This window comes from Phaethon aethereus (assembly GCF_964289735.1).
Source record: "Phaethon aethereus genome assembly, chromosome: 3".
NCBI classification, from domain to species: Eukaryota; Metazoa; Chordata; class Aves; order Phaethontiformes; family Phaethontidae; genus Phaethon; species Phaethon aethereus.
In genome coordinates, this window is record NC_138576.1 from 18,968,737 (window position 1) to 19,040,825 (window position 72,089).

General features: G+C 43.1%; 2 protein-coding genes across 2 annotated transcripts; one reads left to right on the plus strand and one right to left on the minus strand.

Moving 5' to 3' along the window:
• Positions 1-9,438: 9,438 nt before the first annotated feature.
• Positions 9,439-13,641, minus strand: RSAD2 (radical S-adenosyl methionine domain containing 2; the record flags this gene model as incomplete). Its single annotated transcript, XM_081998434.1, has 6 exons — positions 9,439-9,603; positions 10,186-10,218; positions 10,925-11,074; positions 12,283-12,512; positions 12,951-13,112; positions 13,305-13,641. 6 exons carry the CDS (start codon positions 13,639-13,641, stop codon positions 9,439-9,441), a joined length of 1,077 nt encoding a protein of 358 aa, XP_081854560.1.
• Positions 13,642-20,167: 6,526 nt separating this feature from the next.
• On the plus strand, positions 20,168-41,710 carry CMPK2 (cytidine/uridine monophosphate kinase 2; the record flags this gene model as incomplete). The annotated part of the gene is made up of 6 exons (XM_081998005.1): positions 20,168-20,270; positions 22,173-22,406; positions 23,756-23,957; positions 25,110-25,343; positions 27,016-27,132; positions 41,482-41,710. The coding sequence occupies 6 exons, from the start codon at positions 20,168-20,170 to the stop codon at positions 41,708-41,710; spliced, it is 1,119 nt and encodes a 372-aa protein (XP_081854131.1).
• Between the last annotated feature and the right edge of the window lie 30,379 nt (positions 41,711-72,089).

Here is a 72,089-nt window from a genome sequence, read left to right on the forward strand (position 1 = left end):
CGCAATGCTACAGGCTTGGGGAGGAGTGGCTGGAGAGCTGCCCGACGGAAAAGGACCTGGGGGTGCTGGCTGACAGCTGGCTGAACATGAGCCAGCGGTGTGCCCAGGTGGCCAAGGCCAACAGCATCCTGGCCGGTATCAGATATAGTGTGGCCAGCAGGAGTAACGAAGTGACTGTGCCCCTGTACTTGACAATGATGAAGCTGCACCTCAATACTGGGTTCAGTTTTGGGCCCCTCACTACAAGAAGGACATTGAGGTGCTGGAGTGTGTCCAGAGAAGGGCAACGAAGCTGGTGAGGGGGCTGGAGAACAAGTCTTATGAGGAGCGGCTGAGGGAACTGGGGTTTTTCAGTCTGGAGAAGAGGAGGCTGAGGGGAGACCTTATCGCTCTCTACAACTACCTGAAAGGGGGTTGTGGCGAGGTGGGTGTTGGTTTCTTCTCCCAAATAACTAGTGATAGGATGAGAGATATTAGGAAAAATTTCTTTGCTGAGTGGTCAAGCATTGGAACAGGCTGCCCAGGGAGGTGGTGGAATCACCATCACTGGAGGTGTTCAAAAAACTTGTAGACGTGGCACTTTGGGACATGGTTTAGTGGACATGGTGGTGTTGGGTTGACAGTTGGACTTGATGATCTTGAAGGTCTTTTCCAACCTTAGTGATTCTGTAAAAATGAAAGCTTCATTATCAGCATACCCAATCTGGAAAGGATGTACCTCAAGCAAAATGTGCTGAGAAAAAGACAGACACCAGAACTTATAATAACGGGTGCTTCAGGAAAGCCAGTGTGGGCGTGATGATATGCAATCACTCTTGAGAATTCTGCCAGATCCATCCCCTACCACACATCATTTAGAGGAATTCAAGGGTAAAAAAAAAAAAATATATATATAAAACATTATGTAACTTATAAAATATTGTATATAACATTTGTATATATACACACATATATAACTATATAGAAAAGGAGATTAACATCTGCAAGATGAAGAAATCTGCACATGGTTCCTTCTCTGTGGATCCTCATCAGCAACAAAACGCAAAGCATACTGTCTGGTAAATGGCAATAGCTGAAATAATAAGCACAGTAAGCAGCTGATCACCTAACAGACCATGGTGGGCCAATAATGGATTGTTGCCTTAAAATATTTTCCTAAATTCATCTTCATATCCCTCACTAGATAAATATAAGAGTCCTCCACAAGGGCTGGATGCGTACAACAGTTGTCAGGTATTATCTAATTCTTATGCTGCAGATGACCTATTTACTAGAGGCTGGAACTGGGATGAAGGCAGGTCAGCTCAACTGTTCTCCAAGAACCACAGTGATAGCTTTTGCAGACTGTAGTTCGTTGTAGAGTTTTATGATAACAGGAAATAACCCCAACACTCCAGAAACAGAACAGTCAGTAAAATTTCCAAGTGAAAATCAAGAGTAAATATAAAGACTCCAAAAAATGTGGAACCTAGCTGCTCGCAAGCGAAGCTATGATCAATGCAAACAAAGTTGAGCACTTGCATATAGTGAAAAAAAAATCATGCCTGAACCTGCAAAGTCAGAATCTGTTATTTTTCAGACAACCTGCAAGACCCATCTTCACTCCCAAGTCTTTCAGATGATCCTTTGGATATTATAGGATAGAAAAAGTTGTATTAAGTAAGCTTTAGCCCATTTGTTCAATCATAAGTCATTTCCATTCAATACGAACAGGATGCTGTTGTATTACATGGTCATAGCGGTACCTGGAGGATAACAGCACAGTATTTTAAGGCAACAAGCTACCTCTCGCTATTCTTTGAATAAAGGGTGGAAATGATATTATAAAAAGGAAATAACATTGCCTTGCTAGACTAGAACCATCTGATGGGAATTTTTTCCTCACAGTAAATAAAACCAAAACCACACTGGTTCACTTTCTCTGTTCCTCATTTTCTTCAGCCTTTTTGAGAACAGATACTTGTGGTGTCACCACCATAAACAGCACCATCAGCAAACAATCAAGCTGTTTGAAAATTCATTTTGTACTAGCACCGCCAGCTCCAGTATTCACTGACTGCATATGCAGAAAAACTGTAAGCATTTCTGGTCTGATTTGATTATGAAAGAGACAAATCATTCCCATTACTTTGCAGCACGCAGCCAGAGGAGCAAGTGTATTTTCAACAGCTCCTCCCGGCCATCAGAAGTGAAAAATAGAAATTATCATTATAATCTTTTTGTCTTATCTCCTTCAAAGGGTCAGGGAATGATGAACATCATGAGCTCCTTTCTGCAAAGCAGAATAGAAAGGGATCCTGTCTCGTGAAAAGAACAGCTGACCACAGCCTAAGTTAGACACAGCAGAATTGCTAAACCATTCAAACTGAATGATGGGTTGGTTTGTAATTGTTTGCCATTTCCTTTCTGTAACTCAAGATACAAAAAAGGAATCCAGTGAAAAGCAAATCTCCTAATCAAGCCATATACTACTGACTCAAACGCCTAACTATTACTATTACTCCACAGGAAACATGGTGAGAAACATAACAGGTTCCGATTCCCCTGCTACATCAGGTCTCTAGGAGAAAAAGGGTCTACGTGTGCAAATCAAGCTGCGGGACGATCAGAGCTGTTATTTTTCCCTGAATCAGCACCGGGAGGGCAAACAACAGTTTTCTGCCAGCCTATGAGAGCATTCTTGTAAATACAGCAGATACACTGAAGCCATTCATACCCCCATCATGGCACTGCAGCCAAAACTCATGGTTAAGACAGCAGCCTTGTCCTTTGGCTTAACTGAAAGGAAAGTTGTCAGAAGTCATAAAAAAACCCCAAAAAACACACAGAAAGTGTGACAAAGACTTGGAATGTAGTACTGGAAAAAATATTAAAACCAAAAGCATTTAAGCAAATACATAGTCTTTTTTCCCAAAAAAACAAGTATTGCCTTAAAATACTGAAATATGCAAAATCCACATTGTAAGTGAAGAGAACTCCTAATACTAGACCGTGCTTCAAGGGCAAAAAAATACAATAACTGTTTGTAGATGATAAACATGTGATTTGATCTAGCAGCTCCCAGAATAGGAATCAGGGCAACTTAGAAGGCAGGGGGGAGGGAGGATATCAACCCTTTGTTTTACCTACAGGGTGTCTCGTTCAAAGTAGTTATATCGGATTGAAACATCCGTCACTATACTCACATTTCCATCCCAAATGGTTTCTCCCCCTCATGAACAATATACAGATTGCACAAGAGGATAATGAGACATGATGCCCAGGGAGAGGAGGGGTAAAAGAATAAAACTTCATCCTGAAGCAAATTCTCTATTTTTCAAGTACTAGCTAAGCAAAAGCAAAGGTTCCCCCTCAACTCTTCTCACATAATCTTGCTTCTCTGTTGGGTATTTAACAAACTTCAAGCTAGGTCAGTTTGACCGATGCCCTAACATTACCAGGAGACCGTCATTCAAATTCTCCCACGCTATAAAGTCCCTCTTAAGTATAAAAACCGAGCAGTTTCTTTAAAGGCACTAATCTGCCCCTGAGCATACTACAACCTCACACGCCCTTCTCCCTCCCACCCCACCCCTTCACTACATCTCACGTCTGTAAGAGAAGCACGCACAGGCAAACAGAAAGGCCAGCAACCAGGAGTGTAACGCTCAGCGACCAATGCAATCTCTGCAGCAGCACTCTGCCCGGGAACGCCGTAACTTCAGCTCCAGCCACTCCTGGGTCAGCACCGATAAGCTAACGTGAAATGAAGCAATCCATTTCACAATGTAAATAGTTGTTTGGCTACACGGGGAACAATATAAACAAATGGACCTATTTATAAATCATCATTCATGCTTGTTGTAAAACAGAGAATAGCATGTTCCAGGGCAGAAATGACAGTATTTCCAAGAACACAGTGGAAATTCAAACAGCTTGTATCTTCTTCCACCAGCCTGCCCCACTGACACTCCCTGTTCCAGTTCTTTTAGAAGCAATAAAAACAGAGTGGTACAGGGCCTGATTTTTCAAGAGTAAGATACCCTTCATTTAAAAAGACACTGGGGATCGGGGGGCGGGGCGGGTGGGGCAACCTCGTTGTTATACATATTATTTTCTCCAACACCTCAAAAAAGTCATCCATAGCATCTCTTAAGCGCGGTGAGGGAAGAAAATACAAGCACGAAAAAACCGAGTCCTGCTCCTACTTTTCCCACCCCTGCAACCCCAAACAAAGCAATTTCTCCCCAACCGCACATTTCACTTGTATCTGAGAACATTGCCTGTGGATGTCAAGCCATACACCCCTTTGTTTATTTCTCCCCCCACGCCTCGAAGAGCGGCCGCTGCACTCCGAAGGCACTGAACTGCCCAAGCAGCTTTAGCTCATTTATGGAAATCACAGAGCAGCACCGCGCGAGTCTCAGCAACGGCTCTCACGACGTGCCCGACAACCCCCGCTGGAAGCCGCACCGCTGGCAGTACCCTTGCCGCTACGGCAGCCCGTGACCCGCCATACCCCCCTTACGGCCAGGTACCGCTCCCAACACCGGGCGCGCCCCGCCTCGTCCAGAACGGCCACCCCGCCGGCCGAGGGGCGCGCCGGCAGCGGGCGGCGCTGGCAGCCCGGGGCGGCCGGCAGCGGGCGGCGCTGGCAGCCCGGGCGCGGCCCCGGGGCGCGGAGGGGCCGCCGGCAGCAGGAGGAACGGCGGGTTTTGCTCCCCGCGGAGGAGGCCCGCAGCCCGGCGCGGGAAGCAGCAAGGCAGAGCCCTTTAGATAAGGGGATGCGGGTACCTGGCGCGGCGGGGAAACCCCAACTCCCCCGCCCCCCCGGAGCTCAGGGGAGGTACCCCAACCCCCGGCCGCACCCCTCCTGCTGCGCCCGGCTCCCCCCGCCCGCTGCCCAGGACGCCTTACCCTGCCGCTCCAGCCTCTGCCGGCACGGGGCGGCCCGCGGAAGGCGCGCGGCGCCCCGCGCTATCCCGCGGAGCCGCGGCAGGGCGCCGCCGCCCCGGGCATGGCCACCACCCCCCGCGGCGCCGTCAGCCGCGGAGCCGGAGCGTGCGCTGCCGGCGCCGCTCCCGGGCTTTTCTCCGGCGGGGGCGGTGGCGGAGCAGGAGGCGGAGGCGCAGGCGGGAGGCGGAGGCGCAGGCGGGGGGTGGGCGCGCGCGCAGCTGGGCGGGCGCCATTAACCGCCGCGCCGCCGCCGCCGCCGCTTTCAAAGCGGCCGCGCCGCCGCGCCAGGCACAGCGGCGCCCTCTGGCGGCGGCGGTGGCGGGAGGCGCCTCCCGGCCCGGCGGGCGTGGGGGTGCCGGGATTTCCCGCTCGGCAGCGCCGGGCGTGTTGCCCGCGTGTTCCCTTCTCGTTTTGTTAAATTTATTTCAAGGAAGCGCAACTCAGGTTTCCCGAGTGTGATGCCCCCCGGCCCAGCAGGTCACTCAGCGGCTTGTGAGGAAGGGAAGACGGGGAACGTAAGGAAACCATGACGGTCATGGCTGTTTCACAAGCACCGTTTAGCAAAAACTGCCGCTTTCCTCTTGTTGGTTTATGCATGGGGCAACGGCCGTCTTTCTCCCGTGACGCGCGGAGACACAACGGGGTAAACGCTGAGCTGGAGCGATGAATAGGCGCTGCCCGGCTGATGCACTAACACGCCGCTGACGCCCTTGCGCGAGCGTAGCAGGGGTGACGCAACACAGCAGCGCCTGGGGGGCACCTCGCGGAGGTCGTGGGGTCGGGGAAGGGCGGCGGGAGGCGTAAAGCGTCTTGCTGCAGCTCTGCTGCTGGGCACCGTCACTCCGCTGGAATACGCAGGGAAAAAACCTGGCAGAGGCCGGGGGTTGGAAAAATGCAAAGCCGCCCCCCACACAACCCACTGCTGTGAAAAGCGCCGTTTCAGGTTGTCTAGTATATGGGAGTTTATACTACTGCCTGCAGCGGAGCTTGAGAAGCCGCTCGTCTTTTCTCCTCCTCTAAACTGACTGGCTTTCCTCTCTTTACCATAACAGAAGATCATCCTTTCTTCTCCTCAGATACTGACGGACAGTTGCGGCTCTCGTAATGGCTGTCATCTGAACAGCGCTAGGTGTTTTATCCGCCTTCTCCCAACACGGCCCAGTCCGCTCCAGCGTGTAACAAATGCTTTTCATCACAAGGAGAATCACCACTCTTCTCCTCCATTTCGGCCTAGATGCTGCCCTGGGCAGCCAGCATGCAGCCCCCTGCATCCAGAATTGCAGATCTCTCGCGGATGCAGTCACACATTCTGCTATTATGTTTTTTAAAAAAAAGAAATTACAGGCAAAGTTAAGAAAATAGAAACATTTATTGAAATGTGCAACTCTCGTGAAATATTTAGCATTAATTATGGGGCAGTATCATTTAAAAATTCATACTTTGTAACATTCAAATACATCAAGCATCCTTCACACTGAAAAAGAGAGCACCTTAAAATGCATCGTAAATGACAGGTTTATCCGTTACCCACAGTATGTTCATGATGATTTTAACTGAAGTAACGCGTTCTCCCAAATGCTCCTTCTCTACAAATTTTACAGATGTGAACAGCTGCATAATGCTACAAAACTATAAGTTCCTTTCCAATTCAGCCTCTTTAGCAAGTGCTTAGCTGTAGTACTGTGAGAGTACACATAAAAATACAATTAAGCATATCTGTGTTTACAGGACTTAGATTTAAATCCCAACTCTTCAGGGTCACAATGTGCATGTAACCTCTAAGCTTGGGAGTAGCCCTGCTGAATTCAGTATTATTTTTCTAGTCCCATGCTGAAAGTTAGGCCCAACTACAGAAATGAAAGCCTGAATTCCATTGCTGGTCCAATGTGAACTGTGTTTATAGATGAAAAAAAAAAAAACCAAAAAAACCCCCAAAAAAACAAAAAACAACCTAGGTTAATAATAAAGCAGCAGCCAAAAAAATTTTTGAGATTTTACACAAAAAAAATATTTTGCATATAAAAATACTGATAGCTATTCTTTAGCTTCAACATTTGCCTGTCAGACTGTGTTATGTCAAATTCTTCATTTCCAATGTACATGACTGGCATTTCCTTTGGAAAAGAGTATCACACAGAGCAGAAATGTTTTCTTAATTACCTATGGTAGCAAGAGGCGATATAAAATCCTTAAGATTTAAGATGATAAGAACTTAAAACCTTCTGATAAAAGCCATCTTCAATGTCTTTACACTATTTACTGGATTTTCAGATTTTCAGCTGTTTGTTTATTCTGCAACTTCCTCTATAGGCACAGAGGATCTCTCGCAGCAAAAGAATAGCCATTTACAGACCAAAACACAAAGCAAAGAACAGCAGGATTTCTGGATCTGAATGGGAGTTTGTGTAACCTCGCATCTGCGTGCTGTGATGCAGCTGGCGTTTTCTGCAGAAGCAGCAAGCTGGTAGATTTACTGGTACATTGATGCACTGAATCTTTCCCCGTGCTGGGACTGAGCCAGCAGCAAAGGAAAATGCTGCTTTTCTACCACGCAGCGTAGATGCTGAGGAAGAGGCTAGATTGAACATTTGAGCAATGGGGACGCAGAGGAAGTCAAACCCCACAGTTACAGAAATTTGCGCTGCCCATAGTTGCTACTTGGGCAGAACTCCAGCTGAGGTCAGTGAAACAACTGCCAGAAGACTGTGGGGTTAATGTGTCTGGGCCACATTTTAAATGTCACTTAGTATTAATACAAGAAAAAAAAAATACTGAAATGGAAGCGTCTAGGAAGCACTGTGATTGCAAAATGCAAAATACAAAGAGACAAACGAGCACAACTGAGACAGTATATTTACAGTTAGGATTGTAAAAATAGAAACCAAAGGAATTATAAATGGAAATATTTTCACAGTCTATTCAGAGATGCACCTCCTTTTATTCAGAAGTAGCAGCTCCTACTTAAGCGCTTTCCCCTTCAACTTTGAAGATGCATTAGGTGAATGCAAGACACTTCTCTTGAAAACCTCTTTAAAAATATCAACTAGCATTATCAGAAAAATGAAAGAAGGTGTAATTTTCTCTACATGGTACGTTTAATGCATGATGGCTCCCAACTGCTGTAAATATTTAGACGTCTGAAACAGTCCAGGCATTGTCCAGACAATGGATGGACTAGTTAAATTTGGGAAACTGCAATTACAAAGCCATAACAATCACCAGAAAACCACGAACGAGGGTAGCATATTAGATTATTGGTTTTGCAGGGGCTTTTGACTTTTCTCTATTTTATGTTCATGCTGCCAGCTCTTAAAATCAAAGACAGCTATCACAAAATCCGACTAGTTTCACTTAATACCTGCACGTTTGTAACCAGCAAGCAAGAATGGTTACTGAGCCAAGCAACCTTTAAAACAAGGTTACATGGTACATGAACTTTGTTGTTTGTAATGCTATGGCTTAGCAAAATAAAAAGCATGCGACAGCTAGTCGCCAGTATGGAACAGAAGACAGGTGTTAGGTGTGCTACACAATATTAATTAATTACAGAAAGAATCTTCATCAGAACTGTATGTACGGGGAGAGAAAAAAATGTTAAAAATAATAAATCAGTATTTTCAGATAAAAGGAAAAGGGAGGAAGTTACTAATGAAATGCAAACATTGTTTTCACTGTAAATATTTCTTAGAACTACATTGCCAATGTGAAATAAGAAGTAGTTGCTCATCATTAGGTAAAATGCGCTTTTATGTTTTAGGACAAATATAATCTTCTTTCATTACTAAAAATACGTTTTCACAGAAAATTACGTCCCCCAACATTTTCGCAAATACTGTGCGTCTATATGGAGGAGAGGGAGCAGAGCAACAGACACTTTCATGGCTAAGTCTTACAGAATGAAAATTGCCAATTTTTTCAACTTGATTTCCTTTTAAATGTATTATTACAGATAACGACTCCTGGATTCTGACCCTCTGTTGCCCCGAAAAAGGCCGGGGCTGCTCCCAAAGGACTGCCAGCTGGCCCTCTTGTGATCCACCGAGGAGCTGCCACCCACCTTTCCCTACGGACCAGGCAGACTCCCCTGGTAAGAGTTTCCACTGACCCATCATTTCAGCCATTTATAAGGAACTAGAGACTGGGGTGGGTTTTGGTTTGTTTTCTGGCGTGCACACTTGCATGTTATCTTAAAACCGTTTCCTGTGTGACATTATAGTAATGGTTTGCCCTGAAGTCCTTCACACAATGGAATAGAAAGCTGGTTTCAGAGATCTATTTATATGAAAGCTCTGAAGGTACTTGGTAATGTCCAACCAAACAATAGGTAAGAACATAATATACGTTCTAAAAACGTTTAACACATTCACGTATAGCCTTATACTGAACATCAGTCTGTATACTATACTAAGTGTAGTTAAAAGCATTAGATGCATGTATACACATACATATATACATACCCATTTTCTTTACATAATCTACCTGCCCCAAACACAGTATATTGAGTTACCAGTCCAGTTTCATGTCTGCTTTACTCCACACATACTTTCCACCTCTTTTTAGGAACATATCCTCATCAAATCCACTGAATTTTATAGCCGCTTCTACGCCAACATCTAGGATAGACTTGGAAGGCTCTTTCCGTCCATTTCTACAGTTTAGAAAACGCATCTGGAACATCAATAGATAAGACGTTAGAAACTCCATTTGTAAAAGCTTAATTTTTCTACAGAATTTCTACAAATTCTTAAAGTTTCTACAGAATTAAACAAGTTGCACGGCAGTCCCACGGAAGCCTATGGAAGTGCATGAACAGTTTCACTGTAGTCCTTGGAAGGCTCAGAAGCCCATGGTTAGACACACTGACACATCTTAGCAGGAACAAAGCCATACCATAACCCCTGAAGATTAAATGTTTGCTCTTCAGTTACACGTAAACTAGGTAGGCTCTTTGAAACTTAACTTTCAGGACAAGCTCTGTATTCTTAGATTAAAGAAAACCAGCAAAGATGTCCTGCAAAGATAAACATCGATGCTTTAAGATTTCGTGATGCAATAATTACACATGCAACCTTATGGCAACTTCTCCTTAGATCATACTTACATTCAAGTTTGATGGGAAGAAATTACATATATTCCTTGTACTACATGGTAAAATTATTTTATAAAATGCACAGTAAATGGAATTGGTTATCACTGTTGCATACATACATATATTAGCATACAAATACCAAGTATCAAAGAAAGACTTACGTATTCATCCAGAATGAGGTATGAATCCCTCATCTGTAACAGATCAAAAGAAAAAACTAAATATACAAACCAAAATTCCATTCTAGTGAAAACTCAAGGACAAAAAAACCAACTATTTCTTCAAAGCCTGATCCAAATCTTCGAAACAGATAGTGTCTTCCCACTATTTCAGTGAGTTTGGATCAAGTTTATAGAAATAATCGACAGGATTACTAGCATGACTTAATGCATGAATAGACCAGTAATTCCTTGAATAAGACCTCCTAAGTGTCTAACTGAAATGTGGGTGCCCAACTGAAATAGGGGTGCCCAACAGGATAAAGATGTTTTAAATAATATCCAAGTTTTCTGTTAACTTCTACATCAGCAGAACTTACACTGTTTTGCATACTGGAATAATTATGTCATTTTCCAAACAACCGACATGACCATTTAAGCTGGGGTGTTTAATTATCACCCCAGCAGACAAAGGTGTTCTCCCAGCTCAAAGGTAATCTCCCAGCTCTAAAAGCTCTATTAACTCTTCTGTTAGTAACTTTGTGCTCAATAAAATGCTTTAAAGAAAATTAAAAACCTTGGCTTCCACCATAACAAAACCAGCTGCTGACAAAGTTGCACTGTACCTCTTCTATGCAATACTAATAGGGAGAGTGCTAATTGCCATGGAAGCTTCTAGTTCTTTTCCATCTTTCCAATTTAATTTCAAAATAAAGTTACAAAAGGGCAGTTTCAATTTTACCTTCTGATTAGATTCTGGTACCAAACAGGAGACATCTTTGTGGCGATCCAGGAATTGTTCAAAGTCTTCATCGCTGATAACAAATTTCTTTGCTTCTCTCAGGGCATCCTCACCAGTGTTCTCCCCTTCGATGAGCAGGCACTGGAATACCTGAAGACAAAAGGCACCTGGGTAAGATTTGATGTTTTCACTTGCCTTGAGTGTAAGAGACTGTCACCATGACAAAAACCTTCCGTTGTCTCAATAGAAATGTCTTTAATTTTTCTGTCAGCAGAGCCACACTGACACAAACTGTGGTAAGTGAATACTATACAGAGGGCACTGTGCAGATTTATTTTTAGCAAATTAGCATTACATAGTTCTAAATGTAATTATACAGTCATGGTTCCTGACCAGGTTTCCACAGAAATCTTAACTGCTCTGGTCTTAATAAAGGCACAGATAATAAAAGCTCAAATTAACTTTTGATTGAACCTCAAATAGTATGACTGTATTATAAATGCCAGTAAGTTCTATGTACAATGCACACCATCAAGTCAATCTGCATTTTTGAAGATTTTAATCTGATTTGTGGCTTAACTGGCTTCAGATGGTCACAGAAAACATAGAGAAAACTCCCCAGAAACAAAATGCACTGGTTTGTCTACTTAAGAGCGTCCTTTTAATGGCCAAGTCCTTAACTACGTTCAGACTTTGGAGGGGAAAAAAGGCACATTTGCCATCAACACACTCTGTAAGTCTCTGTAATAGAAAGTAGGCCAGGAAGCTTGATAAAATATTAAAATGTATGTCAGATTTTCCTTACACTCCTTTAGTAGGACCAAGATTTCACAGTGATTTTTTTTTTTCTGGGAAATCATGCGTGTATACCAATTTCTATGAAGCAAATTATGAGAAATTATTCCACAAGTTCTCCCATATTTATGTCACATTATCTCTACCCGTTTTCAAACTGATAACATAATGTATTTAATACACTTCTAGTAGAAAATATATGCACATGAATGACTAATATTTGACAACAGAACATAAGCGTCTAATGCACACTTAGATACTGCTGATATATTAACTCTAATGTATCATTGTACACTAACTTTTCCTCATTTTCTCGACACCATGACACATTTTCAAATGTTAAAGACCTTCTATCTTACTTCCAATATCATAAAAAAACTAGATCTATGTATGCTGAAACATATAATCATGCAGTGCTGACAAGAAGTCCGCTAACGCTAGCCCAAGCAGGAGCTGGAGATCTGACTGAGGTCATTAGAGGTTCTGCTCTGGTCAGACAACTCCAGAACTTCAGTCTTACTTTTTCCTGAACAGGAAACCTATGGCATATACCAGTTTCCTACCTTCCATCGCACAGGGTTGAGTGCCTTGATCTGCTCATTCATGTCTTCCTCAACATTAAATCTGTTGATCACTGAATTTATTTTGAAAGCAACAGCATACTCTCGGCACCACTGTCTCAGTTTATACAGGTTTTCCACATGGTTCTTCTTTCCTTGACCACGGCCAATTAAAACGTTGACGTTCTCATCAAAACTATCACATGAAATTGCCAAAATGTCTAAATATTCACCTGAAAAGAAGTTTTTAAAATTGATTAATAGTCAGTCCTTCAGCTAAAAGCTCTCGGGACTCTGCCCACTTTCACTTTCTTGTGATCTGTCACAAAGTGCCATGTAAATACAGTTCTGTGAAGTCATCACATGAACCACAAAAGCCATAGCAGTGGCATCATGAAAACATGTATTTTGTTTGTGTGTCCAGCATTATGGAGACAGTCTGAGTTGTTATTTTATTATACTATCATATCAAAGAGGCAATAGTACAAACTGCCTACCATCACGACATACAATTAACAGTATTTCACTGGTGTTTACGTTTGGTTTGTGTTTCCTGAAATGAACCACTAACAAACCATCTCCCACTTGCACTGAAAACCCATCTTTTGGTGAGGCTGCCCCGAGGAGGCTCCCAAACCCCGCCAGTCCTGCGCACAGCGGTTTTTCCTTACCGTACTTCTTGAACCACCGTTCTCTAATCAGGCTGCCGTTGCTAACGATGCTGACACTCGGTAGCTTCAACTCCTGCTTGCAAAACTGGACCAGTTGCCCTACAAATTCGCCTCGGTCCTGCAGAAACGGTTCGCCTCCCGAGAAATTTATTTTCTCCATTCCTAGAGAAGGACCAAAGAAAGGTGCTGTGAACCTCTGCCCACCCATTGCCCGCTCCTTCCACACGCTCTCAGTGCCCGACTGTGGCGATATGAAGAGGGACCCCGGCCGTGGAGTTACAGGGAGAACTTCTTCGACGACACTTGGTCCTGCTGGGACGCGGCCGCTGCGCATCGCCCCCTGCTCGGACTCACCCGCCTCCTTGAGCATCACCAGCCCCCGCTTGGCCTCCTCCAGGGGCAGCACGAAGGAGGTCTTGGCCGTGTGGAAGCAGAAGCCGCACTTGTAGTTGCACTGCCGGGTGAAGTGATAATTGACGCTGGTGGGCGTCGGAGGCGCCTCGTCCCACTCCCGCTCCGGCTCCCGCCGCGGGCTCGCCGGGGCGGAAGGGCTGGGGACCGAGACCCGCCGCCAGCCGGGCAGGGAGAGTGGTGCCAGGCTCCAGCACAGCGCGCCCAGCCTTCCGCGCAGCGCCGCCACCGCCGCCCGCGCCACTGCCAGCGGCAGGCGGGCCAGCACGCCCAGGCACATGGCTCGGCTCGGCTCGGCTCGGCTCCGCTCGACCTGGAGGGATGCGCTGCGGTCCGCTTGGAGCCGGATGAGCTCGGTTTGACTCGACTCGACCCGGCTGGGCTGGGCTTAGCTCAGCTCGGCTCGGGTTCGGCTCGCAAGCTGCAGCGAGGCACCCGGCGCTCCGCGCTTAAAAGCGCGGCGGCCCCGACCCATCCCGCCCCGCCGGGGCGCGGGGAAGCGCTCGGTTTCGTTTCCTTCCTCGCAGAAGGGAAACTTGGCACCGACCGCGGGCGCGGGCTCGCTGTTTTCCTTCTCCCGCCCCGCCCCAGACCCGCTTCTCGGCCCCGGGGGGCCATAACGGAACCCGCCGGTTGCCCCGGGCTGGTAGCTCGTTTGAGCACGTCTAGCACCTGAGAGCCCCCCTTTTGGTGTGTGAGAGCTCAGTGGCTTCAGTTCTTCCGGTCAAAAAGGGTGTGACTGGTGAAGCAGGGGGAAAGTTGAGCTTGTGTAACTGCACAGCATCCTTCTCAGAGACAGCCAATGGGCTCTTCTAAGTTTAAAAAGGTTTGCATTGCAGAGCACTCCAGGTTACGAAGCATGATGACTTCAGATTCATGAAAAGAAAATACATGATGGTTCTTTAATTCCTGGTCTCCAGTGCTGCCTAAAGCACCTCAAGAAAAGCTACTGCACCAAGCTGAATACAGGGTTAGCCTTAACAGCAGGAAAAGTCAGCATCTGCCTCAGGTGGCACATTGCTGGGGCAGATGGCTACCCTTTCATGGTAACACTGGGAGAGACTGGGACCAAGCTGCCAATTCCCATATTCCCCAATTCCTTGGTGGCATGACAGCTATTTCTGGAGAGCAGCACCTCCATCATAGCACCACTGGCTGTCTGCAGTCCGCCAGTATGTCTAGACACACCAAGACGTCCTCCACAGCTTCTCATCCTCACGCGGCCTTCAGTCATTCTGTCCTCATTCTTGTATGGTGTCATGGTTTAACCCCAGCTGGCAGCTAATCACCACACCGCCGCCAACTCAATCCACCGCAGTGGGATGGGGGAGAGAGTCAGAAGAGTAAAAGTGAAAAAACTCATGGTCTGAGATAAAGACAGTTTAACAGGTAAAGCAAAAGCCGCGCACGCAAGTAAAGCAAAATGAGGAATCCATTCACCGCTTCCCATGGGCAGGCAGGTGTTCAGCCATCTCCAGGGAAGCAGGGCTGCATCACGTGTAATGGTTACTTGGGAAGACAGATGCTATCACTCCAAACGTGTCCCCCTTCCTTCTTCTCTCCCCAGCTTTATATGCTGAGCATGACGTTGTATGGTCATGACATAAACGGTATGGAACAAGGGGTGGAGAATGTACTGATTTTGGCTGGGATAGAGTTAATTTTCTTCATAGCAGCTAGTATGGGGCTGTGGTTTGGATTTGTGCTGAAAACACTGTTGATAATGCAGGGAGGATTTTGTTGCTGCTGAGCAGTGCTTACACAGAGGCAAGGCCTTTTCTGCTCCTCACCCCACCCCACCAGTGAGTAGGCTGGGGGTGCACAAGGAGTTGGGAGGGGACACAGCTGGGACAGCTGACCCCAACTGACCAAAGGGATATTCCCTACCATATGACGTCATGCCCAGTACATAAACTGGAGTTGGCCGGGGCGTGGGAATCGCTGCTTGGGGACGGGTTATCGATCGCCAGGTGGTGAGCAATTGCTGTATTGGGCAGCACTCGTTCTTGTACATTCCTTTGTCAGTATTATTATTGTTGTTATCGTTGTTTCTTTCTCTCTTGCCGTCCTATTAAACTGTTTTGATCTCAGCCCACAAGTTTTTTTTCCCAATTCTCTCCCCCGTCCCACTGGGGGAGGGGGAGTGAGCACGCGGCTGCGTTGTGTTTAGATGCCAGCTGGGGCTAAACCACGACAAGTCGTCACTCAGGACAAGGAGAGTTGGAGTGTTGCATGGAGTTAGTGGGCACCAAAGTCAGCTCAGGTCAGGTCACTGCTGCACTTGCACTACTTGTAAGGCTTGTCCTCCATTGGTTCAGCTGGTTCCTGCTATAGTAATTACTATAACATGCAACTCAAATCCAGGTTTACAACAACTTAAAGGTATTTCCGTTACAATCTCCACCCCTGATCCCTCTGGGCCAGTTTACAGGGTCTAAAATTGCAATGAATTTCTCCCCTTGCCCATGCGCCAGCTTGAATTTGTTCTCAGACTGCAGTCCCTTTGGGGTGTACCTGCTCCAAGTGGAGCCTTATCTATAGGCAGTCTCTCCAGGGGTATACGTGTTGTGGCATAGACTTATCCACAGCCACAGTTGCTTTGAGGTGTACCTTCTCCAGCGTGGATTTATCCTTGGCCCACAATCCCTTCAGAGGTATGCCTACTGTGGCATAGACATAACCGTGGCCACAGACTCTTTGAGAAGTTCCTGCTCTGGCATGGGCTTATGTATTAGGTTTGCATGGCAAGGTTTTGGTAACTGGGGGGCTGCCAGGGGTGGCTTCTATGAGAAGTTCCTAGAAGCTTCCCCTATGTTTGACAGAGCCAATGCCAGCCAGCTCCAAGATGGACCCACCGCTTGCCAAGGCTGAGCCCATCAGTGGTGGTGGCAGCGCCTCTGGGAGAACAGACTTAAGAAGCAGGGGGAAAAACAGCAACAGCAACTGCAGCCAGAAGGAGAATTGAGAACATGTGAGATAAACAGCCCTGAAGACCCCAGGTCAGAGCAGCAGGAGGGGCGGGAGGGTCCCCGGCAGCCCCTGGGGAAGCCCACGGGGAGGCCGGCTGTGCCCCTGAGGCCATGGAGCTCCACGGGGGAGCAGATCTGCACCCGCAGCCGGGGAGGGCCCCACGCCGGAGCAGGGGGATGCCCAAAGGAGGCCGTGACCCCGTGGGCAGCCCGCGCTGGGGCCGGCTCCTGGCAGGGCCTGTGGCCCCGTGGGGAGAGAGAGGAGCCCCGGCTGGAGCAGGTTTGCTGGCAGCACTTGTGACCCCGCGGGGCCCAGGCTGGAGCCGTCTGTCCCTGAAGGACGGCACCCGTGGGGCGCCCAGGCTGGAGCTGTTGGTGAAGAACTGCAGCCCGTGGGAAGGACCCACGCTGGAGAAGTTGGTGGAGGACTGTCTCCCGTGGGAAGGACCCCAGGCTGGAGCAGGGCAGAGGGTGAGGAGTCCTCCCCCTGAGGAGGAAGGAGCAGCAGAGACCAGGTGTGATGAACTGACCACAACCCCCATTCCCCGTCCCCCTGCGCCGCTTGAGGGGGAGGAGGGAGAGAAATCGAGAGTGAAGCCGATCCTGGGAAGAAAGGAGGGGTGGGAGGAAGGTGTTTTAAGATTTGGTTTTAGTTCTAATTACCCTACTCTGATTTGATTCGTAATAAATTTTTTTTTTTTTCCAAATTGAGTCCGTTTTGCCTGTGACGGTAACTGGTGACTGAGCTCTCCCTGCCCTTGTCTTGACCCACCAGCCTTTTGTTGTATCTTCTCTCCCCTGTCCAGCTGAGGAGGGGAGGGACAGGGCAGCTTTGGTGGGCACCTGGTGTCCAGCCAGGGTCAACACGCCACAGCTTATGCACGGCCACAGACACTTCGGAGTGTCCTGCTCCTGCGTGGACTCATCCACAGGTCACAGTCCCTTCGACTCGAGTTCACACTGGAGCTCCAGCCTGTCCAGTACAGCAGCACAGAAAGAGCAGCGATGCCCCAGCCACCCGCCAGCCCAGGCACATCGCCATTGCTGTTACCACAATGGTCCCAGGCCCAGCAGAGTCAGACGACCAGCAGTGCAGCAGCACGGCAGCAACAAAAGCAAAAAACAGCCACTAATGAGCACTAGACTCTAACATACAGTGAGGAAAGCAAACCCATGGCAAGCACAAGAGCCCGACAATTAATAGCTAAAAAGCAATAACCGCTATAAATTCAGCCTAGCACATTCCAGTGAAATCTGTCATTATCTTGAACCCTTCGAGCCCCATGTTGGGCACCAAAAAAGACTGTTGTAGTTTAACCCCAGCTGGCAGCTAAACCCCAGGCAGGTGTTCAGCCATCTCCAGAAAAGCATGGAAGAATACAACATGGATAATGCTGTTGTGCTCCCTAGTTGCTAGGGAAGCAAAGCTTTAAAACAATTATATAATATTTATCTAAATAATGTGGTTTTATTTATTTAAATGAAGAGATTTCTTTCTCCAGTGTGGCTAGTTGGCAGTTCCAGTCAAACAGTAACTTGCTAGGGAAAGCAAATTACTCCCGTGAACCAGTAACATAAATAAGGTTAAAGGAGGAGCCGTTATCATGTTGCCTGTGAGGACCAGAAATGGTCCAAGCACAAGAATGGAAGATGTGGGTTTTAGCATTTGAAAAATGTATTACTTCTTGCTCCACTCCCAGCTGGAAATGATCTCTCCCCCATTGCATTTGCAGAACCATAAATGGGATTTTGTCAAGGACCTTGTACTTGCAGTGACTCATCCCTCCTCGGGATGCACGAATCCAAGGGGTGCCACTGAAATTACCAAGTAGAAAGTTAAAACCTACAGGCAAACAAGTTATGAAACACATATGAACCACACAATATAAATACAGATGCAGATTAGGCACATTTGAAAGAAGTCCACCATGGGCCCTTAATGGTGTGTATGTGATCTCCAGCTCAGGAAGTATTTGAACAGATGACTCCTAGAATCTGGGACAAGATATTAGGAGAATAATCCTTCTGTATCCTTTCCATACTCTTCTCCAAATCTGACACTGGCCACTGTCATGGGCAGAAAAGGACAGTCTCTGGCCTGACACTGTGCTAACTTCTGTGTTCTTATGATCTTACCCCCAGACCTTTATCTCTGCTGGAGGGCCCTTTAAAGTTAATTCTACATGAAAACAGCTGTATTCTATTTGTGTGTATTTTATGTACCTATGCATTTTATAGGCCTTCAACTTAAATAATTCCTGCCTCATGTCTGAGAGAGCTGTTTATCTGCATTACAGGACTGTGTAGTTAGGTATATTTTTAAAGTTACATGTTGATTAATTTTCAGATTTTTTTCCTCTTTGCCCACTTTGAATGGATCAAAAAGTTTTTGAATGGTCATACAGTTTCTTGTTGTTGTCTGTACACCCCTCACTACAAGAAGGCCATTGAGTTGCTGGAGGGTGTCCAGAGAAGGGCAACGAAGCTGAGGGGTCTGGAGCACAAGTCTTCTGAGGAGCAGCTGAGGGAACTGGGGTTTTTCAATCTGGAGAAGAGGAGGCTGAGGGGAGACCTTATCGCTCTCTACAACTACCTGAAAGGAGGTTGTAGTGTGTTGGGTGTCGGTCTCTTCTCCCAAGTAACAAGCAATAGGACAAGAGTAAATGGCTTCAAGTTGCGCCAGGGAAGCTTTAGATTGGATATTAGGAAAAATTTATTTACTGAGAGAGTGGTCAAGCATTGGAACAGGCTGCCCAGGGAGGTGGTGGAGTCACCATCACTGGAAGTGTTCAAAAAACGTGTAGACGTGGTACTTCAGGACATGGTCTAGTGGGCATGGTGGTGTTGGGTTGACAGTTGGATTTGATGATCTTGGAGGTCCTTTCCAACCTTAATGATTCTGTGATTCTATGTATCTCTTCTCTATAACCATATGCAAGCACAGTGGGCCTTCAGTGATGTGAAGAGGCTCCAAAACAGTGTTTTTCACATAATTAGCACATTTACTCTTCAACATCTCTTCATATTATACAGAAGACAAAATTATAAAGGTCCTTGTGGAGAAACTGAAAAATACTTACCATAAGCTAATTTCAAGAGAGATTCATACTTTCAACACTAATTTTAAATACAAAGATCTCTCTTGGACATAAAAGGCAACTCTCTCTTCCCGTACTTTTACCTGAACTGTTTGTGTATAATTTGATGGGAAATACCTAAAATCTTGCAAGAAGATACTTTTAAGTTATTAGCCAGGAGGACAGACATCAAACACCTATTACAAATGAGAAAGGAAGCACCACCCACTTGGCTCGGAAAGCTTGTAAAAGGTGATGGGAGGGGAAAAGGAAAAACGAAAGTAAACTCTTGCCATTTAGTCAGCAGGGAGGGGAAAGGCAACAGTGGCATCAAGAAAACAGAAAAACAGAAGAGCAATGAGCCAGGTAGGCAATCTTTTGAAGGGCTTTTGAAGTGAAACTTGGCTGCAAGTCAATCAGACCTCAAAAAAGTGAATGAAAAGTGGTAGATAAGCTTCAGTGTAGATAAAGGTAAGGCAATGAACGTAATAAAAAAATAATCGAGACCTTGTATGCTGAGCTCAGTAGTGGCACTTACATCTCAGGAAAGAGATCTTGAAGTCACTGTTGCTGTCCTTATGAAATCATTGGCTCTGTCGGAGGCAGCAGCAAAAAAAGTCAACAAAAATCTTAGCGTCATCCAGAAAGGTATTGAGAACAAGGCAGATGTCCTTATTTTGCTGGTCTGTGAAACCTTGGTACATGTAGCCATACCTTGACTAGTGGTACAGTTCAAGTCTCCACATCTCGGCAGGAACTCATGGAGTTAGAGAAGTTATCACTGCACCTAAAAGATCAAGGGAATGAAGCAGCTGCCTTACAAGAGATGGCGTCTCTCATTTCTGACATGAAAAGGCTGAACGGTAAATCTGACTGACCTTTACAAAGTCATGAAGGTGATAAGGTGAATGTTGAACTGTTATTCACCAAAGTCAGTAATGTTATTAGAATGGGCACTTGTTGAAACAAGTAGTATATGAGTTTGAAACTTATAAAAGAAAATTGGTTTTATGCAACAGGTGCATTGCTGGAATGAGAGGCCTTGGGGGTTTGTGGAAGCAGACTGTACTGTGGAGTCAAAAAGGGATTTAGACCGATGTATGAGCAAGGGTCCATAAATAGGTGCTAAAAGGAAGAGATGAGGATGTGCTGTCTAACATTCCTAATTCGGTGACTGTGGATGCTGGAGGAGCATGAGGACTATGAAAAGGGACCATGGATAAGCCAGGCTTATACACAGCGTGTCATTCTGCCAGACAAAATACTGGGTGACAAGAGCCACTACTCTGACTCAGTAGTGCATATTACTAGGTTCTTAAAATGACTATCTATTGGCTTCTTGTATAATGAACCACATTTTTCCCTGTGTCTTCTGGCATCCATAGCCGGCTGCCATAGCCTTGTGTTTGAGTGATGTGGAACAACATAGGGCTTCTTAGGTATGAAAAAGGGCACATTTCGCCAGTTTTGGTACCTGCTGCTGAGACTGTATTGAAGACCCTCCAAGGCTGGGTTCCCAGTTCCTGCTCTGGCCCAGCCTTCCACCAGCTTCTTCAGCATGGGGAGTTTCCACCTACTAATAGCTTATCTCTAGCTAACTGATACTGCCTAGCAGCTGCTTCCCTCTCCCTGCAGATATGCTAAGCAAAAGATACTTGTGCAGCATGTTTGAGCTGACCAGAGGAAGACATCAAGTTTCTGAGGAATTTCTTGCAGAGCGTACTCACTTGTAGAGTTCATTCTTTCAGAAGATGCATGAGAAGTGTAACTTTAGATATCTATCTTTAACAGGCGGTTTTCTGACTACTGAAAGGGAGAAATAGGATTCTGCAGAGGTGCAGGTTCTCCTACATTGCAAGTTACATATCTTGAAAACTCAAACATTATGGGCAACATTACTCACAGCAGCTGACATGAACCTGTTACAGCTATTTGCTGTGCTTCTGGTTCCTGCCCCTGAACTACTCAAAGCTGAAATTGGCCATCACAAAGTTATGAAAACACTGCAGGCTTGTAAAAGCTTGTAAAATCTGTTCCCAAATTATTTGAATTGTTAGTTTTGTTATCAAGGCACTGAGTAACAGAGCAGTGGGGTTGAGTTACCAATATGCCCTGACAGCTTGGTGCTACTTGGGCACTGCAACACAGCAAACCAGTTCAATTTGGGTTATGGCTTGCTTGTCTCTTTGGGGCCAGTCCGAAGCAGCAGAGTGTATTTCTTTTTCTTTTTCTTTTTCTTTTTCTTTTTCTTTTTCTTTTTCTTTTTCTTTTTCTTTTTCTTTTTCTTTTTCTTTTTCTTTTTCTTTTTCTTTTTCTTTTACTTTTACTTTTTCTTTTACTTTTTCTTTTTCGAGACGGGAGACCGTGGGAATGTGACCTTAATTTGTTGGGCAGGGGCAGGCAGGCCGGATCCCAAGGCTGAGTCCTGACTTTTCACTTTGACTTCCAGCCCATCCCTGCAAAGAGCCATTTCCCGCGGGGACCAAGCCCGTTCGCTCCGGTGCCACTACAGCGGGGGCGGGGAAGAGGCAGAAAACCCGCCCCCCTGCCCCGAGCGGCAGCCCGCGCCTGCCGGCCCCTTCGTAGTCAGGCGCTTTCCCGGCCGCCGGGGCTAGTTTCGGTTCCCGCTAGCCCCGCCGCCGCCCTCCCCGCTCCGCGCCGGCGATGCTGCGGCGCTGCGCCCCGGGGTCGCCGGGCCCCCGGCCTCTCCGCCGCGCCTTGCCGCCCGCCGCCCCCGCCGTCCGCGCCCGCCTGCGGGAGGTGAGCGTCCGCCGGGGCTGCGGGGGTGCGCGGGGGACGCGGGTCGGCTCTTCCAGCTCCGCAGGGCGATGCGAAGGCAGCCTGTGCGGTGGCCAGGTGTGAAGGGTCGCATCTCTCCTTGCAGTGCGCGGCGCGGATCCCGGAGGCTGGAGCGGTACTCGACCTGCTGGAGAAATGTCCCGAGAACCAGGAGAAGGGAGGTTTTCCCGTCATCGTTTTTGAGGGGCTGGATGCCACGGGTAAGAGCAATGTGCGGCTGAAGAAGCGCAGATGTGAAGCTGTCGGAAAGAGCAACCGCTGTGGCTTTCAGCCAGGTGTAAGGCTTAAAAATGCAAAAAATCCTGGAAATTTGTAACAGATTTGAAAGAATTAGTAATTAGAAATACCAGTCTGTCTTCTCGTACTTGTAAAAGATCAAAGAGTCTATGTGACCCCACCTGGCGTCCTGCGTCCAGCTCAGCACAGGAAAGACATGGACCTGTTGGAGCGTTGGAGCGGGTCCAGAGGAGGCCACAACAATGACCAGAGGGATGAAACACCTCTGCTGTGAGGACAGGCTGAGAGAGTTGGGGTTGTTCAGCCTGGAGAAGAGAAGGCTCTGGGGACACCTTATTGCAGCCTGCCAGTACTTAAAGGGGTCTTCTAAGAAAGATGGGTAAAAAAAACTTTTGAGCAGGACCTGATGCGATAGGAGAAGGGGTAATGGTTTTAAACTAAAAGAGGGTACATTTATAGCAGATATAAGGTAGATATTTCTTACAACAAGGGTGGTGAAACAGTAGAACAAGTTTCCCAGAGATGTGGTAGATGCCCCATCCCTGGAAACATTCCAGGTCAGGTTGGACGGGGCTCTGACAACCTGATCTAGTTGCAGATGTCCCTGCTCATTGCAGGGGGTTGGACTAGATGACCTTTAAAGGTCCTTTCCAACCCAAACTATTCTATGGTTCTATGATAATTTTCATTCACTGGCTGAATTCCTTATGTCATGTAAATGAAAGAATACAAAGAGTGGAGTACTGGAAATTAAATTTCTTGTGCAGATGATGAAACATACTTTTACCAGAGAGTTTTCAAATAAGTGTATTAAAGTAGTGGTAGCCTGGAAACTGGCAGTAGTTTGTCTCAGAGGCAAATGCTAGTTGCCTCTGAATAATTTTGTTTTCTGTATTTTCAGTTAGAGAACTGAAAATTCCCTCTAAAAAGAAGGTCTGGGGTGACAGCGTTGCAACATCCGCATGAATTGTGACTTAGAAAAGTGTTGTGAATGGATATATAGAGAAATTGCCATTTAAAATATAGAGAAATTGCCATTTAATGCATTTAATGCATTTAAAGGAGTGAAGACAGAAACCTGGCAAGAGGGAGGGGAGGAAGGCCCTGAGAGTAGGAAGTGGAGTAATTATTCCTGAAACCAAACTCATAATCATTTTCCACTGAAAACCTTATCACAAGATACTCAGGTTACATCATCAAGTGTTAGAACATGTGCTCCAAGTGAACAGATGGGAGCATTTTTCAGTTTTTAAAGCTCAGTTGTATCTGATATGTAATATAACAAATGTTTCCTTCTGTAAATGAAATGCAGGCAAAACCACTGTAACCAAGTCTGTTAAGGACACCCTGAATGGCATTCTGCTAAGGTCTCCACCAGCTTGCATCAGCCAGTGGAGGACAATATTTGATGATGAGCCAGCACCTATTAGAAGAGCATTTTATGCTGCAGGCAACTACATTCTTGCTTCAGAAATAGCAAAAGCATCCACTCAGGCACCTGTGATCATAGACAGGTTTGTATATTTAAAAGTCCTCTTATAGCAGTGCCGTCATACAGTCGTTCAGTGTTACAAGCAGAAGTTGTCAATGATAGTCTCTGGGTTTCTTCTTTTTTTCTTTTTTCTTTTTTTTTTTTGGAAGTGCTACTTTGCAGGTAGTCAGATAAATATTAAATCTTCTAAAGAGCAACATTTATGATAACAGTAAATTGGGGGACTTCCATCAGTGTAATGCTCGTAACTGGCTTTAGCACACATGAAAGGGGTTATATCTTCAGTTAGGAATAGTGGAGCCTGAGCCAAAGCAGGGCTCTGTGACAAATTTGAGGAGGATGAGGCTGCTGATCACGGCTATCTCTAAGAAGGGTCTGAGATACGGGGTGGATTAGATAGAGCGAGTTTTGTGTAGACTTACTCTTCGAGGATGTAAAGTCAGAAATATGCTTCCCACTTTTTTGGTTTTGTTTGTATCATTTCTTGTTTTCACTAACTGTGTAGGCAGCTTTCAATATTTATTTTAATAAAGACAGTCTAGATGCACTTTGAAAGCCCTGGCTTGTTTCAGTAGATGTACTGTGTAACCTTCTGCCACAGCACACATACACAGAAGCTGTTTGCTTATGTGTCAGTGCCATTTTTAACCATCCCCAAAACCACTGAAATATATAAAATACAGTGCCTCATAGTGGTGCGAGTGTTAAATGCAAGTGAAATGCAGAACCATTAATAAAGTCTCTCTTCATTCGCACGTGGTTGAAGACTGCATAATCTCTACCAGATTTGTTGCATGAAGTAGGATGGGAACCACAAAAAAGGGATTCTGAGTATTGGATTTAGACATATAATGTAACGCTTCTTTTGACCTCTCATTATATGAGAAGACTTTCTTTTGATAAGAGTATCTAGAACACTCTTTGCCTAGTGTGTAGCTTCTGCCATATGTTTTAATTAATAATTCACAGTAATTTTGAATATTGCATTGTATATTATCACTCTGTTAAGGAAAAATGGATGGCACAGAATTGTTCTTTACAGTTCCCTTCAAAATCACAGTGTCACCTATCTAGTCATTGCATTTGTCATTACAAGGACACCTGTCCCCTATATTACTGAATAATTAGTGTCGTCTTTAAAATTTCTCTCTCCGTTCTGTATTTTCCTGAACAGATACTGGCACAGCACAGCTGCCTACACAATTGCCACTGAAATAAATGGAAAAGTCCAGGATCTTCCACCAGTTCATGATGAGGTGTACCAGTGGCCTCAGGATCTGCTGAAACCTGATGTTGTTCTTCTTTTGACTGTTGACCCTGAGGAGCGAGTCCGGAGACTTCAGCGTCGGGGTCTGGAGAAAACAAAGGAGGAAGCTGAGCTGGAAGCTAACTGCTTGTTTCGCCAAAGGTACACTTTAACGAGGCGTAAGAGGATGGAGGCAGTCTTGGCTCCTGTGGGATCAGTAGCAAAATATCCTAAGGATTCATGGCTGACAAGGAGGGCGAATTCCATCACTTCTCATAGAAACTGTTTGAAAGCTGCAGGTGAAGAACTTCATTCTCCTGCAAAGGAGCTTTGAGTTAAAATACTTGTATTTTGTTACAGGCTGCTTTTATTGTCGCACCTTTCTTATTGAGGTCATGAAGGAGAGACACCTAAAAGTTCCAGAACTGAGAAGAAGAAGTTGAAACACATAGCTTCCCCAGAAAATCTAGCATTGAGCTCCAGATTAAGAGAACAAAATTTAGATCTCCTCTTGTAGGTGTCTTTAGTGTCTCAGGTCCCAACATGGTCAATACATTCAGTGGAGCCTTCAAAGTGATTCGGCTCGCCACTTGCTTGGAGCCCAGTGATCTAAGCGTAAGTATCTGGAGACATTTGATATGATCTGAGACATCTGCAGGAGGCTGGCAGATGTGATGCAGAACCTATGGGCCCTTTCTGGACCAGCAGCTGGAAGCTAAACGAGATAGTTGGAGGCATCTCATACATTTGCTTAGGCACCTGAATTGCACCCGAGGTATTCTACTCCAGGGTGCACTGAATTGCTGTCTAGGCTCCACCAAATTGATTGTATTGATTAGATCATCATTGTCTACAGTGGAAACTTAAATACCTAGTGCTCATGTAGCTACCTCAGTATAGACACCTGCATGTGGGTGTCCATATCTACAAACCACAAAGTTGAAATCTACCTCTAGGGTTTTAACAATTCTGGTGATGATTTACCTTAAAAATATCCGTTGCATAATTCTGACAGAAGCTCTGTGTGAACACACAGTTCATGTAGTGGGATCTGCAGCGGGATGGGTGAGCTAAGGGAACGTGCTGCCATTTAAGAATCTTTCATGTTTTAATTATGCTACTTCTTATTCCTGTCAGAAAGCCTTTGGTTATTTCTATGTGATAATTATGTCAACCTGAATGTGACATTCAGATTCAGAATCTTGCTTGATTCATCTTACAACTTGTGGCCTGAATGTTTGTTATTATTAATTCTTGTGGGAACATAGAAAATTATATTCAGATTCTCATTCACATCCTCATAGACTAAATGTGGGAGAGTTCTGCATTATGAGAAGGCTTATGGTCTAAGCGAGGAGGTTTTTATCCTGTTTTCATCCCGGTATTCATCTGATCAGAGGAAGGGGTTAAACGATGTGTCAACTCTTTAATCCAGTTCTCCGGTGACTCAAAGCTGAGATCAGTCAGTGAGCACACCTACACAATGCCATGCCATATAGTTCAGAGACGCCTTAGTGGGCTCTGAATAAATTAACTCAGCTTATTAGAAACAGGCTGTCCACTCTGCTGCTATACCAGACTGTATCCAGTTCTAAGCTGTAAAGAAAGAAAGACTTTAATGCCATGCCATGTGAATATGGATAGAGCTCTGGGAATCAGTGTCAAGGAAACTACGTGCTTTGAGGTTGGTGTTGTAATAGTTACTAATGGCTTATTGCTCTTTGCAGTAGATTTCATTGTTCAGTGTGAACACTTTCTTCTGAGACTGATGACTAATGCCATTTCATATCCCTGCAATTTGTAGTTTCATTTCTCTTGCTTTGTTTTTAAATAGAGTTGAAGAGTCGTACAGAAGGATGGTAAATCCTGCGTGCCAAGAGGTTGATGCCAGCCCCTCCAAGGAAAAGGTTCTCAAGACAGTGCTACAACTAATTAAGAAACACTGTGCTTTGTGAAAGCAACTTCGGTGAAACAGCAATTAAAAGATATAAGTTTAATAAAGTTTCATAACACATACTTTTTATTGCCCCTCTGGTTTTGGTACCTGAAAATGCACCATGATGTGTTTCGTCCCACAGAAGAATCTTCTCTTTCTTCTGTCGACAATAATGTGTGCAGATTATCTGCTTCACCATTGCCTAGTGTACCTTTCTGTATAAGGCAAAATACTACTCACATGTTATTCATCATTCTTAGTAAAGCCACAAACATACTAGGGTCATATATGGAGTACCTCAGAGTGCTCTCCCTGTGTCATTATCGTGTCACATATTCATCACCAAGAGAACCCGTTCCCGCATCTGTTGTGTACCAGAATTCGCTGGACGGAAGCAGGAGCGTTAGGCACCCAAGGAGAGGCTGAAATGTCATCCAGCAGTAAAAAAATGAAATGAACATAACATTGAGGAACAGAGAATCCTGTGGCCCAGTGTTGTTTGCTGGAATGGAGGATGAGCAACTGCTGCTGTGATGGGCATCCTGCAAAAAATGTGTTGTAAATGAGGGCCAGTAGGCATCTAGGTCTCTAAGTAATAAAGTCCAAGCCTGTCAACATATGCAAATGAAATATCAAGTAATTTCAGAGGGAAACAGGAGAATGCTGACATATTAGAAACAGAGACCTGAGAAGAACCTGAAATTAAAAACGTGATAAATCGTTGTTAAAATATTTTTCTACAAAAGCATATTCGATATCCTGTTAATAGCTTTGTTAACGTGATTTTGTGTTCTTTTGAGAGAATGTGAAATTAAAAACTGCGGAGAATTGGAGCAATGGGAATGATTGTGCCTTTTCACGTCACCTTTTCTTTCTCGTGTGGGCTTTTGCACATGTTGAATGTGAAAGCAAGCCACCATCAAGACCTCAGCTCTGCAAAGGCTTATTTTTCTGTATGTTAGTTTCACTATTGTTACTCCTAAGTATAAAACTAAACATATGGATAAGCCTTTGTGGGATCAAAAATGAACTGCAGATCCAAAAAGAACATATCTAAAATGTAAGTTTTTACTTACTTTCCTGTGTTAAGCAAGTGCAATTATCAATTAATCTGTTCTGTAAATAAAAATGTACTCAGTACTGCACTTCCTATATCCGATCTGTATCTGCAATGTGATAGAAAGAAAAACTTCTATAAATACATTTTATTCATGCGCTTTTTAATGTTTGTGAATATATGCTTTTAATCTAATACATCTATACGTACTAGTAACATACATTGTTATATTTGGTGTATTATTTGTATAACAGTAGCCTTGGGATTTGCCGTACATGCAGACTGGAAATACATAGTTGTAGGTGCTTCACTTATTTTAGAAGTTACGAAGCATTCAGGTATTCAGTCCTGGGTAAAGGCAATTCACATATTAATTCACATATATTAATCACTGCACATGGATAATTAGGAAACAAATAGTGTACCTGCCCCTAATATTCTGTAGCTGTTCCAGGTAAGAGATCACTTGGCCTGAGGAACACCACCACATGCCTTTTCTCCCTGTGCAAACTTACACATGAAGCCAGACTGCCTGTTTTTTGATGCCAAGTTCTTAAAAGTGTAGGTTTGTAGTTAAAAGACTGCTGGTAATATATATGCGACCAGTGGCATCAGACACTATTAATTACACACAAGCAATATATATACATAGTCTATGTTTTTCTTCAACCCAAAGTTACTTAGGCAGACTAACAGAACAGCAAGGCAAGGTAGACCAAACCGACATGTCCTTTCTTCACGTCTTTGTTAGAATTAAAGGTCTGCAAGAGGTTGTGTGTCACATGCAAGACGTTAATGTGCATAATCACTCCCGTACTTCCCACTTCTGTGGCATTTCTGCCACATTTTTGTCCAGTGTCTAAAAATACTGCGCTATTACTTTAATCTACATTTATAACAAATGTAGGGGTTTGTCACCAGCTGCTGAAATGCAGGCAGGACTGGGAGAGGAGCAGCAGGAATACACGAACGCTGGCCATTGTGCACCCAGCAATAGCATCACTTGCTTTATGGGTTATAAATTGTTTAGCTGGGGAGTTTCATGGCCACAAGAGGTAAGGATTTCAGTTTCAGTGCTCAAAAGACCTGAAGCTCCAAATAATTCTACACAGATTCAGAAACTGCGCTGGTTTTGGCTGGGATGGAGTTAATTTTCTTCATAGCAGCTAGTATGGGGCTGTGGTTTGTGCTGAAAACACTGTTGATAATGCAGGGAGGATTTTGTTGCTGCTGAGCAGTGCTTACACAGAGGCAAGGCCTTTTCTGCTCCTCACCCCACCCCACCAGCGAGTAGGCTGGGGGTGCACAAGGAGTTGGGAGGGGACACAGCTGGGACAGCTGACCCCAACTGACCAAAGGGATATTCCAGACCATACGACGTCATGCTCAGCATATAAAGCTGGAGGAAGAAGAAGGAAGGGGGGGACTTTTGGATGCTGTTTGTCTTCCCAAGTAACCATTACGTGCGATGGAGCCCTGCTTCCCTGGAGATGGCTGAACCCCTGCCTGCCCATGGGGAGTGGTGAATGGATTCCTGCTTTGCTTTGCTTGTGTGCGTGGCTTTTGCTTTATCTGTTAAACTCTCTTTATCTCAACCCATGAGTTTTCTCTCTTTTTCCCTTTTGATTCTCTGTCCCATCCCACCAAGGAGGTGAGTGAGTGGCTGGGTGGTGCTTAGTCGCTGTCTGGGGTTAAGCCACAACAGAAGCTTAGGCAGCTATGTCTCGGTTGATAAAATTGTTTTTCTGCAGCTTTGGAGTGTGATCGCTGTGTAAGACTGGCACGTTAGCCCGTGACACACCACTGGCCTGTGGCCACCAGCCTCTGCCATGTGGTCCCAAGCATGGGCAGCCCCTGGAGCATCCTTGCTTCCCTGCAGCCAGCCTGTTCTGGAGGCCAAGTGTTTGCTAGCACAGATGAAGGCTGCTCTCCGTCAGTCTTCCTCAGGGCAGAGCACATGCCAAAGACTATTTCTTTTATTACTACCCCAGTAAATTTAGCAATTTGATAATTTACTGATTTACTAGTACAGACCTAGCTTTAGGCTGTGATCCTGCAAAGATTCTGATAGCACAGTCCTCGGAGCATCTGAGGGGTTGGACCAGTAAGGCACACACACACAGAAGCTTAGTATCAAGCATCTCGATAGTTCTGTTCAAGTCAGTGAATCCAGCCCTTACTGAACAAAAAAACACCGTTTGTACAGTTTGGGTGTTTCCTGAAGTACAAAACAATACTTTCATTTGCCCAAATTAAACTTTTTGTACTTTTTAGTTATTTTTAAAAATTCTCCAAGAGTTTTATATAAGAGAATCTTACAAGATATTTTATTTTTCTTTATAGAACTCACCATAGTATTTCAGGCACTTTTGTTTTCATTTTTAATCTCATTTTCTTCCGTCTTTCTGGTCTATAGGGGAATAGATACTTAAATGAAATGGCATTCAGTTGCCTAAACATAGACATCCACAGCCAGTTAGTCTCCCTGAGGAATAGGAGATGTCTGTGCGGGCCCGCCAGAGATGACACGAGACATTTGGTTGAGCCGCTGATCTGCAGCGTGGCAGCTGGAGCCCCGCAGGGGTACCATATGGTGCCTAAAAGGGCACTGCTCACCCCTTTTAGCAGCGGGGGGTTAGACAGCAGCAGCGCAGCCTCTTCGGGCTGTGCCTGTATTAGCGGGTGGCCCGGAGCAGGTCGGGCAGACCTGTAGCACAGGGGAGCCGGTGCAGAGGACCCCGTGCGTGGACCCGTGTCCTTCGGAGGTTTATTTCGCAGCAGCTCTCACCAGGTCACCTGGGCTGGTCTCTCTGTAGTGCAGTAAGTGTGCTTCTGCACCAGACCTTTCGGTTTCACTTTGTCTGGGTGGGGTTCGGCTCACAGATGCCAGGACTGTTCCATGACGTGAAGCAAAGTGTGGTGAGGAAAGGGGGTCAGGAGGAACGCTTCAAAAGGGCTTTCCCAATCCAAGCTGAAATGCTGATGTGGATGTATTCCCCAGATATGATGTAGAAGCAACATTCCTTGGAGCCAAAACAGACTTTGGGTCTGATTTGCTCAGTGTCCAGACTGAAGGCTCACCTGGAACAGCTCCTTTTGGTCCACATTGCCACGTTTCCTGCAGGCGGTAGCTTCAGGATGGGAGCAGGGAAGAGCAGATTTTGGTGTGTGCTTGGCCCCATCCTGCCATAGCATGGGATGTAGCCATGGTCCTCATCCAGTGTTCGGAGTAGTAAGTGCTGCTGTCAGCCTGAGAGGTGAGGAAACCACTTGTAAGTAAATACTAAACTTCAGCAGTGAAATGTAAGGCTGGTATTCAGTCATTTCTACCCCCTTCCAAAAAAAAAAAAAAAATAGAAGTTTGCAAGACAAAGACTAATTCCCCAAAGTCAGAGGCTAGAGGATGACATGCAGGCTCTTTCAGAAGACATGAAATATCTATTTCCATTACAGATAGAGTTTCATAGTCATGATTTTTACCATTATTTTCCATAGAGATAAGAAGTGACTTTATGTACAAACTGGTGTTTTATCAAGCAGGAGTTCACTGTGCTGAGTGCCTGGAACCAACACATGACACCTAGAGAGGCCAGTTCTCCACCAGGTTTTCCCTGTTCCACATTTTGTGTCATGTCCCCATAGCATTACTAGCTTCTAGAAATTTGTCTAAAAATGTGCCTGCTGCCTCCACTATCAATTTCTGACAGTTTCAGAGGCAGGAAGGTCAGGACACTTCATGGGATTTTGATGGAAGGAAAACGTCTCTCTTCAAGCTCAGGATAAACAAAGGCCCCAAAGAGTTTTTATTTTTGTTTTCACTTTTATTTTCCTTTTTTTCTTTTTTATCTTTTTTTTTTTTTAAGGAATTAATAATTGCTAATGTCTGTTAAAATTCATTAGCTTTTTCAGTCCCAGTTCCCCTATTTTCTTAATTTGAATATTTGAAGAAACACATAAGACTGAATTGTTGCTGCAGGGGGCTGCACTGACTTTGATCTTTTAAATGGAAAGCTATGTTCAATAAAATTAAATCAGCTCTTTTGTAAAGACAAAGATCATCACCCTCTGGCTTAATTTAACTAAACAGATGTAGTGTTTATGTAAATATGCAGTCATTGTAATGTGAAACAAAAGGTAGAATACCCTGCCATTGGTGTAAAAATGCATTCTGTGTTACCAGCTGGTCAGTCATGACCTTTTATTCAGCCATAGAGACAGTGCATGTCATGTACTCCAAAGCAGGGGAAATATGACAAAAAATGCTATGCCCGCAAACTCATTGCTTATGAAAAGAGCCCGACAGATAAAACTGAATTTTAAGCAGGCGGCAGGTACAGAATGAGCTCCAGTGGGGTAATTTACTTTTTCTGCTGCTTCCCCCTCCCCAGGGCCAGCTGTACAGGTGAAGGGTTAGTGCAGTCTGTGTATTTGCTTGGGCTTTCAGTTTTCTTTCACGAAAGATGCTGTAATCAAGCAGGCAAAACTTTTCTTGAGAGGACGGAAGACACAACTTCTGCAGAGGATCTAGACCACCTCCCACAGCTGGAAGTCTGCTGGGCCAGCGACTCTGAGGCTTTTGTTCATGATACGGATTCTCTTGTAGAGGACCATTGCCAAGTAAGTCTTCCTTGACTCTAGTGGTATCGGTCAGACGTGCGTGAGATTGGAGCGGTAGGTAACGATGCGCCACGTTAGTGAGTCTCTACTGCAACACAAACTTCAGACACCCCTGATGCCCATCTTGCCCCTCCAGAAAAGAAATCCTCAGACATCTTAGGACTATTTTTAGTTTTCACTCCAAAATGGGAGACAATGCTTCCCTGTTATGTTGGCAAAAAAAGATTCCCTGTGCTAATATATTGATTCGAGCTTTCTCACTTTACAACAATATTTTACTGAAGTTAATTACCTAAGTCTGTTCTTTAAGAGCTAAATAGACATTCCTTTTAATTCCTAATAATGTAGCTCCTGTATTATTTTTGTGTACTCTGTATGTGTATTGCCCAAATAACGGGTTTTGCTCTGCTTTTGCATTTTTCACATGAGTTTTGTTTGGTGAATGAAATATTTTAGTGAAGGTAAAGCACTTGCAGTTAGCTTTTATTTAGCAGTTTCCAGCCTCTGAACTGCTGTTGGGTTTAACGGTGGTATTTGTAAGCAGAGACCTTTAACAGGGTCTGATTCTGCTTCCCCGTAGCAGCCCAGTTCCTCAGCTACTGCAGCATTCCCATATGACTCTTGTAACACAGCAAAGAGTTCAGCTCCAGAGTTCATCTGCTTTACAATTAGAGATGCCTCCCTTGGAGGATGCATCATCTGTGCAGCAAACTGCTCCCAGGGTACTGTAAAAAAGCCTCTCCTTTTCCTGTGTGGGAGTTTCACTGAGCAGACAGCTAGGAAATTATCTGAACGTGGGCTCTGCATAGGAAATTAAAACTTATTTATTTGCAGCTGCAATTCAAAGGAAGCACCTATATGTAGCATTACCAGCAACCACCAAAAATAGATTCACTTTCTCAAAGTGTTTGATCTTAGGAAGAAATTGCTTGGCATTTCACAAAGGTTTTCCTATAAATCTCAATCTGTTGGGACAAAACCTGTTGCTCACATAAGTCTCCAGAGACACTGGATCTACAGGGTGGTTTTTCATGATGATTTCACAATATTCAGAAGGGACAAGGGTTGCTACCCTCGTCTTCTTTTCCAAAGAAGTTCTTTGGGCAGCTCTTTTCAGGGCAAAAGAAAAGAGCAGCTGCAGTTCTGTCCTGGAGAAGGGGAGCAGAATGCTCTGCAGCCACTTGTACACCCAAATTCACCGGCCAGAACAGTCCCTGATGTCTACCCAGACCACAGAGCCCTGGGACGCTGCACATGGCTTCAAAATCTAATCAAACAAAATTGCAAGAGGGTGCAGAAAGCCCCTCGGGGAGGTCAAAGGAAAACAAGAACTTCTTCCAACACAACCAGAACAACCTGGCAGCTGCTCTGAGTTTGCAGCCCACCAGGCAGAGGGGAGATCTGAGTTAGAGGGGAATCAGTGAGACCTGTGCTCAGCCCATGCCATAATAAAGGATGAGACAGGAAAAATGGTGGATATTCGGACAAAAGGCAGGCTCAGATGAATACGCATTTCCCTCCTGAAAGGTCATGCCACAAAAAGCACAGTAAATATTCCAAAACAAAGTCAGCAATGGAAAAAAACAAAGAATATGCGAAAGGTAGAGGCGTTCCTGTTTCAAAGCCTGATCGTCTAGGATAGAATCACGCTGAGGCAAGATTGCAAGGACACAAGGATGCTGGACTGGATGCACACCATCCTGAGCTGCGCATGTGTATATACGTGTGTATGTGTGCATGTCCGTGCCAGGGGAAGGCGTAGGGAATTTGTCTCTGAATACATAGCTTAGTTATGTGACAGGATTTTTTTTCAAATGCCTCCTGGAAATAGGAGACAAGTGTGGTAATTTCCTAATCTTTTCTCCACAGGGCTACAAGAGTAAGAACAAGGTTATTCCCAATGCGATTTTAGCCTGAACCTTACCTGAGAAAAGAAAGAAGGGATTGAACCTCTGAAGGCAGAGTAAGGATCTGACCTCTGGTTGTGTCTTCTTGGAATGTATTTTGTCAACCTGTTGTACAAAGGAGGAGCATTTCTGTCCTTGTGCTCTCAAGGTTGGCGGGTGAGCCCTGGCCAGTCTTTTCACTGGAAGGTGAGGTTGCACTCCTGGGCAGACCTGAGGAGGAGGTAGGGACGAGGATTTAGTATGGACCTTCTGCTCAATCTCTCCACTTTGGTACTTTTGGAGACCTTTAAGCTGTGTGTAATTGCTGTAACGAGATCCTGGATCAAAGTCTACACTCAGCATGTAAAATGCAGGTACCTCATTCAGACTTCTGAATCATCACTGGCAGACAGCAAAAAAATGATGCATTGATCAGTTTTCAGGAAACATCAGCAATAGGGATGAGAAGAGTGTTTTGGATATGATTAAAACTCTTAAACCAAACCTAGCAGCCTAGGAAACTGCTCAAGAAGCTTCTGAACCTCAACTTCTCTTGTACATGTCCCTCTCCCTGCCTTCTTCACCCAGGACTACAAATGCTGAAGTGATGAGAAATCCTGCTGTCGTAGGGATCTGTATCAATAACACCAGAGCAGGCTTGAAAGCTTTGCGGGAGGCTTGTTTTCACCATCATTTCACCTCTCTGTTTGAGGGCTTGTTTTTGTTTTGTTCTCTTCCTCAGCAGCTGTACTCACTGAGAGAGAAATGGATATATTGTAGATGGTGTTGGTTCATGTCCTGCAGGAAAAATTGTAGAGGTGAGTGATTTTAGCATCTCCCATTGCCAGGTTAAGGAGCAGATAATAGTAGCAGCATTGACATAAGAGATGACCAGTGGGAAGGAGGAGTTGAAAGATTTCTGTAATCAAGCTCTTTGTTCTAGTTCCCACCCTACAGAGAAACAGCTTTTGAGTAAATATCAAACCTCACTTGAACTTGGTTTACAGTACTGGGGAGAAAATAGGCAGGAACATATCACCACACCGCAGGAGAAAAGCAAATAATGTCCTTTGCTTCCAGCCATGCCAATGGTGTGGCCAGTTGTGACAGGGAAAGCCCCGAATCCAGTTTCAGTAAATCAGGCACAGCTGGGGCATCAACAAATCTGTGGTTTGCTTTTGTCTCCTGGGCTTCGGGTCACGTTAATGTTGCATGCACAGCCTGTGGAGCTGGGATAAGTCACAGAGGTCTGGATCCGCATCTCAAGTCCTTCAGAGGTCATGGCTGCTTCGGCTGGGGATTTTGGGTTAGGTCCATTACGGATTATCACTCTGAGCTCTGATATTCTTTCTCAGTGTGGAATTAACAGGATCCACATGGTGGATTTGGAATCTAATATTCAGATGTGGAGAGCCCTGGGCACTAAGCCCCCGGGCTTTAACAGGAGCTGTGCACATGCTGAGGCTCAGGATAGCAGGTCCTGTGTGTTGATCAGCAGTGAGAAAGCATCTCACCCTGTTTCAGGTGGTGGAGGAGGTTTACAGCCTCAGGATATACTCACTTTCAAGTGCTTCAATAAGAAGAATCAAATATTTGAAACAATAGAGTTGTATGGGAAATATTTAAAGGACTTTTAAAAGACCTCTCTGCCCTCATAATCTGTTCTATAGCATAAAAGGGCATGGAAGGAATGCCACTTCTTTTAGAAATATCTCTTATTTCTTTTGTCAAATGTTTTCTTTGGTAGAGACTGTCTGCCCATCCCAGACAGAAGCAGGGATCTCAGATTGCATGCTTTTTCCATCACCGTCTGTCTGCCGGCGCGCATGACCTATTGATGTCCCTGGCGATCTGTGCAGAGATTCGTGCAGAGAGGAGCACTGCCTCTTGACATTAACATCCTCTTTTTTGACCTCCAGAAAACGGATTTTTAGTGTGAATTTGGGGAGTGAATTTTGCCCAAGGCAGGCTCCTGTAGTGTGAAATCTGCCTGTTGCAGGACCACAAGGGCCCCAAGGGAGATTGATGCAGGGAGCTGGGCTGGGGGAGGCAGGGAGGTGGGGAAGGGAGGGCAGAACCCCGGTGACCCAAGGGAGGTGATTCTGGTTTTTGACAGGCTCCCTCAGAGATTTACAGACCCTGGGGCTTTATCTGCAGGGTGGCAACTTCTGACAAAACAATCTGCTGGAAGCCTCGTTGAAGGAACCTCACAGGCTTTCCTGCTGCTTTCCCAGATTTCCCCACACAGGGAGCGGATCTGGCACGGGGGACACGAGCAATGTGATTTCAAAACGCACCGTGCCATAAATTCCATCAAAGGGGGAAGCGCTGTGGATCAGACAGCGGGCACCGACCCACCCGCCTCTCTCCACTTGCCTGCCTAAATCTGTTGGGATGCCAGTTCCTTTTCTTTTAAATTTCTTTTCATTTATTCCTTCTGTTAATCCGGTGCATCAGGCATGCTCGTGCATGACGGGAAGTCTGCAGCTCATTACATTAACGCTGTCTCGTGTGAAGTCACTTGTTTGCAGTCCTGCAAGCCACCCTTTGGAGTGGGTGTACAGATAACACGGAGCCACGAGAGGGAGCGAGAGCACTAACTAAGGCAGGTTGGGGTTTAAGAGGGGCTTATACTCCTGGATGAGCAGAGTCAGCTGTAGAAACACCCAGAACATAAAGAGAGATGGAAGAACGGGGGGATTTAGCTCAGGTGGTATCTGGCTGTATTAAAAAGTGGAAACCCCAAAGATAGTTTAAAGCCATTTTGATATGCTTTTTTTCAAAATTATCAAATTTTCTATTTGTTTTTACGGAGAGCACTGGCTAAGCTGCCTAGGCTTCCGAACAGCATAAAGATGTGGCTTTTACGTGTACCTTTCTACTGTCCCTCTAAGAGAAAGGGAAAAGGGGACCATTAAATAAAGTAATTAATATGACCCTCAGTTGTACAGAATCCAAACATAATACTTTATCTTTACAATAGCACTGCTGAAGCAAGGTTTGCCTTTTCTGTCACTGCTCTCTTGTGTGGCTGTGAGCAAATCACCCAAACCCAGATCTTCAGGGATAATTAGGTAACTAATACTCAGGAAAATTGCAGAACTGAAGTACCTAAATAATACTGTAGTCCTATTTCCCCTATGCCCCATTTGCTCTATAAGTCTGAAATGAATGCATTATAACTTCTTCCCCTCACAAGAGAAACTGAACATGCTCAATACACTAAAGAGTGTAAGAAGGTTATATGCTGCAGGTACCCTGGGCTCAGGGGCTTTGATTGTTACAACCAGCATAAAATAAATGGATTTTTTTTTAGCAATGCTATTTTTTGTTCAAATGCATCCTGGGCTGGTTTTCCGTGTAGCCATGCAGAAGGCATGCCGCTGAGGCTACAAGCCAGGTATTCTGATTAAAGAGTCAAGATGCTCAGAGCTCAGCAGCGAGGCACGCACGGCATTGATCCGGCTTCCTATTACAGACCTGTCTTTTGTGTCTCCCGAGTTTTATCAGTTTGCTTTATTGCAATGAGTTCGTTCAGGCTGCAATAATTAAGGGCGTGTCACATTTTTCCATAATACGATCTTATTTTTCAATGAGCTATAAAATTTCACTCTTGGCTGCAGCTTGACATATGCAGTTGAGAACCTGCTGCTTTTAAAGCATTTTTGAATGCCTTGAAGCATTCTTTGAACCAAATTGGGCCATTAAGAAAAAGGGGACTGCACTCCATAATACACTGGTTCTAAAAACCTCTTTCAAGTCAGTAGGAATTCCTCCCCCTCCTTCTCCCGATATCTTTCAGGCCACAAATAATGGCAGGAGTCACATGAACTACTGGTGTTAAAGACATTGCAAAATTTTGTTGTGAAGGTAACATGTTAGCTCCAGAGTTAAGATTGTATTAAGTTTTGATTTTAAAACAGGGGAAAAATTTACTGTTGAAAAATTGGTTGCGGAGCCTCAAAAATTACATGTACTCTGTAAGTCCGTGCCTCTTCTAAACCATGTAAGTAGAGGTATTTACAGTGAAAGCTGCCTGAAACGTGTCCTTTTAAGACTCTGTTTTTAGTTTCTCATAACTTTGCCAATATTTCCAAGTTGAAATATCCCCTGCAGAGCACTTGCCCCAGGGTGAGTGCTTTTGGAAAAACACTAGCAAAACATCCAGGAAAAACATTGCAAAAATGGTGCACTGATTTCCCAGCATGGCATGCGGGAAAAGACGAGCTGCTTCGCCCATGTTAGAAAGTTTCAGCCACCGTTTTGCTGAAGGACTCCAGCATCTCCACGGTTAGCAATGCATCTGAAACCCGAGTCGTGGGCCACTCCTGACTAGGTGTCAGAAACGTGCTTGTAGCGTTCACCAAAAAAAAGCTATCAACATCTGGCCAGGTTATAAGCCTCTGGAGCCTTTCAAATCACTGCAGCTCAGAGGAGGCTTGTTAAAGAGACCGGATGCTGCCGTTGGTGAGCAGAGCTCTCCTGCAGCCACCGCGCCTGCACCCAGCATCGAGCATGATGGCAGAGGGCTGCCTCCACCATCTCTCCCAGCTCGCCCACTGGGGCTGCCAAGCAATTAGAAGAACTCCATGACATCAGCCGAAGGATCAAAAAAAATTGGGATGCGCCAAAAGCAAGGAGCTACGTACTCAAACGTGCACAGCGGAGGACCAGTCTCCGTACGGAGCCCAGGGGCAGAGCTTGTCATCAGGATCAAGCTGCTGGTGAACGACACAGGACTCACCAGGTTCAATTGAAGAAAATGTTTTCTTCTGTATCCCTGCCTCGTGTGCTACATGAGATTGATGGGATTCGGGAAATGGATCAAGATGAGGGTTTAGCAAAGCCTCATTAAAAAGGACCCTCATCTCACTATAAAAATGGAAAGCAGTTGCAGCCACAGGAAGGCTAGATGAGCTGTTAAAGCAGGGAGTGATACTCAGTCCCGCTTTCTGGCTGCAAAGCCCTGTGCAACCCTGGGTGGGGGATAACAATTTTCTACCCAGCCCCTCCAGAGAAACAGTCTGACAGCAGATCCAATGTGGGGCCAATTTTTTCACGTAGATATCAAATTCAAAGCAATCTGCCCAGCCAACGCGTGGTCACCAGAGCTGTCCCCTGAGGAGACACCTCCTTCCTGCAACACATAGCTTGTCCCCTGCCCGTCGCCTCCATCGTTTGCTCAGGCGGATGGGCCATGGAAGGGCAGGTCCAGCCGAGCCTCAGGGCTCTTGCAGGGTCAGGTCACCCTACAACCCTGGGCTAGCAGCGTAAATCACTTTTTTTTTCCACAGGTGGTAACTAAGTGTGTGTGTTCCTCACTGTAGTGCCTACCAGGGGACATCTGGCATCTGGTCTGCAGCAACGCCAAGCTTTCAGGGTGACAACCGGCGTCAGTGGGAACCGTGCTCGGAGTAAATAAAATGCCCTACGATAAATAAAGCGCTGTAAAACAACATTGGCTGAAAAATCTGGGGCTTGAAATTTCAAATCAGGATTTAACAAACAAGGAGAAGATTTTGATGTGAATATTTGTGCCTTTTCCCTCACACATAGAAGGAGAAGGGTGAGAACTATTCATGTCGTAAGGATGCTATCACGACAAATGTGCATACCATCCTGATGGAGCCATAGACAAATCCGTCATGAAGTGACTGATTTGTTTTCCCTGACTGAAGCCTTTCTGACTGAAGGGATATTCCACTGAAGTTTTATTTTGAAAGACAGACAGTAACAGTAAAACTTTCCCAACACAAAATATATGCAGTTTTTGCCACTAACTGAAAAAAAAAAAAAGGTTTTAATTTGTTCAAAAGGGGCAACTTGACTTTCACCAAGATTTTTTCCCCCAGAATTAATTAATTTAAAAAAAAAAAAGCTTCAGTTCAAGTGGAAGCAGTTTGAAAAATTACCTGACAACCAAATAATTCTCTAAGAGATTTATTATTTTGAGAAATATCTGTGAGCTGTTTTTGTCAATGGCTACCTCCAGATGACTTCAGTGGTGCTAGAATTTTGTTCTTTGATCTTGGAAATGCATCCAAGGCATCAAAGCGTGTGAGGTCCTTAGTAACAGCACTTCTGCTTTCAGATTTGCATAACGCCAGGAAAGAGCGTAGCATTAGAGCTCAGTGTCAGAGATTAACAAGGTACCATATTTAAGCAAAGTGTGATTATTGCTGACCAAAGTGGATAAAGGAATACATGTGAATAAATTAAAGGAATATAAATATTAATAGTGATAAAAATAATAATAAAGCATAATTCTGACAGCTTCTGAGTAATAAGGGTCTATGATTCTGCTCGAGATGAAAATCAGGATTAAGTCAAAGAAATTAAAATGGCACAGATGACAAGGGCATCAGACCCAGGTTTTTCCAGACAGGCAAGAAGCAGCTTGTAGCAGGTTTCATTCCAGTACTGACTTCAAAATGGGGCAACAAATTGGAGTAAATTCTTATATGAAACATAAACGTGAATCTAGGCAGCAGGAATGAAAGCACAGCTTAGAAGGGGCAGTCGTTTGGGCAGGGTGATTTTCTTCAGCATATGCTGTTGTTTTATGCAAAAGAATACACATGGTTTGAAATCATTGTGTCTTTCACTGAAGGCAGCTCAGGCGAAATTCCTCGTGAAAATATTGCGTGTGTTTTCTAAAAGCTTTACTGCTGCTAGAACCGGCAACGGTGCGCTATCTAGAGTGCAATCAAAGGTCATGCTAGAAAAGCACTAAAGCCTTTTTAATTAAAAACGTCATAAAGGCTTAAGTAAAATTATAACTGCCGGTTACTGTAATCTCCTTAGAGGGGTGCTCGTGCGGGTGTCGGTGTGCCGGTGCCTGCGCCAGCGTGCCGGAGCGCCGGGAAGGCGAGCCCCGCACGAGCAGCGAAGCACAACGTCTCCGGCCGGGCCCCGGGCCCTCGCGCCCCGCGGGGACGCCGCGCAGCTTCGCGGGCTGACCCGCGCGGCGGCTGCCATGAGCGCGGCGAGCGCGGCCGTTCAACACGATGTGGATTTTGCGATCGGCGCGTGATCTGAAAACCCGCGAGCGGCCGTTGCCGTTGGCACCGCGCGGCGTGAGCGACGCGGCCTCGCCCCGCTTGCTGCCGGCGGTGCCGGAGGGGAGGGAGGAGGCGGCACCCCAAAGTCAGCGGGGCCCCAGCTGCCACGGGGCATCTGGACGTCGCTCAAGCAGGCTGAGAGCAGGCAGCTGCCCTGGGGCTGCCTGTGCCACCCTCTGGAGCCCCCAGCTCCAGCCCGCAGGCAGGCGTGTATGGGACCATTACCAGTGCAAGGCCGTGCGCTGCTCCCGCCCAGAGGAAACTGCTGCCCCCATTCCCATCCCAGCAGCAGCAGGAAAGGAAAACATTTCCATCTATAGCTCCCTGCTGATTTTCCTTTCTGCCGTCTTTTTTCTTCCAAGAACCTTTTACATAAGCTCCCTTCGTTGAAGCTTCTGCCCTCTTCAACCTTCCTGTCCCCTTTTCCACTTCCTCCCCCTCCAACCCAGACACACTCTGCCACCACCAGCAACACTGAAATTTGCCTTAAAAGACTATATTAAGTTATAAATATCCTGCTGCACTATTCAGAACTCCCATTTTACACATGCTCGGCCTTTATATTAACCAGCAACACCATGTAACTTCTAAAACTGACCGTTGGCACATTAACGCTGACAATTCAGCCATAATATAACAGTGGAGATTTATTCCTTAAAGGCCAAACTGTGGCTTTGCCGTGATACCCATGCAAAGGGTTGGATAATGTTACGTTGCCCCAGCAGCAGACTGCAAGGCAAACTGAGTCACCCAGCGCCCTGCTCTAGCAGCCATTCACATTATAAGCGTTTATGGGGTGTATGAGTCCTGTTGTTCCCTTTGTGTGGCTCTGGAAGTTGCACCACAATTTGGCCCCAAGGAAGTTTACATATTCTGAGAAACAAATCCTTGGAGTGGCCTGTCCTTTTGTTACGAATTCACTGAAACAAAGAGTTTGATGTGTCAATACACAACTAATCACACAAAGCCTGGTAGTCTCTGGCGCATGTGTATTTTGGAAGCAATGAAATAGAAAAAGTGCACCTTGTCATCCTTCTGCTCTTGTATTTACTCGTATAACCTTTTACTTTTCTAATTTAAAAAAAAAAATATTGGCCTGTTGACTTCATCCAGGTATGCCTCACTGGCATGCTCCCCTCAATCCATTCTCTGGCTGCATTATCAGATGCTCGAAATAGAAGATTAAAAAAAAACCCCAAAATTAAAATGGTCTTTTCCCAACTGTACATTCTCCGCTGCTCCATCACAGAAACAACTGATAGCCAAAATGAGTGAATGAGACAGATTTCACCTACTACTGTGAGGCAAATCCTGTTTCTTAAGCAGTGGTATCTTCCCTTCTACAGTCAACCAGTTCTTGTTGTGCCATCAAAGTAATTTTAAATAATTTTGATTTGTTAAGGTGAGAACATAATGGACATAAAAACTCCATGGCACTTATGTTTGGGTTCCTCACCCATTCCAGGTTTATTTATTTGCAATTAATGGATTTAAAATTATGAAGTCCTCCTATTAAACATTTGCAAAGAATGTCTTGCTTCATTTTTCTTGTCTTATGAAAGTAAGCACAAGATGCCATCATGCTTGCGTTCAGTGCATGGACTGTTCAGTTCAGGACTAGAAACAATTGAACATCTCTTACAGGGCAATATAGTGCTAAGATTTGTAGGCAAAATAGGAAAATTGTTTGTGCCTCAATAAGCAGGAGATTCAGCAGCGTTTCTACAAGGAGAAACTTTGTACAAACGTTCCAGCTTGCAGAGAACATGCACAACTGTTGGAGGAACTGAGGCAGAGGTTGCATCCGGGTATCACAGTGGCGGAAAGGAGATCTACCTATAGCTTGTACTATTTCAAATGGACAATCATAGTTTAGGAACCTTTGCAAAGCCCCTGAGGTACATGTTGAAAATATCAAATACTGGTTTCTGGAGCGGTATATGGTGACTGATAGCAGCCAGAAAGAGGATCTCTACAGCTTCTTGAGTCATCTGGAAACAGCACGGCTGGACACAGAGACACCGGTATTAGTTCATCAAATGTTCTCAGGACTGTGCTAGCAATTTAATAGTATAGGTAAGCCGTCACCAGTGCTCAGCTAACCGTGCAGATGTAGCTGAGACATGTAGCCTGTTCTGGGGTAGCAGTCTCTGCCCAAGCTGTCTTCCTGGGAAGCCCATGAAAAAGATCTGAATTCAGCATTTTGGGACACAAAGCCTGTGCCAGTCAAACAAAGGGTGTGCTTTGGATTATCCCAAGTAATCTAAATTACCTAATTTAAAACCCAGATTTATAAATCTCACATCACTATCAAGTCTTTCGATTAATGAAAGTACCCTTGAATTTCATAGGAAATGGAGAGGGACCTGAATTAAAACCTGTAAATTTTTTTTTGCACATGATTAAATTGAAACATCTATGCAGTCTCTGTCATCAGAGATATCTGACCACTTTCCTGTCACTACAGCATTGAAAGCCAGCCCTATACCACAGACTGGAAGCTAATGTCTTGGGCAGATTAATTTACCTCCTTTAAGAATTATTTTAAGGAATTAGCAATGCCTGAAGCCTTCATCTTAATAAACTAAGATAATTTCTGCTTTCTGCTCCAGTGAGACTACAGCCCATATCGCACCATATCATTACAGTAAGCCATCACAGCATCACAAAAAAAAACCAAAACCAAAACCAAATCTTCAGCGTATAAAGAATCGTTCTCAGTTTGACAGGACTGAAACAGTTTCACTGTTGCAGGTAGCTGCTCTCTGGAGACAAAGACCATCCTGGGGCTGCTTTGGCTGCTGCGCGCAGAAGGGCAGCATCAACATCTCTGAGCCTCTGCGGGCTGATGGACCTCCTCGCTTGCCAGCTGTCTCCTTGGAAATCTCATGGCAGCAGGTGAAGCTCACATGCTGCTCGTAGGCTAGACATCGCCTGAGAATCTGAACCATTTCCAAAACAGTTTACCTAGACCTTGGGCTTCCGCCAACAGTGGCCGATCCGACGCAGACACTTACCTTGGCACAGCCTCTGTGCATTTTTTTAAAGTCTTTTTTGGTGAAAGATTGGGGTTTGTAGTACAAAGGCTTTTGAGGAGCTGCCTCAGCAGAACCATACAGTAGTAAATACAAGTGTGACATTTGGTACCTGCTGTTGAAATGGAGGCACAAACATATGATAAAGGGGCTGGCTGATAGATGGGGACATGTTGGGTGCACTATAGTGATAAATTGTTTCGCTGTTACGCCTAGGAGGCAGAAGTGATGCACATATGGCATACTGGCATACTGTGTCTCTTCTGTATTTCCAACGTAGAGGCAAGCTGTGAATCTAACAATTCTTCCTAGCTGATTACACCAGTGCTGGTAAATATTAAAATGACAAAAAGAAATAATGTCTTTGCTCTACATTATTAGTGATTTTTAGGCAGGGTCTAATTTCGTATTATGACAGTGTCTCTCTGTACCAGTTAAAAAATTTCTAGTCGTTATAGATAACTCAGAATTACTTTCCGGGCATTCTACATACTGAAAATACATATCTGATTAGAAACTGGTACTGCAGAGAGTCTGAATGCAAATGTAATGACCATTTCATAAGAAGAATCTGTAAATTTGAGGTTTACCTACGTTGAAAGATTAAGATGTCCCTGCCGTCCTACATCAAGCAAGTATCAGCATTCAAGGTTATGAGGTGGGTAGGACTGCATCTGACTGCCTCTAACTTCACACCCTCAATCACAGTGTAGCATGGGATTAGTCTTTAATGTGAGACTCAGAATATACTGTATCATCATCACCTTCTCCTTGTGCCATTACAGAATATTAATAATATTCCTTTTTATATGATAATTCAACGCAGAGTATGGATGATTTTCTGCAGAAGTGATTATATGTTCAAAAGCTGCCTTCCAGTTACTTGATTAGACTACAACCAGTATTGCTACCTATACATAATCAATATCCCAGATACTGTCTGACTGTGGAACAAATACCAGTGATGCTCCGAGTAAAAAACAATGTCACTGCCTCCCTGCTCGGTGATGACTCATCAACCAAAATATATTATTACTCCTGTACCATAACTCACCTTTGTGCCTCACACTACTAATCAAAAAGCTCTGGTTCTTCATATACTTTCTGAATGAAATAATAATAATAATAAATGCTTTTTTTCCCCTCTCCCCTCTCCCACATTCCAGTGCTGTATCAACGAGGCAGAAATATTTAGCATATTTCCGGCGCTAGGCTGTAATTTTAATTTTTGTGCAGCACGCACAGCACTAGGCAGGTGTTTTGAAATGTAAATAAAAAACAGTGTCGTGTGGGACACAGTACACAAGCTGCTGCAGAAGACTCCGGCACGATGAGAAGCGCAACATCTATCTGTTTAATAGGGCGGCAGGCCTGTGTAATGAGCAGAAACCGCTCGTTTAAAATCTTTACTACAGCTCTCTAACTAAAATATAAAACACATTCCGAGAAGGCAGGAGGTGGAATAGCAGAGCTCCAGCATAATGTGGAGGGTAGTGCATAACAGCTCGGTAAAAACCCTCTGCAACGTGTACAGGAAGGGTGCGACAGACCTCTCGAGCGAGGCAGGAGCCAGCAAATAGCAGCGGGCAGGGTTTGCTCTAACAGGCGTGATGCCGAGCAGCCAAAAGGCCATGTGTGCGTCTTAAATCTGCCTGTTTTGAGCAGGTTTCTGAGCAAGTTATCCATTTCCAACATTATGTGCCCGTGGTTAAAAGGATTAGCCAGTGGTAATCCAGTTCTGGAGGAGATTAACTTTCAAAAATAAGAGAAGGCTTCTGCAGTGGGCGCTTTTTTGGCTCTGCTGTCTTGGGTGGGGTGTTAGGCTGGGTGGGGGAGGGAGAAGGATGAATAACCTCCACCCTCTGTTTATCTCCCCACTAGAGGCCTCTACACAACTGTCAGAAAAAGCTTTTATTGTCAGCATATTTTTAGGCCACTTAAGATGACAAAGTGCAGAAACCAGTTAGGCAGCCTTCTATGGAAGGCAAAGTCCTGCTGGAACGGAGCTCCGGGCACAAAACTGCCCCTTAGGTAATAAGGATTTCCACTATGCTGGTAGCTGCCCTAGAATTAGTAATATATTTATATTTAAAGCTTGATCCTGACTTCACATCTGATGGGTTTACGCAACCTGATTCCACTGCCTTCAGTGATGCCATTTTAGTTGATATTGGTGCAAGCAAAGGTGAAAAGCAAGGAGGTACCAGGTTGTAACAGATAAGGTAAACAGCACATTTGATTTCTCTGTATATTGTTATATCTTTCAGCTAGTGTTGTCCTGAAAGCTATGTCTCAGCTATGCTATGTGAGCTCCTTGGCTTCCTGTTAAAACAGTATTTCAAATAGCTCTTACTTTTAGAGGCTGTTTTTCAGTGCTTCAGCTTTTCAGGCAGAACTAGCGTTGAGGCTAATGACATCAGCATCGATGTCGAACCCACAGACCATAGCAGGTCTCTAATTCCATCAAGAGAAAGACTTGAGGGGTTGGGTAATGTCACCAGAAACCCTCAATGGAATTACGGACGCAATTGTGAGGGTCTGGAGTATTTCACTTGCTGCAGTATGGAGCAGGACTACTCCCTGCTGCTCTCTGAAGCAGAGTCTTATTGAATCCTCCTGAGCAGCATGGAGAGATTAGGGAGAGGATATGCCAGTTCCCCCACGCCGTCAATGGAGGTGTCTGCTTGGGTTTTGTAAGCCCAAGCGAACCAGTGGACCTCCACCCCACCAGCCTGCAGCCTGGGCGAGGGGAGGTGCGCTTGTGAGGGACTGGCTTCCCACAAGCCACGTTCAGGGGCCCTTTGTTTTAGGAACGAGAGGTTAAATTCATTATATTGCCTTGGATGTTGAGTTTAACCCTGTGTGCCCACATTTATAGTGTCCATATACTACTAATATTTTTCTAAGACTTCTTGCAGCTGAGGTTGCTCTTTGCCCGTTTCAGCCTCGCGAATGAACTTACATTTTCTCTCCCCATCTTGTAACATGCAGCTTTCTGTGCATTGCTGTTCGGATGGCCAAAGACTTTACTGCATGAAGTCACTGGCACCCTTCTCCCGCGTCTTTCTCCTTGGAAAGGCTGGAAAACTTATTTCATATGAAAGCAGAACATATGTGTGTGTACATATGCTTTGCCGGCTGACAGCTGCAGTTGTACACACCTGTGCAAGTCCTGCCAAAACCGTAAGGAACCAATAAAACCTCAAACCCAGTAACTAAAAAGAAAAACCACCAAACAAAACATTGAGTTTTAAAAAAATAGTCATCAGTGTTATATAGTTTCATTAAAATCAGAATACAAAGACATATGGGCAGCACCTGGGTCTGTAGCTGTGACCCCACTCCCCACCCCAGGAACACACAGCGTTCTCTTCCTGCTGTAGGCAGAGGTCAGTGATAATACTCTGCTTAAGTGTTTCTGAAGGACACCTTCATACAAAACCTGCCTTCTTTCTCTAGATTCTCAACACACGTTCCCCGAAACTTTCCTAGCAATGTTGCCTTTTGAGGAGCGTTATTATACCTCTTCTGGCCTCCTCCCACCTGCCCAGGACCCAGTTCCAGTTAGACTGGCAGAGATGCTATCACACACGCTCTCCTCTTCTTTCAGTCAATGCTCTTGCAGAAATTACTCTTCAAGCTGAGTTATGCTTCCAGGCTCCTTAAAAATCATAGATTTTCAGCACAAACTGAAACCTAATAACACTAATGAACAGAGAGCTTTTATCTTGCTTTTTTGCCAAGTTCAAGTATTATGGCTCAAACCTTCATAATTACCCCATCATTTTATCTGTGATTGCTTAGCACGATGATTTCATGAGCTTTGCTGGGGAAGAGGTAATCTAGCCAAGGAACATTTTCAGCCTATCTGGCAGCCTTTCTTTTCAAAAGATGTATTGTTCCTATTGGAGTTTACTCTACTATTTCATCCAATTCGTCTTGACATTTTGCTGCTTGCATGGTGAGCTCTTAAGGAAAAAGATGGTTTAGTCTTTGTCCTCTTTATCTCTACCCTCATCTTGTTTGTTGTTAGCCTTGAAAGCAGAAGAAATGGCTGTCTATATGCCGAAAGAAAATTGACTTCCTTCTAGGTTTATCTGGCCTGCTTCAAGCTAATTTAAAGAAGTAGTCCTGGCAGGCCATATAAATGAGGATATAAATGGTCATAACCTGCCTAGGGAGACTTTTAAATGCACCTAGCAGATTTAAGAGCACATATCTAATTGTGCCTAAATCGCTTATGTTCTTTTATAAAATTCCTTATCTCCAGTGCTCTCCTGCAGTAAAATAGAGAGGGGGTATGGACAAAGGGAGAGGGAGAGGGGTCTTGGACGCTGAGACTGTTGAATTTCTTTTAAAGGTTCCATTCAAGGGAAAGGGAAAATTAAGCCTTGAAAAAGGATGGTATCATCTCTCAAAAAGAAAAAAAAATCTTTAGTCATAAGGATGGCCTCTCCTAGGCTGTCCTTTAGGTTTAATTTTTCCCTGGCAGCATCTTTTTCTTACAAACAAAACATAAATCTTGATATTAATATATCTTTTCCAAAGTGGTCATATGCACTCCTTTAACAAAATATACGGAAAGCATTATATTCCCATGAGGAGATGCATAATTTCCCATCTGGAAAACTCTTGCAACTAGCCTTGAGAAGATAGAACTATTTTCCTATGGAATATTTTTTTAAACCATCTTATGCCAAGCTAAAATGGAAACTCTGAATTTTATGACAGACTGCATCTTTTTTTTTTTTTTAATTATGTCCCTAAGTTTGGAAATATCAGAACATTTATTATATTTTATTTTGAAAATGTCAGAAAGTTTCAGTTCAGTAATACTAAAGGATTTCATTTAGACCATGGCAAATCACAGTATGAAATATTAAATACTGTAGATATGTTATATAGAGAGCAATATTAATATTTAATCCTTAGGTCAGAGGAAAATGCACAAAAACAATAAAGCCAAATAAATCTGTTTTAATACTAGTGAAGATCTTTACATTGCTTAAATGAAACAAAACTGTATTATTAATTTTGAGTTTCTTTTATTGAAAGTGAAAGTAATTTCCATATTTGCCAAAAATGCCATCTTTAACCTTGAGCATTATCCCTCTGTCTCAAAAAGGATATTGCAGATCTGGTAACGGCACAGAGAAGGTCAAAGAAGCTCAAAGATGTGGAGTAGCTGCTGCGATCAAGTACAGGTTTGGCGGCTGGAAAGGGGTGGACGAGGGGAAATCTGGCACCGTGATGTCCTAGAAAAAGTGCTTTGGGATAGATTTTTCATTTCCTCTTCTGGTGTAAGAAGGAGAAGGGACCAGTGGTGGAGGCAAAACAGATGAGAGAAGCTGGTTCCCTGCACAAGTATATACAAGCCAGAAGGCTCCTTGTATGTGGAATGATCAAAGTTTTACCGAGCAACTGAACAAACTATGGGGTGAAAATCTACGACAGGCTGCTGGTCATGGAGGTGCTGCCTCTGTTTCAGGAAACCCCTGGGCTGTGAATGCCAGAGGCCGAGGGAGGTTAGCAAAGAGTCTTTGTGTAGCATCATGAGGGCCTCCTCGTCTGGTCCTCCCTTTGGCTAGCCAGGCTTCTGGGCAGTCTTCAGAAAGGGCTTTCCAGTGTCAAATCCTAAAAAACTCCACTGGAGTGGCCTTAACATTTTAAGAGCTGCGGATTCTCTTTGCTTGCATCAGGCTGAAGTGAAACAGTTGCTTGGTGCACCTCGTCCCCAAAAAGCCAGCAACCGACAGGTTCCTTGTGGAACTCATTCTCCTTCCGCTGACTCTGCAGAAAGCCATTCTCTTACCTAAAATATTGCTTAAGGATGTGATGAAGAGGGCAAGTTGTTCATGCCAGCTTATTTTCGGGCTGCCATCTCTCAAGCAGTGTGGCAAGCTTGGGATGCACGCTTGGAGAATCTGGAGGGAAGAAAATTGTGTGGTTAGCCAGCTAACCACTGGATGACACTGTTGTTCCACACAGCTACATCTGAAAGGCTTCATCTGGCAGTGAAAATGTGCCTTGTAAAAGAAAAGTGCAGATGTGGGGGTTTAAGTGTTTAGTGTATTCTCTGTGTCTTAGTTGCAAGGGGCAAATTCATTGCATTTGCCTTTGTGTATGTCCTCACAATTAAATGCTGGCTTTCATTCCTTGGCGTTTAGGTTAAACAGCCTGATTCAATCTGGGTTTAGCCACTACTGCCCGAGTTCTTCAGATCCATAGCAATGAAGAAAATAGTAACTTCATATGTCACACAGGGCGGCTTTACTTACAACATCACTTAGAAGATTAAAAATAAATTGAAGCATATGTCACTTCAAAGGGGGCAAAGAAAGGACATCTGCATTATTTGATGCATTAATGAGAAAGTTCTGCCATGTCTTGATTTGAACTGTATGGGAAATGATGCGATTGGTAAGCTTGCAAGCTAAATGTATTTCAAATGAAATTGTTTCTGAAATTTGTGTTTAAGCTAGGTTAAGGGATACTTGCATTTTATACTTCGCCTTCTGACATCTTGTTCGTAAATTGAGCTTTACCCTTTTAACTTGAGTTTACAATAAAAAAAATCAAAGCAATTTAGCTAGAGATATCTGAGGCTGCATTTCAGTAGAATAAGCAAGAACAGCTCTCCTGCCTGAGGCAAATCTTATCATCCATGACCATCTGTGCAGCTACCTCGGGCACTGCATGATTCTGTAGACACTGGGCTATGGACTAGCAAACTAGCATCCATCCATCCTGATTCACACCTTCAGCTCCAAATACTCCTCCCTAGTACCCTCAATTCCTTTTAAATGGAAAAGAAGCATCTTTGTTTTCCTTATGCATCAAATAAACCCCAAAATGCGGAGGACCAGATCATTTTTACCTTTCCCGTCTTTACCATGGGGATGAGGATAAGCAAAGGTCAGTAAAGTATGTCCGGATGTTACAGATGCATGGGCAGAAATGTTCATGAAAAATTCACAAGGAACGATATGACTTTCTCCACGCCATCTTGGTGCTTCTGGTTTGTACAGCTCGACTGAGGAAAGCTCCTTTCCTTCTGAAGGAAATACGACTTCCAGGAGGCTAATGTTCTGTGTTTAATGCATTAGCTTTTCCCCTTGGGGCTCAGTTACAAATGCAGCTCAGGCCAAATTGATGAAATATCAGTTAATATGTGAGTCTGACAGCTCAGAAAGGACACAGCTGCAGTGCGCTAGGACAGTCTTGGGGTGACAGAGAAAAATCTAAGTATATGAAGGCCAGTATTTGCATATGTGGATCTTTTAGAGGGAGACACCGACAGCTTATTAATGAAACTAAGTATAATCAGTCTGTTTTTCCAGACATAATTTCTCTGGTGTTCATCCTACAGGGGAATTTGGCATGGTACAAAAATCCAGGCCTAAACTTTAGTCCTTTTTCTTTTTTTTTTTGTTAGTATGACATTTGTGTTGCATAAAGACTTCAGATATGTCAACTTTTTCCACATATGTGTATCATGACTTTGTGAAAAATTGGAGTGTGGGGACTTGCCAGAGCTTAAATATAATGCCTGCTATTTGGTTTATCCTGAAGCCATAAGGATTGTTCCAGCAGAATGGAAGAAAGTCCAGTTTAAAGTAATTTCCCACATAGCTACGTTCACAAACATATTTTGAACTCACATCAAGAAGCCAACAAAAATTTGTCTTTATGTATGGAACAGCCAATGCAGGTGGCTAAATAACATATGCACACAGGTTTAAAAATGTTTCCAAACATTGTTCTTAAAAATGCATTTGGGTAAAAGCTGTGCACCTATGACCAGTTGATGTTGTGCATCTCTCAGACATCTGAGGCCAGGTCCTCCCATCAGTCCGTAAAATGGTGGCAGGAGCACAGACCAGTTGTGGCAGTTATACTGGTCCCCTTCTGCTGCAGTTTGTCAGCGTGGTCACTTGCTGCAGTCTCCACGTGGCTCCTTCAGTGCTGCAGCGTGACTTGGAATTAGGATTCAACTAGCTGTGCTTGGCCTCAGGGCCCCTGGGGCAGGCAGCGACTGCGAGGACATCCCACTCGTGAGAAGACCCTTCTGGGGTCTGGAAGGAGCCCTGCTAAGAGTCCGCTGTGTTGGGGACTGCTGTGCCTATGTGTGCCACGGGAGGCAGGGTACGGATGTGTATTCCTCACTGATAACCCAGTATCAGCATATATGTCTCTATCAAGTTATGTGTTGGCCCAGCAAACCGCTGAGAGCTCTAGCCCATATCTTGAGGTTACACCCTGCAGATGGAAGCATTTAGCTCTTTGCAGCCTGAATATGCACTACAGGGACTGAGAGAAGCCAGGAAGAGAAAATCCCTGAGACCTGCAAACTGCCTGTGTCCCTTTGGAGAGGCGAGAAAATCAGAAATCTCCTCTCTCCTATCAGTGTTTCACAGATAATTATAATATGGTATATGAATTAATTAATGAAATATTGAAAAGAATCTGAATGCATTCAGGCTCCAGAGTAGATCTTCCAAAAGTTAGCTTTTTTTCATAGAGGATGAAATGAAATAAAACAAGAATAGGTGGGAAAAGAGAGGATGGAATGAGGCTTAAATAGAGATTTAAATATATTTCTTCTTTCAGGCAAATCAAGAAAGGCGAGAAAAAGTCCATCAATAAACTTGTAAAATAAACTTCGTGCTTACAAATACCTGGGCATTTTAGTTACAAATTTATGTCTGAAATAACTTACACTATTTTAACATTTTTATATTCAAACCTCTTGTTAAACAATTTTTCCCCTGATTTTCCCGAAGTTTACAGATACTTTAAAATGACTGAATAAATTGCCAGCACTAAGGAACCCTTGCTCTTTAGAAACTGTCCCAAACAACTATCAGAAATTGCAAGCAAGATGGCACTGGTGAGATGAAAGTAAAGAAAGTATTTATAGAACAAGTCATTTGATGAGAAAAAAATTAAAACACGAACCCAAACAATAGGATTTATAAAGTCAGGCTAATTGTGTTTAACTTTTCTAAAGCCCTATTTAGAGAAGTTAGCAATTAGTTGTTATTTGATGAAAAAAACCTTCTCCGACTGCCTCTGTCTTCCAAAAATAAACATTTTGAAAGCAATGTTTCCATAAAATGTCTTCAAACAAAGGGATTTCTAAGGTCAGAGTTGCTAGACAACACAGGCCAAGCCTTCAGTCAATGTAAACGGGTATCATTTGAAGCCAGCTGGAAGGAGTGCAATTTATACCAGCTGAGGAGCTCACCCTCTGTACCTGAGCTGCTGTCTTTAATACAGTAACACGTTTTCCTTTCTCATTTCCAGGCTTTGGTTCTTCATTTCCCTTTAAAAGTTTAAGCTTCTGCCTGAAAGCTCTTTGATTAGAGTATTAATAGGAAGGAAAATGGTTGCTTGAGGTTGAGTCTTGCTTTCAGAGCAACCAGTCAGTGTGCAAGAATTTATTTTCACTACAATCCTGTAAAATAAATCTTGTTTTTTCCATTGTACATACAGAGATATTGAAACACAGGGTCAGGTGGCTTTTCCATGGCCAGTAAACAAATCGCTGTTAAAATCACGCCGGTCCTCAGGAGACAGTTGGTGTTTGCCTTGGTTGGTGTTTTCAAGTAAGATTAAAGTAGAAGCCTACGCTTAAGAAATGAGAGTTTGCTTTTTAATCCCCTTCTGCAGAGGCATAAATAATTGCTGTAGATTATATATTCTATTCCATTTGCTTTGAAATAGAAGAAATCAGTTTCTGCTATTACAGCACAGAAACACATTTGAGCAGTGGGTACATCCTTAAAGCACTCTTTCACCTGTGTCAAAAAAGAGGCCCAGTGCCAATATTTTGAATTCTCTCCCAGTTTAGTTATTTCATGCCCCCATTTTAGTCAGTTCTCAGGGAGAAGGAGGATGAGAGTTACTTTGTGCTTTTGCTCGATGGTGCCAGAGCATGCTCCTGTTCTGCCCGCTTCATGGAACTGGCTGGAGACAAAAACCTAGCTGTTTCTTATAAAATGCTGCAGGAAAGGGTAAGCTGTATGGTGCTGCTGATCTGCACTGGTGAGTGGGCATAGCAAAATGCAAAAGCTTAGTTGTGTATGGAAGAAACTGATTTCTGTTAATAAGTTGAGCAGGTGAAGTAGAACTACCTTTACGTATTTCAAATCTGAAAGAAAAAAGATGTACTAGATAATTTTGATCCATCACTTAATGTTATGAAATTAGGAATCTAACTAAGCAAATACTTGTAAAAACAATGCAAACAACATCTATGTATCTATGAATTGATATATATATACAGCGCACTACTAATGTTGTTCAGTCATTCCCATCTGCGACTCACACCTTGACAGCGTTGTTTTGACTTCTCCCCTCTCTCTCTCCTTTTTTTTCCCTTCTATCGTCTTTGCCACAGCTCTGCAAGCAATTAGCATGGGTGAAAAATTGCCAGAATACAGTTTTTTTCTTGATGTGCATATGTCACTGCCATAATATTACTGGAAATGTAATAATTTAAATGGTGAAATTAATTGCCTAGAGAGTGACAGCGCTGAATGTGCTCTTTCATGGACAGTTCGTTGTTGACAGTGGCCCATTAGATATGATATTATGTCAGTTATAGTAGCTCTACAAGAGAAACAGTATCGTTATTACTGCTCTGTATTATGAAAAATCATTCCTTGCAGCTGTGTGTGCTGAACCTGTGCTTGAAAGGTAAGCACAGTGGACAAAATATGGATCTCAGTTATAAGGTGGTAAGTACATTGCTATACTGACACACATTTGCATTGGTGGGGCGGAATGAAACATTTTTTTGATAACATGAAAATAATCCAAGTGGAAAGCCTGTTCTGAGAATACTATGCTTCTGGACCAGCACCTTTTTTTGAAGAGTGCTTGGCACAGTTTGGGAACAAAGTACAAAAAAAGCTTTTGAGGGATTATTTTTTTTTTTTTCTGTACTCTGTGAATGTGCTCCCAAGACTTCTGAAGCAATTGGAGAAAGTGCCTTCTTTCTCATGGCCTTGTCAACCTTGGAGGGAGAGGATAGAGTTGGAACGATTAAGTTCTCGTAAACACCATAACAAAATCCACAAGCAGGAAGATGACCTCTACATTCTTAGATATTCTGTGCGTGATATACATGGAGAGATGGATGAAGAGTGAACACAACACACCTTGGAACTGAAGCCTGTATTAAAACAGTTAATGAACTGCACAAAAGGAAACAAACCAGGCAGGCCCTGTGTACAGGGTTAATACATTATTACTGCACTATAAATATTTGTGTTTATGAAGATTAATGGACTGAAACATTTTAGAATGAAGTTCGTTGTTTATCCATGGACTGCAAACAGGAGAGATAGCTGCAGTGTGAGTTTCCCCACACCGTCTTGTTAATGACCTCAACTCTGACCTTGGAAGTCCTTTGAGGGAAAGGGGGAAATTTAGTCCAGATCATTTATGGCCATTTCCTGTGTAGAGCCATGCAAGATACTCACTGCTGACATTGCAGTGTGAACTACTAGCAACTGCAGGATCACAAATTTCTTAGTGCTTAAGGCCTTAGACATTCTAGGAACTGTAAAGTTAAAAGCCCAGAAGTTTCAAACTAAATGCTAATCCTTGTACCAGTACAAACACTGGCTCATCCTTAATGATCTCAGAAATATGCTATGTAGCTTAACCTGAACTGAATTAACATTTGACTGTACCTGCATGCACAACTGTGCTGCAATGATTTGCTTCCTTTTCTTAAACATTCTGTCAAGAATTTCCTATTTGGGTGTAATAAAGCTAGAGGGAGAGGAAGAGCAATGGGAGAAAGTTAGGTCTAGTCTACTGCAGGGAGATGCCAAAGGGATTTGGTTATTGATTGTAGTTTGTGACTTGTAGTTAGTCCAGAGGGAAAGACTGAATACAAGCAAAACCAATCAATACTTTGTACTGCTATCTGAATATGTGTGAAATTCCAGCCTGCCTCACTCAGAAATTAAATGCATTTACTTTATCCTTTTTATGGCTTATTTTTTTAATTGTGGTAAACATAGTCAGGTACCCTGACTCAGCCAACAAGAAATAGTTCATTAAGTTGTGGTAATTTAATTGATTTTCCTCACTAATGCATATCTTAAGATAGACTACCATTACAGGAAGGGTTCAGGAGGTGGTTGATCCCCATTAAAACCATGTGATTATGCTCCCAGTTTCATAGTTTTACAGCCTGACCCCAGCCACTGCTGGATTCAGTCATGGCGAACCAGCATATGTTACACAAACAAAGAGGCAAGATGAATATTTGTAGGAATTCCCAGAGGGTGGTAGGACTAAGGAATGTGAAAAAATTGGAAGGAAATCAAGAAAATACAAAGACACAAAGAGATCTTGCTATGGACCTCAACACTGTAACATCCACGTTTACACAACCATTAATAGATTTGTACTTCCTACACAGCTTTGGGAGAGGCAATAATTTTTCATGTTTTCAAGATAAGAAACTACAGCACAGGGTAGATTAACTCATGTTTCCAGTGCCTCCTTTGGTTGACCCAGGAATTCAGCCTACATGTATGCAACCTGCCTAACAAATTTTATCATATCTGGATAGAAGCTATCTCAGAACGAGAAATCTTGTGTCACCTGGAGTGTTTATAATATGCACTATATTGCTCTGTTGTGACTTTAATTTTATGATTTATAGAGTGTAAAGCACTAATGAAAGAAGACTGTGTGTTTGAATGAATCATTTTAATTTAATATTGAAAGTACAAAAATAGTACTATAGCTGCAAGTATACATGAACACATAATTGCAATCTGTTTAATAACTTTCAAGACAACTGGATATTTCAACAGAGACAAGTTTTCAAGCAGAGGTTTTGCTCTCCGAGTAAATATAACCACAGGGTACACACAGACACGTGTCTGGTAATGGTGACTGATGCTGTCTCGGTGGCAGAGGGGAATGGGGTATGGTTGCAGAGATATGCCAGTGGCAGCCTTCCTATGTACTCTCCATAACCAGAGTTATTTTTTCCTATTATTGCTGCAAAGACTGGTCCTGGTACATCTTGGTTTACCTCATCTTCTTTGACAAGATGGGGGTAAACTACATTACCTGCAGATATTTAACAACTGCATTTGACTCTCTTGAAATGTCAAGACAGGAAATACATTCTGCAAAGAAGCAGTTCCTGGGTTTCCTCCTTCTCACTTCAGAAGATGTGTGATGGTTACAATCCTCATTGCATCAGTAAGAGAGGTGTTTTTTTTTCTCAGGACCAATAAATGTACACAAAGAAATTATTAATCTAACAATGAATTTTAGGACATGGTCAAGTATGACAGTAGAAATAGTATATTTTGTTATTAAAATAATAAAATCAGTCAGCAAAACAAATATTTCCCCATCAGTCTTTTAGCCATGAGCTTGATCAAGTGAAATGTTGGCTGCTTTAGAGGGACTGTAATGAGAGTTGATAAGGTCAGGGCAAAAAGATTGCAGTTTTCTAATTATTTTGAATTTCAATATTTAGGGAGTCTTTTTAAACTTGGTACATGAATGTGAATGAAACAAAAGGTAAAAAAATAAAGAAAAAAGGAAAAAATAGGAGACTTTCCTCCTCTTGCCACAAAACATCCTTCCTGACCCTGAAAAAATAAGTATTTATAGAGCCAGAAAAAGGAAGAGGAGGCAGAAAGGAAATGGGGAGAAAAAAAGGAATAAGGAATGAAAATCATTAGTGAATATTTCTTTGGGGATGGGTTTGGTAGGGTATTTTAATACTTACTTCTGCCTCCTTGTTTTCCTGAATAAGAAGGTGACTTTATTAGATATGTGCCTGGATCTGTGAAAAATGTGTTTTAATGTTAAGTTAAAGCAGGTTTTCAGTTCTTTAATATTTACACATGTAGTAAATAACATAGCCCCCTATTTCAGTGCCACAAAATTGTTCTGCACTGTGGATTTTACAATACCAGATTTCCTAACCTCTTCAATAAAGCATGGCCTTTTGTATAAAAAGAAGAATCCCCTGGTATTTAAAATATCTTTTTTCTGACCTTTCTTAAGGGTACATCCGATTTGCGGCACTGTATAATGTGTTAGCAGCAGGCAGGACTACATCTTGAAAATCGTTCAGAATTGATAACATGTCCCTATGCACATGATCCTCATACACAATTTCTGTTTTCAAAGGAACCTGCTAGGAATCCGAGTTTGCCATTTAAAAACTGACAATAGTGGTGCTGTTTGGGCTTTTTGTTTTGTTCTGGGGCTTTTTAAAGGTTTCAGTACTCAAAGTATTTATAAAATAACAAATTAAGAAGATAATACTGCTCTGGGCTACACAGAACAATGCAGGGGCCAATGCTGCCAAAGCATAAAAGATTCCCTAATCTTGTGTATCTGAGCCTACTGCCTCCATGACTGTATCTGATAGGCAATACACACCGACTCTCCTTTTCCTTTCTTTTTTAAAGAATTTCAATACTCTCTTAAGCTTTCATATGAAAAATGCAGAAGCAGGGCATATATCAAGATGAAAGCATATGGTTGAAAAAAGACACCTTTCCATTTTTATTGCTAGCATTTTTTTTTCCCTTTGTAAACTTTCTCTGTCACAGGCAGTTACATGAATATACTGGCCGTCCAGTTCTTTTCAACAGTGTTCATTTGAACTGATCTATGATAGATTTATATAGTCAGAATCAGAAGATTCTTCATGCTGAATTTATTCTTTATATTTCTATAAATTAATGCCATTGCTATCAGAGACGGCTCCTGACAATAGGCTTCCCTGTTCAGGACCAGCATTTAATGTTTTGTGTGTGCTAGTGAATTCCCCATAAAAGAACTCCACTCTATACGATGCGAGAGCTCAATCCAATACCGAGTTTTCTTCTTCAAAAAAAATCACTAGAAGGAACAATTCATGATAGAAAAATGACTAGCTCGACAGCACATAAGATTGTTTTATGAAAACATTTTAGCACTGATAACCACATCTTAGATGCAATCCACAGCTGATGGCAAGCCATCCTTGTATGTGTTCCCACTGCATGTAATTAGCTTCTAACACATATCCACATCACGCGTTTTAAATCTTCCTTTCATCTTTCTGCTGGAGAACTGATGTCTCCAACAACGGATTCTTAAGCAAGCATTTTATGACAGATGCTCTACATAGTCATTTTATTTCTGTGGCATCAATAAAGCAATAAAACTTAATTGGTTACTTCAGCACAAAGAAGCTTATTTCTGAGACCTTGGAGCTGCAGATTGACTGGCAGGTTCACTGACGGGGAGAAGAGGGAAGAGAGGGTGGGTCAAAGCCAATCTTGCTTTATGAATTACTTCTTAGGGTGCTGCCTTGGCAATCGCTGGAGTTCTCACGTAGCTTGGTGGTGGTGGCGTACCTGTGATGTGCCCAGCCCGTCCCACGCAGCTCAGTACAGCTGGGGCTGCTTTGGGTTCTGGTTCTCTTTGACCAGTCACAGAGACCCAGCAAAACAATTAAGCACTTAAGCACATTAAAAAATTTGTTAATATAGATGAGTCAGTGGGAATTCTGTCTTAAAGTGCAGTATCCTGTAGGTGATGGTAAGAAGCAGATTAATTTAATGGTTGATCCTAAAGTCCCCAAGCCCCTTGGTTCTGTTTTCTGATGAAGCTAAGAGCCTTCCACAGCTCTCTAAAAAGGGCCTGTGTTCCTTCACATGATGCTTATGTTGATATGGAAGAGCAGTCCTGGCTGTTCAAACAAATATGGGGATGATGGTTACATGCAAAAATAGCATTCAAAGGCATGCTCTGAACTCCTCCAGATCGCAGAATGCAGCGTTGCTGTTTATACCTCTGTAAGACTTGAAAAAGCTTTCTTCCATAATTCTTAAAAGGGCAGTACAGGTGTCTTCTATATGATATTAAAGTAAAAGTCTTGCCGTAATTTTGCAGATATCCATAGTATGGTCTCTGATTGAAACCAAACCAAAGCAAAACAGAGCAAACCAAACCCAGGAAATTTATTTTGTGAATCATGGAAGGAAATGAGTGTTTTGAACGTATACCATCTCATCCTCAACTTTTGTTCTTATGTTAATAAGTTACTAGGATTTTATTATTTCCTGTTCATTTCTGGAGAAAGAAGATAAAAAAGAAAATGTGGACAGAACCAAGCTGATTTAGAGATAGTGACTGGAAAGCTCAATACACATTGACATATGACTACAGTTTATGGCTATTTCTTGTCTCCATTAATTTGTTAATTTAAATCACATATTATGCAGCAGTGTTACTTGGGTTATGATGGGGCTTCTGCAAAGGTTGAGGTTGGAGGTAGGATTTTCACACTAAGTTAACACATATCACATTGCTGCTGAATACAGGGGTTTGTTTTTTTTTTTTGGCAAACTGTAAAGCTGGGAAAATTGCTCACATAGTCCTGAACTTCTAGGACACCTAATCCATCTCTGACCTCAAGTGGCATCTGTTTTCATGACACTTTTACTGCTTTTGTTTATTGATGGGTCTATTCAGTGCACTTGAGCAATGCCCGAGTGATTGAGCTCTGGGCAAGATGACCCAGAAGGAAACAACTGTCCTCTCTAGCCTGGCAGATAAGCATGGGCTGGAAGTGCAATAACTTACTTCCCTGCTGCTTGCATGAGCCATGGGAACTACAGGGCAAGACAAAAAACTCAGAAGTCCAACCACCACTGTGGCCAACCTGATTGTCTTCCTCACTCATTTCCCTCATGTCTCTCCCTAGACCTTCCTCCCACCATCCCAGCCAGCCATCTCCTGTGCAATAGGGAGTTGGATGGTAAAGCAGACCCTCAACTACTGCTGGAGCCCCTGCAAGCCTGTGGCTCTCCTGGAGGGCCCAGAAGTTCAGCAGACGTTCCCTGTGCCGTGGGCTTTCTGCAGCACCCTGGATGGGAATGGATGGCAGCACTTGGCTTGATGCCTATTATTAACAGCAAGGGCTTAAGACATTTTGCACAGGCTAACTCGTTTATGCACACCCATGTGATGCTTAGTGGAATGACACTGATAGGAATGGCATCTATTGCTCTGTAAACCTTTGAAAATAAATATATTTGTGAGGCTTACTAGAGGGACATACTTCAGAAAGTATTAAAAAACATGTAGATCTCTCTGTAGATCTTTCAATTAGAAACATAAAAATGTTTTGGTCAATAGGTTGTGATGTTCTGTACTCTTATCCTGCTCAACACTTCAAAACAGGTGTTCTCCTCAGCTGTGTAGTTCATCCAAAGCAAAACCTTTAAAACCAGAAAGCACAGCCCAGGGCTTGATTTCATTACTGTGAACAGGACCAGGGGCTGCGATGTTATGCAGCAACCATCTGAATAACTAGATAAAATTGATGGTTTCCTTACGGTTTGATTAGATTTTGTGTCAGTTCTTACTGTGACAGATTTAGAGAAAAGTAATAAAAAGACAATGCAATTTAAAAATCAATAATGTAGAGAGGAGGGAATGCAGACTGGGAAGTTTTGCATAGCAGGTAACATTGTATTGCAATGTTTAGTTTCTTCTTTTATCCTTTTTTATTTATTAACATTTAAACAGATTTCTAGGGATTTTTATCTTTTATAATGACTACAGCCCTTTTGCTGAGCTCATTTCCATTACACAATGTTATTTCAGCTGCTAGGCAAAGAGATAATGTGCCCTTCATTAAAAATAGCTAGGAAGAGGAAAGTAGCATACCCCCCCTCAACAAGCACTTCTTGTCGCTTATCTTTTTTTTCTTTCTCTCTTTTTTCCCCTCCTTAACATGTTACTCAGATCTTTTGTCTGTGGAGAAGTTTGATTATGCCTTAATCCAAATGGCCAGTTCAATCTATTTTAATCCAATTACCCGATTCAAACTATGCTGGGTGTCATAATCCATTTTTTAATCCAATTAGCTGTTGTCGTTCTGACTGTGGGTGAGGACTTTGCAGAGCAGAGGCTCTTGTTTGTTTTCAGTTTCAGAATGCAATGTGATGTTGCAAGCTAGTTTAGACTGTTTCCCTGGTATCCCGAACAAGGAATGAAAACAAAAGATGTCAGCAGCATTTGCATCCTTCTTGAGTTTGATCTATTTTATCAATAATTAAAATTAGTAGGACTTGATTCTCATGATCAAATTGGATTTCTGTCTTTGATTTTTTTTTTCCATGAAACTGAATTTAAATATATCACTTGACAGAGACTGGCAAAAATGACTTGTAAATTTAGCTGCTTTAGCTTGAGGTGCTCAGCTTGAGATAGTTCAAGGCTTCTCTGTATTTTATGAAAATCAGGCCCCTTTTAGAGAAATGTAAAGTTACTCTTTCAGTTCCATAATCAGTCGTGAAAATCTTGCCCTTTGTATTTTCCTTTTTCAAGCTAGCAGGCTGAGCAGTTTATCCAGGGAAATGCAAGCCTGGGTCTCATTGAAACATTTCAATTACTTTCCTGTCTGACTGAGGCTAGAGTATTTATAAACATATCTGGCAATTTCAGCATTATAAGCAATTCTCAGTATTGAATAATAAATTTCCAAGTAATATGGTTTAATATTTGCTTTTAAATAACATGGAATGAATGCTGAGATTTTCAGAGTTCATGTTTTATGGAGCTCAGAGGCATGCTTGCTTCATTCTCTAATGCAAGTTTCTAGGAAGATGCTACTGGCTCCATGATCTATAGTCAAAGATATCATAGGGGACACGTGGTCTTTCCAGGGCTTCTTGCTTTGTTAAAATCATATTCACCTTTAAGACAACTACACTTTCCAGTTTGATTTTATTTTAGACAAGTCATACAATCTGATCTGAAAAGGATTTGAAGTCTTTTTCTATGAAAAAGCAGAGGAAGAGTTAATTTGCTATCAGACTGTTAAAAACTACTCTCCATAGACTTAATTTATGGTGTAAATCTGTACTTGAAACATGTGTCAAAAACTGTGTGAAATACACCTCAGCAATATATGCTTCTTTTACAAATATTTACCTGATTCTGGAATCTAAGAATATATGTCTTAACTTCGCTACAGTGAGATTTTATAAATAAATTTGAATCTTCTTTTTTTCCCCGGCATAAAAAAGCAATATTTTATATATAAATTATGTATAGTCCAAAGTTAAACAAAAAAAGCACAAAACCAACCAACAAAAAAGCCTTTAGCAAAGCCGAAAGGGATTACTGTAAGCATGCAAAACAAAAATTGCCACTCAGAACTTCAACAGACTTTTGTAGCTTTTCTATCTTATTGTCATAATTTCTATAGATATGACACTGATATTTTTTCATAATGAATCTAAGTCATATAAAATGACTGGAGATGTGGAACATATAATCACAGAAAGCTGGCCATGAGACTGGTGAGATGTAGAAACACAGGGAAAAACATTATATGAAATCATCAACTTGCAAATACAAATAGACTGTTTCATCGAAGTGGTTGTGGTCCTGGTGTCTAAATCAGGGATTCTCCAAGGAGTTGAAGGTGGTAACATGCCAGGCACCCCTATGGATCCTGAATAGTGCTCATGCTTCTTGAGGATCATAACATTGGTCTGCAAGGATACTGGAGACTTGCCAGAGGGATAAAGGGTGGAGTTCAGCTCCAGATTAAGATTCATAAATTAGGTATCTGCATAGATATTTATGAGCTATGGACCTGCATCTGCCTGGGACTTAAAAGAAAGATGGGGACAGACTTCTTAGCAGGGCCTGTTGCGATAGGAAAAGAGGTAATGGTTTTAAACTAAGAGATGTTGGATTCAGATCAGATAGAAGGAAGAAATTTTTCACAACGAGGGTGGTGAAACAGTGGCCTAGGTTGCCCCATCCCTAGAAACATTCCAGGTCAGGTTGGATGGGGCTCTGAGCAACCTGTTCTAGTTGCAGATGTCCCTGTTCATTGCAGGCGGGTTGGACTAGATGACCTTTGAAGGTCCCTTCCAACCCAAACTATTCTGTGATTCTATGATTGCATGATTCAACATATATGGCAGAGATGATCACAAAGGTTGTTGGACATAATCACAACATACAAGTAAGAATTTGAAGCCCACACAGGGAGTGTGTTTTTTGGCCACTGTTTTGCAATGATGTTTACATGAAGCTCCTCCATTTCCTTGAGACCATACAGTATCCTTCTGCACTGTTGAAGCTTCATAAACAAGTTATTTTCTAGAAGAATGTACAAGGACACCATAATGGAGGTTAGCTGCAGCTATGAATTTTATGAACAGTTTGATGGAAACCACATTAAATAGCAACATCAGCCCACAAATCAGCTTTGCAATGCTCTTACTCCAATCTGGTGTTGAGGGTGATTCACTGTGAATTTGCTTTTCATGGCCACCATTTCATGCAGTGTCATTTATCAGCATACCAGCCTCTTGTGCTGCAGAAAACTCTGGTGTTACATTTTAGCAGTGTTAACAACTAGCATTTTTACAATGCTGCTCATGTTAGCAAAGTAAGTACTGTAAATAATATCGCAAAGCCTACAGTAATTGCCCTTTTTCTAATGTGCCTGTTCACCATACTATCACCCATGTTATAAAGCTGTCACATCTTGACTCACCATGCGTTGTATCTTAGAACAGTTATGCAATTTCTACTCAGACAAAAATGGGTCAAAATGATGCACAAGCAGAGGAAGAGGTGGGTGGTATGAGGAAGAGAAAAAGACCCCTTATCCAGGGGAAAAAAAGTCTTCTATTGAGAATTATGCCTGAGAGATATGAGGAAAAATAAAGATGTGGGCTGTTAGAATGTACAATATTAACTATACTGAAACAGAGAGCTTTGGTTTTTTCCTTATTTTGACAAAATAGTAGTATCCCAGTATCCTGTGGCTCCTGTAGTCTGAATGAATGTAGTCCTTTTCAGGTCTTTGGTTGTCCCCTGGCTTGCCATTCTCCCACTCAAAGGCTGGGTCAGAAATAGGGCTGGACCCTTCAGTTCCCATTTCCCTGCAGCCATGCCAAGGTAATATATGACCAATAGCCTTCTAGAAGTGTAATTTATTTAGAAGGAAAACATCAAGGAAAACATGCTTTAAGCCACTAGATGCAGCGTATATTCATACAAAGCTTTTCCCTACAGCTTGCTATATCCTTGTTCTAGAAAGGCACCAGTATCTTAAGCTCTTTCTTTTTCTTTTATTTTCTGTTTTTCTGCCTCTCCCTCTGCTTAACTCTTCAGTCTGTTTCCCTAGCCGTATTCTGAGAAGCATCCTATCTTTTCTTCTCAGAAGACTTTTAACTGCTCATTAGCCTTTACATTTTCAAGTTCTGAGCTTGGAAAAATAAACATACCTCTTAGTAGCAGACAGGATGTCATGTACTTGAGGTTAATAATTTTGCCCATTATCTTTGAAGAACTGGCCTAAGTATTTGTTCTGGGAAGCCAAATGTTGCTTCCTAATTAGTTTTCTATGCATCCCACTGTAATTTAAATCAATATACTTAGAAAGAAAATTCCTGAACTCAGTACAACTTCACTGACTGGTCATATAAAGCATTCACTGTAATACTCTTAAAGTAGTCAGATATTTTGTTCGATTTTATAAAATGAGATCAAAATAAGTGCACTTCAGCAGAAAACAGTGAACCTTTTTTTTAATCCTTTGAAAGCAATATTGTATCCCTCTTTTATGCAGAGAGAAGTTGATGACTTTGCCACAGCCCCTTGCTGTGGAATAGGGCCCCTTTGCACTGTCAGTAGAAATATGTGTGTTTGGATCCAGAAGTCCCACGTTTAATTCTTACTGTTGATAATTTATCTTTGCTTGCAGTGGTACAGCTTGCTACTTCCATACCTCAAGATGAATGTAGGGAGAATCTTTTAAGTTTCAAAGCAAACAAAACCGAACAACATTTGTTTTTAAATCTTTAATCCTTATGAAAACCACAAAAACCTTGGGAGATTTTTAGCAGAAGAGCAAAACCTATATGATAAGAATAGCCCTGGAAAGAACCTCATACTTCACCAGTTCACATATAGCAGCCTACAAAATGTCTAGGTTAGAAAAATCTACAAGACATCTACTAAGATATCTCTACAGGATATAGACTACCAAACTCCTCTCAAACTCAACACGTTATCTAAATGGAAAGACCAAAACACATAAATTTAAAGTATCCAAGAAAAAGCGCAAAAAATAGGAGGAAAATCTCTAAAATAAACAGTAAGCCGTATTTAATTCCTGGAATTTACATTCTTTATATAATTTTTAGAGAGGCTGAGGTTGGTGGAAAGAAGAAGCATGACAAATAGTCATGCTGTTGTTTAATGAGTATTTTTAGCCACAGCATTCTCCATAAGAATTATATTCCAATATTACAATACTTTGAGTTTAATTAAGATACCTAAACATAAATATCTAGGCTTCTTAAGAAGCCTTGGGATGTACAGGACATCTATGGGCACTGAAAAAATGGCAGAAAACTAGGGGAAACCAGGAAACCCTTCTGAACTGGCAGTTGGGGGATATGTAGGACACCTCAATTTACATACAATAGATATTAAGTTACATTTAGGATATGTATATCCTATAAATATATAGGATACTAGGTATAACTGAAAAATGTAATTGAGTCCTTTATGTCCAGCTGTACTTGTTGGTACAACAAGGGAAACAAAAAAATGTACAGAATAATAAAAAATATACCCTTATAAACCTGCTGCTGGAACAAGTGGAATGACTTCCTCAGATTTCAAAAGGAACTAAGCTAGGCTTTAACATAGTTAGATCCCACTGTAAGAGAAGATCAGGTTTCAGACCACCTGAGGAACTTGAACATGCACAATTCTATGCAACCTGATGAGATGCATCCTAGAGACCTGAGAGAACTGGCTGATGTAGTTGCCAAGCCCCTCTCCATGATATTTGAAAGGTCATAGCCATCAGGTGAAGTCCCCAGAGACTGGAAAACAGGAAACATTGCACTCATTTTTAAAAAGGGTAGAAAGGAGGACCCTGGGAACTACCAACCTGTCAGCCTCACCTCTGTGCCTGGGAAGATCATGGAGCAGATCTTCCTAGAAGCTATGCTAAGGCACATGGAAGACAGGGAATTGATTTGAGACAGCCAGCATGGCTTCACCAAGGACAAGTCCTGCCTGATGAACCCAGTGGCCTTGTACAATGGAGAGACCAAATCAGTGGCCAAGGGAAGATACGGATGTTGTCTATCTGGACTTCTGTAAGGCCTTTGACACGGTCCCCCACAACATCCTTCTCTCCAAATTGGAGAGATATGGATTTGATGGGTGAACTGTTCGGTGGATGAGGAATTGGTTGGATGGTCACATCCAGAGGGTAGTGGTCAATGGCTCAATGTCCAGATGGAGATCGGTGATGTGTGGTGTCCTACAAGGGTCTGTACTGGGACCAGTACTCTTTAATTTCTTCATCAATGACAGAGACAGTGAGATCAAGTGTACCCTCAGCAAGTTTGCAGGTAACACCAAGCTGAGTGGTGCAGTTGACACGCCTGAGGGATGGGCTGCCATCCAGAGGAACCTGGACAAGCTCAAGGAATGGGACCATGTGAACCTCATGAGGTTCAACAAGGCCAAGTGCAGGCTCATGCACTTGGGTTGGGGCAACCCCCAGTATCAATACAGGCTGGGAGATGAAGGGATTGGGAGCAGCCCTGCCAAGAAGGACTTGGGGGTACTGGTGGATGGAAAGCTGGACATGAGCTGGCAATATGCGCTCACAGCCCAGAAGGCCAACTGTATGCTGGGCTGCACCCAAAGAAATGTGGCCAGCATGTCGAGGGAGGGGACTCTGCCCCTCTACTCCCCTCTGCTGAGACACTACCTGGAGCCCTGCATCCAGTTCTGGAGCCCTCAGCACAGGAAAGACATGGACCTGGCTGGAGAGGGTCCAGGCGAAGGCCACAAGAATGTGCAGAGGGATGGAACACCTCTGCTGTGAGGACAGGCTGAGAGAGTTGGGATTGTTCAGCCTGGAGAAGAGAAGGCTCTGGGGACACCTTATTGCAGCCTGCCAGTACTTAAAGGAGGCTTCTAAGAAAGATGGGGAAAGACTTTTTAGCAGGGCTTGATGCAATAGGACAAGGGGTAATGGTTTTAAACTAAGAGAGTGTGGATTCCACAGAATCTAAGATCTAAGGAAGAAATTTTTCACCATGAGGGTGGTGAGACACTGGCCCAGGTTTCCCAGAGAGGTGGTAGATGCCCCATCCCTGGAGACGTTCCAGGTCAGGTTGGACAGGGGCTCTGAGCAACCTGATCTACTTGAAGATGTCCCTGCTCATTGCAGGGGGTTGGACTAGATGACCTTAAAAGGTCCCTTCCGACCTTAAGTATTCTACGATTCTATGATTATATAGTTGAATAAATAATAAGTAGCATAAGTGATTCGCTAGCCTTCTTAAGCTGTGCACAATGTCCAGATCAGAACTGGTTTTCCACACTTTTCTCTGTTTAAAATTAAAAATTTGTACCATGCTTTTAGCATTGTCATTTTGTTGTGTGACACTGCTATTCAGTGTCACATACAAAGATACAAATCTTGATATTCAGAATTTAGCCTGCTCTGTGGTGTTGGCAAGCACTCTGTGTTAGATGACCAAGCAAGTGTAGAAAAGTCAACTATACTATTAACCTTTCAGGCAGAGTAAGGAGTGGAGAGAGTAAATGCAGCAGAGAAGACTAAAGAATTTGAGTAGCTTTTGCTTGCCCTTAGCTGTAAAGTGTGTTCAGAGACATGGTATTATTAATAGTTATGAATAGAAGTCTGGTATAGAAAATAGCACAGAGGTGCTCCTCAAGCAGTTGCATCACCATTAAGTATGAAATACCTTTCCAGGCAGTTTAGGTTAAATTCTGAGGTCTCTGGATGGGCTTGAGGCAGATAGTGTTATTGCTGATATCTAAAACATTAGCTGGCTCTTTTTCCTCCTTAGGAAAAGGACTACATGCATAAATACAGTATGTGATATACTCTGTTAAAAGGGCTGTAGCTAGCAGGAAAAAAAAAAAGTCTGCATATTCCTGTTCTGGTGGCTGTACTGTCGGCCAGGTGGAACCCTCCGAAGGTGAGAACAGGAGGTAATTGCTTCAGGAGAAAGCCCAAATAAAGATCTGACAAAAATGTCTGAATCTTAAGTGTGGATACAGGCTGAAGATATGTCCAAAGTAGCAAATATTAAAGCACTGGGACAATTCTTGAGAAATGGATGCAGTTTTGAATGCAATGTTAAGATCTTAGCCCAGTCTCTGGCCTGGTCTGTCAGCATGAGCCAGAGACCATTCTCAGTAAGTAGTTTGCATGTGGATGTGGAGAGTTTGCATTTTAGAGACCAGGAGAAATGAACAGTGCTGGAGTATGTTAGAAGTAATGCTGAGTTCAGTCGGACTGGGGATCCATCTTATACAGTATACTGTCTCTTTTATATTGATTAACAAAAGACAAGTTGACAAGAGATAAAAATGGATAAAAAGCAAGTAGCTATCACACCTTTCACAGGATGTGTGAGAGTTTGGAGTAGGGAGAGCAGAGTATATATTGTATGCCTCTGCTTGTTTAATGAAAAATCCACAGAGTATAATAAACCTCATTTCCATGAAATTAGCATATCGGTAAGGCTTTGTAGGATCTAAGAAAGGCACTTTGTTTGAACACATGGGGTATCAAAATCCTTATTTGAAATCTTTAATTAACTTTTCCCCCTCTTCATTACCAATCATTTATTTCAACTATTCATAGCCTAAATAATCTTCCTCTGGTGGTTAAGAGATAAGACATTTAAGAAATAAAGAGTCAAAGTCAGTGTTGGTTTTATTTGTATTTCATTTGAATTTGACCAGAATGCTTTGGGGTTTTTAATCAAAGATTCAAGTGAACAGAGAACTAAAGCTGATTTGGCTATATATTTCCTGGGGATGACAAATAAGAAGGTTCACATGTGGTCTCTGAATGAAACCTTGATAAACATGCAGAGACTGAGATTTTAATGTCATATAATGCACACAAAATTTCTCTGCATATTGTTTTAACAGTTTCACATGAAATCTCTCAGGGTGTTCTATTAACAGATGCAACCTTCGAATGAAATTGAGGAAATGTAGGAAGTTACTGGCATGTGACTACTGGTGAATCACAGTACTTGAAAAGACCCCCGCTAATGTTTATGTGAATTTTCATAACTCACGTGCACTGTCTTAGCAAGTAAATATGGTAAGCTACATGACCATTTTTCTGTACATAAACCTCCTTTTTCACTGTATTATGTTGCCCATTTCCTTACTTGCTCCATATAGAAAATGGATCTATTACAAGTCTGATTTACTAGCTTACAGTGTAGAGCTGTACCTATTTCAGTTGAAAGTTCTGAAGATCCCTTGGAGAACTGAATAAGTCTGTACATGTCACGGTTAGACAAGCCCAAATGGTTTGACCTAGTAAAAGCCTGGAAGATTATAGCAGTCAGATGGAGAAAGATGCAAGTACAGCAGCTGACCCCAGAGTGGTTATGAGCTATGTAGGTGACAGAGTCATCAGGAAGGCAAACTGAGATTTAGGATATGTTGTGAAAAGTATTTCTAGGAGAAACTGAGAAGTACTACTACCACTGTAACATTCACCGTAGGCTACAACTATGCAAATAAAATAACAGGACCAAGACACGGATCAGTCCATGATGTGTGATCATCCCTACTTTAAATTGGTAGTATAGCCCTTGAATGTTTTTGGTTTAGGCAAATTAGCACTTTCCCAGGTAGTGCCTGGGAACCATTCTCAGGAGAGTGCTGAAAACCAGGGGAGGAAGTGCATTTACCTGCGTAGAAGTGAGCCGTGATGCTTCAACTGACCTCCTTTACACATGGTGTATTCACCAATACAGGTGTGGCCATCTATGAAATTGATTCATTAATTTTAATGAAATGCTTCTGATCATTTACAGTCAGGAAAGATGCTTTCAGTCTACAGAGAAAAGATACTGGTATGACCAAGGAATATGAGAATTTATTTTACAAAAGAGATTAGAGGAACTTCGCTTGTTTAACTTCACAAGAAGTTTGTTTAAAAGTAGTACACATTGGAGAAGTAAAAGATATATTTTCAGTGAAGAATACTATTGGCATAAGAACAAATAAGTGGTAGTGGCCATGAATATCATTTTCATACAAGGTGACAATTATAAGAAGTTTTTTCCTACTCTCTGCAGGAGTGAATGCTTATTTGAAGCACATTTCCATTTGGAGTAGTGGACAGAAGGTAAACTTCAGGTTCAAAATGGTAAGATCATGGATGAGATTACAGTTTGATTGGTACTTGCAA